Source organism: Monodon monoceros, unplaced genomic scaffold (genome assembly GCF_005190385.1).
Source record: "Monodon monoceros isolate NGI ecotype Baffin Bay Population unplaced genomic scaffold, NGI_Narwhal_1 Super_Scaffold_18, whole genome shotgun sequence".
NCBI lineage: Eukaryota > Metazoa > Chordata > Mammalia > Artiodactyla > Monodontidae > Monodon > Monodon monoceros.
In genome coordinates this window covers 90,184,955-90,257,043 of record NW_021703774.1, presented here as the reverse complement: position 1 = coordinate 90,257,043, position 72,089 = coordinate 90,184,955, and the positions used below count along the sequence as shown (strand labels likewise).

Below are 72,089 nucleotides of genomic sequence, written 5' to 3'. Positions count from 1 at the left end.
GAAGATTGGCCCCAGAATGATGGCCATATAAATACTTATTTTTTACAATGTAAATCAAATATCACTTAATAATACCATATAAGTTAAAAAGCTGTCTTACAGAGGAGTCATTAACTATTCCTGGGAATATCAAAGTAAGCTTCATCAGACGCTTTTTCAACTGCATCTGAAAGGAAGAAAAGTTACCAGATATTCAGGGGTGATGGAAGGGAACCATAGAAAGTTAAATAAAGTGCATGAAAGTCATGGAGGAATAAAATTCCTTGTAAAATATGAATAAATTTTAGTTTTGCAGTGGATAGGTGTTAGGGACTTCATGTTTGTGTTCCACCCCACCAAAAATTCAAATGTTGATACCCCAACTCCCAATGGAATGGTATTAGTCTATGGGGCCTTTGAGAAGTAAATACGTTAAGCTGAAGTCATGAGAGTGAAGCCCCCCTGATGGGATTAATGTCCTTGTAAGAAGGGAAAGAGACTGAGATTTTCTTTACTCTACACCATGTGAGGATGCAAGAAGAAGGTGGCCATCTGTGAACGTGGAAGGGGGTTCTCACCAGACATTGGATCTTCTGATATTTTGGTCTTGGGTTTCCCAGACTCCAGAAATGTGAGAAATAAATATTTAATTATAAGCCATCCAGTCTATGGTATTCTTGTTATAGCAGCTTGAACTGAATAAGAAAATAGGACACAGAATATATTCATAAAGTAGGACACAGAGTCTATTCATAAAGTGGGTGAATATGGACCCACTTTGGGTCCTAGAAAGGACCAAAGGAGAGCATTAGGATTCATAGAGTGCTCTTGGTACCCCCTCCAAAAAGCTAGTACTACCTCATTTTTCATCATCTTAATAAATGGTATCACCAAATACCTATTTCTTTAATATTTCTCTTTCCCTCATTCTTCAGCTTGAATCTATGTATAAACCTATTGCCTTTCTACCTCTGAGATGTATTCTGTCAGTGCAGCACTCCAAGCCACTTACTACTTTCCTAGACCACTGAAAAAGCCTAACTGATCTCCTTGCCTCCACTGTTGTCTTCCTGTAATCCAGTTTCTTCACAGAAGAGGAAGAATGATTTTTTTTAAGTAAATCAGAATCTCTTAGCTACCCTTCTTTGAGCCCCAATGGCTTTCTCTTTCATTATGTTCCAAAGGGTGCTACATGATCTGGCCTACCTCTCTGACCTAATCTCGTTTCACTCTCCCCTTGATCACACATTATTTAGATGCACTGCCTTTATTTTATTTTAGTGTCACTGAGTATTCTAAGCTTTTTTCTACCTGGGCTTTTACTATTGCACTTTCTTCTATCTAGGTTGCTCTATCTTCTATCTTCAAATAACGGGCTCCTTCTAATCCTTCAAATTCTACCTAAAAATCACTTTCTCCGGGATACCTTCCCTGACTATTCAAGCTAAAATACCCTGATGGTGAAGTCATTTTCTATTTTATTACACTGTTATTTCATACTAGTTCTTACTGCCATCTTAAATTGTTTTATTATTATCATTATTTACTCATGTATTTTCTTTCCTTTCCATTAAAATGTAAGCTGCTCGAGAACAAAATCTTGTCTGTCTTGTTCATCATTGTATCCTGAATATCATCCTTGTGCTTTAGCAAAAGGCAGACACTCAGTTAATGCTTGTTGAGTGAATGGATCTTTTTCCCCACATGTACTATATTCTCTCTAGTAGGATTTCATGTATTAAGAAGGAAAATGGATGTGAATGTATTAATCTAGTGTTTTATCAGGTATAAGAGATATTTGGTTATAAGAGATAAGAGGGGAAAAAAAGCCACACTCTATTGCTATAGCCAATGAATTAAGCAAAGGATTTGATAGAGGGGGCAGGGGGAAAGGTCTGTTTCCTCAATTCTTGATCGTTCATCTTCCAAATAGTTTCTTAAATCTTAATGTAGAAACTTCAGTAACTAAAAATATTGGTTGTGATACCAGAACTGAATTGAATATTCTGTTTCTTTTTGAAATTGAAACATTGCAGATGTTTGCAGTAGGTAGTTAAGGCAATATTTTGACTGTGAATTCAGTTGGCTCTAATTATTATTTTCCTTCTATTAGTGTAGGACTTTAGAAATAAGATCTAACCCTGTTAAATAATAATTGCTTGCAGACTTTTTATATGTATATATATAGATGTGTGTATATATATATATAAAATGCAAGATGTTTAAAAAGGTTAATATTCCCTCAATAAGGAAAACATTGTTATAACATGTCATTTAGATCAGCTCTAATAAGTAACCAACTTGAAAAACTCAGAAAGGCATAAAAAAACATGTATACTTAAATAATTATAATATCATTACAATCAACATTTTTTTATGTTTTAGAAGATTCTCATTAACCTTTTTGTCGAAGGCATTTCTAAGAACTCAGAAAAGCATGTTGAAAAACATGTTTGTTTCCATTAACACCATTTGCCCAGCTATGCATCTCTAATATATGTCTGTATTTCTTACATATGGTGTTTCTAACAATTAGTTAGGGGTAGCTGATTTAATGATTATTCCCATACAAAGTCATAACACTTGGGTGCTTTTTACATTATAAAGGCCCTTTTATGTTTAATAAGTTAAAAACTAAAAGACACAAATTATGCAGTCTATAATAATTAATTATCTGGAGCTCACAGGAATCTTCTCCTACATTCTCTATATTCTTTTTTTCATTCTCTTTCCAATGGCTTTCACATGATGATGTTGTATGTCTTTGGTTTCCTCTCTTAACCCCTAATACAAATGGATGTTTATGTAGGGCTCTCATGACACCATTTACTCCGAGTTTTCTTCCTGATCCTCTAGCTATTCTCCTTCACCTTGACTGTAAATGTGGAATTTATTAACGCTTTCATCTAGGTCTTCTTATAAATTTCAGTTGTTTTATTTTAATGATTGAATAAGAAAATAGAATCCATAACTTGGAAGCTCTCTCTTCTTTTCACCCACAAATCTATCTATAATTGCCCCGTCATTTTCTTCTATCCTCCTGTTATGATGAACAAAGTGCACTTCATTTTACCAAAGTCCATTCCCTCCATTTTTACCTTTGTGAGGACTTTATTTCTTAAATTATCCTTTCTCTTCAGATTTAACAGCCTTTCTTTTTCTGACAGATTAGTCCCCTCAGATTACATATATCACATTAGAATCTTTCAACTAAAATATCCGTGACCCTCAGTTTTTCCCTACTTAGTCAAACTGCTGAGTTTTCATCACATAGTCTCAACATCCTCAACACTAGTCATTTTTCCTCTCCTTACTGTTCAGTTTCCATCATCACTTTATTTAATCTGTTCTTGTCAACATAAAATATTTGTTACTCATACAATGTACCTTTTTTATCCTCATCTTGCTGTACTTCACAATAGGATTCAATATGGAAAGACACTCTCACCTCCTCTCTTCCTTTGGCCTCTGTGATTGTACTCTCTCCTTGTTTTCCTTCTCTCTCACTCATTGCTCTTTTTCAGATTTTTTTTATTGTCTTTGACCTAAGAACTCATTTGGATCTAATTCTCTTTCTTTTCAATCCTCTCTTTAAAGTGTTTGCCATCATTTCCACGGATTTAAAACACATACTTTGGCATGGAGGCCTGCATCTTGAAAGCAGATCTTATCTTGGACTTCAGCCTCACATTTACAAGAGATGCTTCACATCTCTACTTCACTGTTTCACAGACATCTCCTACTTAACATATCCAAACTGTGACCTTCAATTTGTTTCTTCAAGAAGCCTTTTGGTATTCCCCACTACTCTGTTTCACCACTTACTAAGATACCTGAGGTATTTCCTTGATTTTTTTCCCCCTTCTCTTAACAACTTGTCCTACTTCTTCATATAAACCTTAGCATGATCTATGAATTTTTATCTTCAAACTATCTCTTAATTCCTTGCACTTTTTTTCTTGTATCCTCTTCCACCTCTTCATCCAGGTCATCATTATGTCTTGCCTGTGTTCCAAAACAACTTTTCTCCTGTTTGTACTGTTTTACTTCCTCAATTGATTTTACTACAAACCACAAAATAATATTCATAGTATTTAAGTCAAATTACAAACTCACATGCCTTACACTATTACATTTTTATTGCATTTAGACTAAAATCTCAACTCCTCATGATAACCTACAATACTACACATTATCTGGCATGAACCTAGCCCTCGAACCTCAGCTTTGCTCTTTCCCTTAGCAATCCCATACCCTCAGTCATGATGGCCTTTCTTCATTTACTTGAATGGGCCATGTTATTTTTCACCTTGGAGATTTTTGGGGATGTTTACCCCCACTTATTTTGGAATGCTCCTAACCCAGGTTTTAGTATGGCTGGCTCCTGTTCTTTATAAGTGGTCCCATAACTCAGTGACTGGCATCACCAGTCATTCAGTTCTGCAAGCAAGAAATCTGCTCTCATCGTTGAAACCCTCTTCTCATATGTCACTCAGACCATCATGCATTCAGCATCACGTTCCTAATTTCCCTTCTAAATATTTCTCGACTGAGTTCTTTTCTCTCTCCACTGCCACTATCTAGCCATGCTTTTGTTAAATGACTAAAATCTCTTATTTTACCAACATTATTACGAAGAAAACACCACAGACTCACAATTTAAAACCAGACTTTATTGTTTGTAACAAATGCATTGCAGGATGGATGCAGGGAGTCCAAACACAAGCCACGGCCTGGGAACACCTCACAGCAGTTTTGTAACACATCAGAATTACATGCTTTCTTTTAGGTAAGATTGTACACAGAGAACCCTTTTAAGAATTTCCTGGTTGTTAGCAGGGGAGTAGGGTAACCGTGATAATCAGGTATGTACATCCGGGAAGGGAAGATGAACATTATGGACTTAAGGCTGCAAACTTCAAAAAGGATATTTGAAAGGGATTCTATGATGGGATAGCAGTATTTGTACAGGGAGCATATGTGTATAGAGGTTAAAGAGCTTGTCCAGGAGAATAGAACATCAAGGACATCTATTGAAATTGTTACTATTAGCATATCAAACTGATAGAACTTCACGTTCTGTTGACTATGGAGGGGCTCGCTTCAGCATCAGCATCTACCTTAGCCCTTCCTCTAATCATTCCATTGTCTACTGTGCATCCAGAATGGTCTTCTCAAATCAGAAAACCACCACCAGCACCACCACCTTTCCCAAACCCTGTCAATGGATTACCACTTACCTTAGAATAAAAGGCCAAAATTCTTAGCAGGGCTATTAGAGTTTTCTGCATCTGAAGCCTCATCTCCCAAACTCTCCTCTTCAACTTTTTTTTTTTTTTTTTCCTATAGCCATACTAATCTTTTAGTTACTCAGATTCACTGAGCTCCTTTTATCTCCTCAAGTTCAACTCTGGGAAATTCTGCCTCTTCTTCTTGGAAGGATCTTTTCTCACCTCTTTCCCTAATTAACTGCTATTCATCATTCAATTCTTAGTTCAAAGGCCACTCCTATAAAGTCATTTATCCAGGATTAGGTCAAATTCCCCTACTATTGTCATGACTTTCTGTACTTTCCTTCTTACCACTCACCATAAATCTATAGGACAGTGTCTATTTTGGTCTTTATTGAATCCTCAGTCGCAGGACAGGGTCTGGCAGATATTATTTAAGAACTCAGTAATTATTTGTAAGATAAAGTGACATAATGAAAGAGAAGAAGAAAAGAAAAATGTCAGTTTTTGAGAAGTAGAAACTTAGTAAATATTAGGCCTTGGAATAGAGTTATTCCCCTCATTCTCAGTCTAATTCTTCCCACATTTCACCAGTTCCTGATTACCTTGATTTCTCAGGTCATAAATGTCCTGGGATCTCAATAGAAGCAGAAGAAGTATAGATATACCTCAGAGATATCGTAGGTTCAGTTCCAGATCACCATAATAATGTGAGTATCTTAATAAAGCCATTCACAGAATTTTTTTGGCTTCACCAGTGCATGTGAAAGTTATATTTATAGTGTAATCTGTTAAGTGTACAATAGCATTATATCTTTCAAAATGTACGTGCCTGTTTGAAAAAATACTTTATTGCTAAAAGAGGCTCTCATCTGAGGCTTTAGTGAGGCATAATAGTTTTACAGTAATAGCATCTAATATCACTGATCGCAGATCACTGTAATAAATATAATCATAATGAGAAAGTTTGAAATATTGCGAGAATTGCCAAATGTATGACAAAGTAACAAAGTGAGCAGACGCTGTTGGAAAATGATGGCTTTAAACTTCCTTTGTACATGGTTGCCACAGACCTTCAATTTGTAAAAAGTGCAATATCTGCAAAGCACAACAAAACAAGGAACGAGATATGTCTGTATTTGAAAAAAATTCAACATTCTTCTGTCAACAAATGAAGTATAGAAGGAATGTACCTGAACATAATAAAAGTCGTACAGGACAAGCCCATGGACAACATCATACTGAAAGGTGAAAAGCTGAAAATTTTTCCTTTAATATCAGGAACCTCACCTCTCCTCATTTCTATTCAAAATAGTATGGGAACTTCTAGCCAGAACAATTGGGCAAGACAAAGACATAAAAGACATACAAATGAGAAAGGAAGAATAAACTTGTCTCTGTTTGCAGATGACATGATTTTATATATGGAAACTCTTGAAGGTTCCAGCAAAAATCTGTTAGAATTAGTCAAAAAATTCAGTAAATTTACAGAGGACAAGATCAATGTGAAAAAATCAATACAATAACAACAAGCTATCAGAGAATGTAAGAAAGCAATCCCATTTACAACCGCACCAAAAATAATAAAATATTTAGGAATAATTTAACCAAGGGAGTGAAAGATCTGTATGCTGAAAACTGTAAGACATTGAGGAAAGAAATTGAAGAAGACATAAACCAGTGGAAAGATGTCCTATGTTCTTGGATTGGAAGAATTAATATTGTTAAAATGTCCATACCACCCAAAGTGATCTATTATCAACAGTGCAATCCCTGTCAATATTCCAATAGCATTTTTCACAGAAATAAAATTCAATCTTAAAATTCCCATATGGAATCACCGAAGACCTTGAATATCCAAAGTCATCTTGAGAACGACAAAGAAAGCTGGAGGCATCACACTTCCTTATTTCAAACTAAATTTCAAAACTACAATAATCAAAATAGTATGGTATTGGCCCAAAACTAGGCAACAGAGCCCAGAAATAAACCCTCACATATGTGGTCAAAAGATGTTTGACAGGGGTGCCAATACCCATCAATGGGGAAAAGATAGACTCTTCAATAAATGGTGTTGGAAAATCTGGATATCCACATTCAAAATAATGAAACTGGTCACCTGTCTTACATCACTGAAACAATTTTATTTGAAATGAAAGATTAAATGTAGAACCTGACAGCATAAAACTAGAAGAGAACCGGAAAATGCTTCAGGATATTGGTCTCAGCAGTGATTTCATGTATATGACACCAAAAATCGCAGACAAAAGAACCCCCAAAATAAACAAGGAGAACAAGATCAAACTAAAGAGTGTCTGCATAGCAAAGAAAACAGTCAGTAAAATAAACAAGGCAATCTATGGAATGGGAGAAAATATTTGCACACGGTGTATCTGTTAAGGAGTTAATATTCAAAATAGATAAGGAACTCTTACCACTCAGTAGCAAAAAACCCAAATAACCCAATTTTAAAATAGGCAAAGGACTGAGTGGACATTTTTCAAAGAAGACATACAACTGGCCAGAGGTACATGAAAAGGTGCTCAACATCACTCATCATCAGGGAACTAGCAAATCAAAACCACAAAATATCACCTCACACGTGTTAGGATGTCTATTATCAAAAAGACAAGAGATAACAAGTGTTGGCAAAGATGTGGAAAAAGGTAACCCAGGTATACTGTTGGTAGAAATGTAAATTGATACAACTATTATGGAAAACAGTATGAAGTTCCTCAAAAAATTAAACGTAGTACTACCATATGACCAAGCAATCCCACTCCTGCATATAGATTCGAAAGAAATGAAATCAATATCTCGAACTGATATATGTACCCTCATGTTCAGTGCAGTATTACTCACAATAACCAAAACATGGAGACAACCTAAATGTCTATCAGCAGTGAATGGATAAAGATAATGTTATTTGTCAACTTGAAGGGCATTGTGCTGAGTGAAATAAGCCAGGCAGAGAAAGACAAATCTTGTATTACTTATGTATGGTGCGTTAAAAAAATTAGAATTGAACTTATAGAAAGAGAGTAGAAATGGTAGCTGTCAGGGCCTGGGGGCGGGGGGGGGGGCGCGGCAAATGGAGAGATATAGTCCACAGGGTACAAACCTTCAGTTATAAGGTGAATGAGGATCTACTGTACAGTGAGGTCACTATAGTAGATAATATGGGATTGTACACTTGAAATTCGTTTAGAATAGATTTTAATAGTGCTTACCAAAAATTTTTTTTAAAAAAGGGAGTTAACTATGTGAGGTGATGGATGTGTGAATTAAATTGCTCTTGGCAATTACTTCATAGTGCTAATGTTATATCTAATCATCACATTGTACATTTTAAATATATAAAGTTTTATTTGTCAATTATTCTTCAATAAAGCTAGAAAAAAATCATGGGGAAGTCAAGTACCTTGAGAAAACCCCATCACGTTTCTAGGATTTTCAAACCATAAGAGCTGTCAACTCTTTGGTACGTTATACCCTTATTATGTCAACCAAGTACTCCTAAACAGGCAAAATGATGCCACATGGTCTGGGTATAATATATTTGAAATCTGTTTTTTCTTTGTTCACAGTATTTTCTAATCCTTTTCTCATGTGTAATAACTTGTTAACAGTTTCTTCCTTTAGATGTTTCATTTTATCTACAGAAGTAATTCTGCCTATGAATACTGAGTTATTTCTCTTCTCATGGAAGGGAAAGTAACTATTTGTGTTGAAGAATTATTATTTGTGATTAGACTTCCATCTGTAACTCAAAACTGAGCCAACAAACACCATCATAGAGTATGACGGATAACAGAATGATTGGAACATTAGCTCATGCCTTTGCAGAGTAATCTCAATATTATGATGATCAGGATCATGTTTTATTATCATTCAGCTTCCAAATAGAGTGCCTCTAGATGCTGAACCAATATGTGATATAAGCTTCCAAAAAGACACTTATGTTCAATAAACCAAATCTCTAAAGAGATTACTTTCTGTGGTATGTAGAGATAAGTCAGATGGTTTTTGCAAAGGATAGAAAAGTCTTCACGTATTTAAACCAAAGTTTTTAGAACATTTGCATTTTGTTCTTATGGCTGTATCAAAGCAGTTTCCTTCCTTCCAATATGAAAGTGTGAAAAATATGAAAAAATTTCAGGGTCTTTATTCAGGTCTAGTTCAATTGACTTAATTTTTCTTCTCTTTTGTTTCCCACTGCAAGCCTCTTAAAAAAAATAATAAGTCTAGAGATAAAGGAAAAAACATCTAGATCCCTCAGATGTAGCTTAGAATTTGTTGCAGAAAATTATAAAGTTTTAGAAGAAATCATTCAAGGGCTCCAATAAAAACAATACTTCAAAAAAAAAAAAAAAAACCAGAATGGAAAGTGATAGATTAAAAGACCTTTAAAGGTCTTTCACAAGAAATTGAACAGATCAGATGGGCAGATGTGCAGTCTGTTTTCTCTTTTTGTCCTGGAACATAGACTCTGGGGGAAAAAAAGTGTGGGTAAGAGCCACTCACATAATTTGTTTTTAGGTAGAAATGGGTGTCTTGAAAGGGTTTAGGTACAAAGAGCACGATTTACACTAGAATAAAAGGTAAAATATGTATTATTTCCCTATAATAGCAAATCTGCAAAATACAACTGATACTTTGGGATACTTTTCAAGGTCTTATTTGTTATAAAATGATTATATGTGCATCAATTCAATGAATGGACATTTTGGAAACACTTCTTTGAAGCTCAGTTTCCTCACCTGTAAAATGAAAGGAATATCTATTGTTTTAGTCTGATGTATCAAATGAGAAATTGTATATAATATACTAATCATTTCTGCCTAAACACATATTTCTTCATGTCCTCAATAAAGATGTGTTTCTTATTCTTTTTTTTAAACTTTATTTTTTATTAAATTTATTTTTAAATTTAGTTATTTATGGCTGTGTTGGGTCTTCGTTTCTGTGCGAGGGCTTTCTCTAGTTGTGGCAAGCGGGGGCCCCTCTTCATCGTGGTGCGCGGGCCTCTCACTATCGCTGCCTCTCTTGTTCTCTGCGGAGCACAGGCTCCAGACGCGCAGGCTCAGTAATTGTGGCTCACGGGCTCAGTTGCTCTGCGGCATGTGGGATCTTCCCAGACCAGGGCTCGAACCTGTGTCCCCTGCATTGGCAGGCAGATTCTCAACTACTGCACCACCAGGGAAGCCCTGTTTCTTATTCTTAGTGCTGAGGTCTGTCAGCCTAATACTCTCCTAAAATCTAACTCAAGGAAGAAAGAAAATCACAGAACATTGGAACTGGAGCAGAAAGTAACATTCAACTCTAACTTGAACTCTTGCCAGGGTCAGTCTGTGTGTGCTTACCTGTAAAAGTCAGTTGACAGAAAACCTCTCTGTCTTGAGTTTAGTACTTCTAATTCAGTTCTAGGTCATAGGATCTGTAAGAATGCCTCTATCAGAAATGTCAGCTTAGCTTTGTATATTATCTTCCATGTGCTCTAGGGCCGCAAGTAAAGATTAAGTAAATTCTGTAGCTTACAATGAAAGCACATATCAATCAATCCAACATACGTTTATTAAGTGCATAGGACTCTTTTAGGTACTTTGAAACAGGTAACCCATGTTTAAGTAGGAGTCTAGTTGTGAGAGCAAAAGAAAACTATGTGATACATTAATAAAAATAGAGGAAAATATTGGAACAGTGTGCATAATGAAGTATGGGAGGAGGAAAATGATGCCTGAGAAAGCTTTGTGGAAAAGGAAGGGCTTGATATATAGATGAGGATTTGTAAGGAGGAGAAAAGAGGGAGGAGTATTCCAAGAAGAAAGGAAGTGACAGAGGCACAGAGGAATGAAAGAGACTGTGTGGTGGTACTAAATAGATTAGTTGATTAGTGAGGCTGGAGAGGGAGATTTATGGGATACGAGGGGAAAATAGGTTGGATAGGTAGAAAGAGACTAATATCAGAAAAACACATTTCCTGTCAAGGCTTTCCTAATAGATTTGGTAGATCAATACCAGCAATGGCATTTCTGACTATGTAGAAGATTACTTTCTATGCAAGACCTTTAAATGTTTCCGTGGGGAAATTCTAGGAACTATCATTCCTTAAACTGATAGTAATACAGAGTTAGTTTATTAAGTTTTAGGTTACATTAATTTTGTGGTCTGCTTCACTCCTCCTACTAGCCCCAAGCTGTGTAGTTTAAATGAAACTGAATTCAACACTTGTAGTCCACTTGCACATAGGTCTGCCAATCTTTGAATCCTTTCAGATTTGTGTAAACCTACATCTGTCAATCCTCACTCCAGGCTACTATTGTCATGTGTTGAAATCACTGATTTTGAATGACAACCTACTTCCTGCTTACTATTTTTATATCACTGAGGATGGAAATAACAGAACTATCCCTTGATTTAACTGTCAGTCCAGTGACACCTCAAGCATACTATAACATTTTACAAAGCCCCTCAATCTGCCAGAAATGGATGGTTTTAGTAATATTGCTGGCTTTGTAGAAGATGAAAGTTTAGCTACGAAATGTTTTCCTGTACCAAAATGAGTATTAATACATTAAAAAAAATTAGAATAGAGACTTACATCCAGCAAAACCCTCCTCCAATGAGAATAAACTTAAATTTTTTTTCATTTGAGAAGGAAAGGCATTATTTGGTATAAGGATTTTCTGCTTTATAGTTTAATGATACCAAATTAAAGAAGAAATTGGTATCTATTTTTTGTTGTAAAAAAAAAACAACAAAGGGAAGAAAAATAAAAAGGACTAATATCTACACAGAAATTTTTCTGAGTAAAAGAAAATATTTTGTGTAAATACAGTTTCATGTTATAGAGGTTTAATTTTAGAGGTACTATATGGAAACATTTTCAGTGTGCAGGCTTAGAGGTGTCGCTACATAAGAGTTCATCTTCCCAGATCCTGGGGTGAAACTTACTGAAAAAGCAAACAAAAATGTAAGGAAGACACAAATCAAAACGGTTACCTTTATTTAAAAGCTAATAATGTAAGAGACTAGTTTTTATCAGCAGACGAGCGTCATTCTTAATAGTGAACCTAAGAATTAGATCAACGTTTACACTCAAGAGCCTGAACTGGAGCAGGGCTCCCCTGGACGGGGCAGAGCCTCTCTAGAAGAAAAAAGCAGAATACCTTTATCAACCGACAAGAGAAAGAGAAGGAGCCGGGCTACATGTGTGCAATATTTCCTTCCAAACTCATCAAAAAGACTTTACCCACTTCCTCTAGCGAGTGAAGTGGCAGAGAGACGCCAGAGTGTTCGGTACATGTAGCTATTCCTCAAAATAGAAAAAGAAGATGAATAGAGAAAAATAATCTCCTTCATACGTTTTGGTGTTTTGAAAGTACAATAAGTGTGTTGTGTTAAAGTCAATAGTTTTAAAGAAGGAAAAATAATATGAAAAAATAACCTCAATTATAGTTTCTTTCTATATCTTTTCACTGTTCCTTGCTAGTGACTCAGTAATAAATATTCAGAGCTCTCTCTAACAGTTCATTTGCTCTGGAATTCCTATCCATGCCCCATGATTGTCTTTGATTTTTCTCTCCCTTTTGGAGCCTTCCTACCCTTATGCAACATTTGGTCATGGAAAACTCACAAGAATAGCATCCCACAATTTTACAATTTTACTCTCACAAGTTCTTCCATTAAAACTTTTTTTTTGGGGGGGGGGGCTTTCTTGGTGGCGCAGTGGTTGAGAGTCCACCTGCCGAGGCAGGGGACACGGGTTCGTGCCCTGGTCCAGGAAGATCCCACATGCCGCGGAGCAGCTAGGCTCGTGAACCATGGCCGCTGAGCCTGCGCGTCCGGAGCCTGTGCTCTGCAACAGGAGAGACCACAACAGTGAAAGGCCCGCGTACTGCAAATAAATAAATAAACTTTTTTTTCTTTTTGTTAACTCATCTCAACTAGTAACATGTTTGTCTCTCGAAGGACATACTAACTTCATTACAGTAAACGTGAAAGAGGGTTTACTGGGGAATGTTACAAACACAACACATAAAATGCTTCACAGTTTCATTAATCCACAAAGAGTGATGCTTTGGCTGGCACATCTGGACTGGGTGACCACAGAAAGTGCTCAGCAGACAGAGACCCCCACTTCCCCAATGCAATATAAATATGGGAGGGAGCAGCCAATAAGTGGCTTTGTTAGAAAATATGGCTTCTGAGTCCAGCCTCTGGTATTCCCTGTTCTTCCATTGAGCTCACTCAGACCTGTGGAGTCAACCTTCTTAGTAAGCTATCAAAAGAAAAGAGGAAATGAGTCCTCAAAGAAAATAAAATTTATCCCTTCTTACTGCCTCAAAATCTTAGTAGGTGTTAATGGCTTAATATATTGATAGTTTATATTAACTGAATTAAATTTTAATGATTATTTTTAAAAATCTCCTGGAGATAATGTCTTAACTCAGAGGTGTGACTGCAGTGGTAGGAATATCTAACAGGGAGGATATGTAGGTAGACTCTGAGCAGTCTTCCAACTGCCAAATGTCAGTCACTGACTACCACGTCACTTCCCACTAGAGGGTAAAGAATGCTCCGAGTGTCAGAATCTGCCATAATCTACTTACACGTCAGCTGAAAAGCTGCGTGGAAGTATGTTTGTTTTCTATTTAGCAGTAACATACATATTCCACAGATGTACTCATGAGTGCAAATGAGAGAATGTTTCATTTTCTCTCTCAAGGGTACACTTAACAAGGAGCTAAGATCTTTTCAATTGGCGACGTTTAACATGGGACATATTCTGGTAAAGGCATGGCTAAAGGAGTGATAAGAAGAACACTTACTTTTTATAATGTGATTATTGAGGTTGTGGAGGAAAGGGATATTTCCTCTATGATGCATCATTTAGCATAATTATTGATTATTTTTTAGCTATTTATATGTGGATGTCATTTGGGTATACAGAAACAAATTACTTTTAGGAGTAAGGAGAAAATTTGTAATTTTCTAGGTAGGATGACTGTGTAGTCACATAGGTTACAAATGTGTTTTTTAACTTATCAGGACAATCCCCTCCCCCTGCCCCTTTTAAAATCAAAACCTCCTGTGGAAAATCAATGTATAAAACTCTAATAACGAGGCTCCTCTCTTTGGAATTGTGGTGGGATATTTGGGAGCTGGATTGCCCGCCCTCACCTCCTCCCTCCTTGTCCAGGAACACTTGAAAGCATCTATAGGGGCATGATATGTTGCTTTTAAACTTAAGTACAGGAAGAAATTTTGTAAATGCTATATTTTTGATTTTTAAATTCAATACCTTCTGTGGAAAATGTTTTTGAGACCTTTAAAAGTTACAGTGTTCGAAAGAATATTATGAAATAACCTGTAATATGTCAAAATGTTCTTACTATTTTTAACAGCAGCATTTTTATACAATATATTATGTTGAAAACAAGTGGAATGTAACTCACAGGGAGTGTGAAAAGCTGAATAGTTTTTAGCTGCAATAATGCTACATAATCAAGAAACTCAAAATCTTGGGAGCTTAAAACAACAAATGCTGAATTTTCCTGCTCCGAGGTCTGCAGGTTGTTTGAGACAGCTCAGCTTCATGATGTCGTTTACCTGGGCTTGACTTCAGGCTGTGAGTTAAAGTCATGTCTGATCCATTTTCTTCAGTCAGTGGCCGCTCAAGGTATGTTCTTTTCATGATGCAAACAGAAATACAGGGACCAAGTCTTGTCATGAAAGAACATTTAAAGCCTTTGCCTCAGTGTGAAAGTATTCCATTGATTAAAGCAAGACACATGGACAAGCCTAAGAGCTCTATTAGTGGCTTTGAGTAAGAAGTAATGCCATTTGAGTAAGCAGATATACTCTGTATACTTTAATAGGAAGAATTGCAAAGCCATATGGCAAAAGACATGCACGTATATTTCTTTAGCATTGACAAACTACAGAATTTGGAAGAATAATCCAGACCAAAATTATCAAAGGCAAGTACAGACAAAAACCAAACTCAACATTTATCACGGACACTTCAAGACAAATAGGGTATACTAAATCCACAATGTACTTATTAGACAACATACTTACAAGTACATGCACACTTTCCACTACCATAATTCTAAGATTATGTAGTTTCCTTTTATAGTTAATTATTATAGTTAGCAATAACTTTTAGTGATAATTCCTTCCAGGGTATTATCCACATGAGCCAGAAGATTCGAACATGTGCATGTGATGAGTATTTATTGTTCATCCCTGTCAAGCATCCCCTCCTCCTTTAGTGGTAACAGTACATAAGTTTCCTGGTAAGAAACCACACAGAGACCATGTTTCACCCATTCTGTTAAGGCACAGTTAGCCTTATTTCTCACCTGCAGGGGTAGGCATGTGATCTATGCTGGAACAATCAGGACATTCCATTCCCTTGTTGCATTGTTTGGTTCAGGGGTGGGTTTATATGCCGAGCCAGACCAATTAAGAGTCAGTCTTGAGTCTTTGGCTTACATTGTTGGGAAAGAGGTGCTTACTTTTTTCTCTGAGTTTGCCACTCTGCTGGGAAGTAAGCTTGACACTGCGTTTGACCAGTTTTGCCACTGTGTGGGAAAATCCTGCCTGAGAATGAAGCCAAGACACTGGAAAGCAGAGCCAAGAGATGGAGACAGAAAATGTCTTGAGGTTTCCTTGAGCTTTTAATTCCAGTCCGAAGCCATCTGTATCCCTTAACTTCCCAGTGACAAAGCTAACAAATTGTTCTTGATTGTTTTTGCCACTTGAAATCCAAAGCATTCATACTAAAACCTATGCTTCTTTTTGCTCTGTGGTCTCTCTCCAAAATTTTCTTTTTCTGGACTCACTTGTCATATCACTTTGCTAGCACACACATGACCCCTCATTTCAAGGGTCATGTATTCCATGTCATCTTAATGTTTCACTATATCCTGGACTCACACTTAATTCATTTGTTATTTCTCCTGAAAGTGCAGATTTGCTAAATAAAAGGGGTTCTTTAGCCAATAACTTTGTTTCCTCAGTTAGGTTTCATATCAACTCTCTGGTCTCAGTGAAGATGTGTCTGAAGATTCACGTTTCATTGTATGTCTCAAACTCTGACTCCACTCATTTCCTGTGGCACTGACAGCTTGCCCTCAAAGTCTTCCAGATTCTCTATCTGGAAGATGTGATGCCATATCTCAGACGTGATTGTATTCTCCTGAACCGTGTGGCACCAGCCATCTTCCTCCTTTATATTGTGGATTCCTTGATGCCTGCTAAGCTACCATGTGAAACTGTCTTTTGACTAATATAGACCACCAGCCCCTTCCCTGCTGATGCAATTTCTCCTTGTGCAGAGACCATGCTGTTGAGGCCACACTTCCACGCCAAAGCCACTATTAGAGCTCTTTAGTGCCAAAGTTTTTTTCTGTTTGGGAAGAATCTCTTTCCTGCAACACTATGTTGCATAAATCTCAGATCAGTGTTGCCTTTTAATTCAAATGTATCACAAAGAATTTCAGTATATATGCATTTGTTCCTTCTCCAGACTTTAGCAATCAGTCTGTGGGAATTTGACCACAATCCATTTGAGAGACAGAGGCATTAGAGGACTCAGACTCCTCCCTCCTTTCCCTTAACCGTTTGATCAGGTTTTGCCTTTATTTCTTTATGAGTTCTTTCTTCAAGGTTTCCTGATTTCTTGGGAAAGAGAGAGGTCTTGTCTCTCTCAGTCCTTTTTTATTGGTTGAATTGTATCATTATTACAGCTTCTGATCATGTTGAGAATCCCTCCACTAAACATTTCTGACTGGATACACTGCGCTCATGGATTTTTATGGACATTAAATTTACAGTCTGAATTCTACGATACCACTCCATTATCTCCTCTTATCCTTAGAAAAACAACAAACAAATATATCACTGTAAATTAAGATCACAGAACCTCAACACTTAAATAGAATGGAGCATACCCTGTAGCCAGGCAGGAAAGCAGAAACACTTTAGAATTCTCAATGGTTCCATCATTCACTGTTAGAAATTAGAGCGCTGTTAGAATTATTTCAATCATCGGATGTATTCTTTGTTTCCTTTTTTGATTATCTGGAATTATCACTCTGGACTCACTTTGGCACCTAACCCTGCTGCAAACCTCCTGCCCAACCTACCTATAAATCATTCTACTGAGAATAGACTTGTTGCTTCGCTTAGTTAACCTAATGTATTTACAAGATTAGCAATACAACTTAAATGCATCAGTGCTTATATTTTGAAATATGCCTTATCTCAGTACTGTGATCATTAGCACTTAAGACCTTACCATATCATATCTGAACTCAAAGTCTTTCACAGTGACACTGCTTTTGATGGTAAAACCCACAGTTTCCAAAACATCCAGGACATCAGGAAAGATGTTCTGGTACAACACCGTCACCTAGGGGTTTGCTCAGATGTTCTGTGGTGCAGTGGTGGACTGAATTAGTCTAAAGATCTTATGTCTGGTCAGATTTGGGTCCTGTGATTATGTCCTAATGGAAGAGAAGACACAGAATTACCTTCTCTAAACTTAATGTCTTGATGTAGCTAATATTCTATGGTTGTACGTTTTATTAATATCTATCCACCTCAGAATAAAATGTCATACTGAAATTTCTTTTTTTATTTTTTCATTTTTAAATTTTATTTATTTGTTTGTTTACTTATTTATTTATTCATTTTTGGCTGCATTGAGTCTTCGTTGCTGCACCTGGGCTTTCTCTAGTTACGGCGAACGGGAGCTACTCTTTATTTATTTATCTATCTATTTATTTATTTATTTATTCATGTTTGGCTGCATTGAGTCTGTTGCTGTGCGTGAGCTTTCTCTAGTTGTTGCGAGCAGGGGCTACTCTTCCTTGATGTGCATGGGCTTCTCATTGCACTGGCTTCTCTGCTTGCAGAGCACGGGGTCTAGGCGCACGGGCTTCAGCAGTTGTGGCACGTGGACTCAGTAGTTGTAGCTCACGGGCTGTAGAGCACAGGCTCAGTAGTTGTGGCTCATGGGCTTAGTTGCTCCATGGCATGTGGGATCTTCCCAGACCAGGGCTCGAACCCGTGTCCTCTGCATTGGCAGGCAGATTCTTAACCACTGTGCCAGCAAGGAAGTCCTCATATTGAAATTTCTTAAGGGAGAAACTTAAATAACTAAAAACTTTGGTTGGGACTGAAACCAGAACTGAATTGAATATTCCGTTTCTGTTTGAAATCGAAACATTACAAATGCTTGCACTAGATAGTTAAGACAATATTTTGACTGTGAAATCAGTTGGCTCTAATTGTTATTTTCCTTCTATTAGTGAAGGACTTAAAAAAAAGATCTAATCCTAGTTAAATAACACATGATTACAGACTTTGTAGATATATATAATGCCAGATGTTTAAAAAGGTTAATATTCCCTCAATAAGGAAAACATTGTTATAAAATGTCACTTAGGTAGTATTGCTGGGAGATTTTATGGCTGTTCTTCACCTGTTTAACATTTTTACTGATAGTTCTTTTCAGATTACAAATAAACAGTTTGTGCTCTAAGTATGTATTCATGTTAACATTTACTTTGTAAAATATGCTTCTTACAGGAATACAGTTTTACTTTACTCTCCCTTTTATCACACACTGTTTAGCTGTGCTGACTGTGTGTGTGTGTGTGTGTGTGTGAGAGAGAGAGAGAGAGAGAGAGAGAGAGAGAGAGACTTGAGTATTCTAAGCTTTTTCCTACCTTGGGCTTTTACTATTGCACTTTGTTCTGTCTAGATTTCTCTTCCTCTGATCTTCAAATAACTAGCTCCTTCTACACCTCCAAATTCTAGTTGAAAATCACTTTCTTGAAGATACCTTCCCAGATTATTCAGTCTAAAATACCCTGATGGTGAAGTCATTTTCTATTTCATTACACTGTTATTTCATATTAGTTCTTATTGCCATCTTATTATTATTATTAACTCATGTATTTTCTGTTTTTCCACTAGAATGTAAGCTGCTCAAGAATAAAATCTTGTCCATCTTCTACATCATTGTATCCTGAGTATCACCCATGTGCTTAGCAAAAAGCAGGCACTCAGTTAATGCTTGTTGAATGAATGGACTTCTTCCCGCCTGTACTATATTCTCTATATTAATGTACAGGATTTCGTGTACATTAAGAAGGAAAGTGGATGCAAATTTATTAATGTAGTGTTTGATCAGGTAGAAGAGATATTTGGTTATAAGAAATAAGAGAGAGAGAGAGAAAAAAAAGCCACACTGGACTGCTACAGCCAATACATTAAGCACAGGATTTGATGGAGGGGGAGGGGGGAGGGGAAAGGTCTGTTGCCTCAATGCATGGGCATCCATCTTCCAAATAGTTTCTTAAATCTTAATCCAGAAATTGAAATAACTACAAATTTTCTTTGAAGGTGAAACCAGAACTGAATTGAATATTCTGTTTATTTTTGAAATTGAAACATTACAAATGTTTGCAATAGATAGTTCAGGCAAAATTTTCACTGTGAATTCAGTTGGCCCTAATTGTTAATCTCCTTCGTTTAGTGAAGGACTTCAGAAATATGATCGAATCCTAGTTAAATAATACATGATTACGGACGTTTTATATACATATAGATATATAGGAGCTTCCGGGAAGATATATAGGAGTAAGACGCGGAGATCACCTTCCTCCCCACAGATACACCAGAAATACATCTAAACGTGGAACAACTCCTACAGAACACCTACTGAACGCTAGCAGAAGACCTCAGACCTCCCAAAAGGCAAGAAACCCCCCACGTACCTGGGTAGGGCAAAAGAAAAAAGAATAAACAGAGACAAAAGGATAGGGACGGGACCTGCACCAGGGGGAGGGAGCTGTGAAGGAGGAAAGGTTTCCACACACTAGGAAGCCCCTTCGCGGGCGGAGACTGCGGCTGGCGGAGGGGGAAAGCTTCGGAGCCGCGGAAGAAAGCGCAGCAACAGGGGTGCGGAGGGCAAAGTGGGGAGATTCCTGCACAGAGGATCAGGGCCGACCGCCACTCAGCAGCCCGAGAGGCTTGTCTGCTCACCCGCCGGGGCGGGCGGGGCTGGGAGCTGAGGCTCGGGCTTCGTTCGGAGCGCAGGGAGAGGACTGGTGTTGGCGGCGTGAACACAGCCTGCAGGGGGTTAGTGGGCCACGGCTGGCCGGGAGGGAGTCCGGATAAAAGTCTGGACCTGCCGAAGAGGCAAGAGACTTCTTCCCTCTTTGTTTCCTGGTGAGCGAGGAGAGGGGATTAAGAGCGCTGCTTAAAGGAGCTCCAGAGACGGGCGCGAGCCGCGGCTAAAAGCGCGGACCCCAGAGACGAGCATGAGACGCTAAGGCTGCTGCTGCCGCCACCAAGAAGCCTGTGTGCGAGCACAGGTCACTATCCACACACCCCTTCCGGGGAGCCTGTGCAGCCCGCCACTGCCAGGGTCCCGGGATCCAGGGACAACTCCCCCGGGAGAACACAAGGCGCGCTTCAGGCTGGTGCAACGTCACGCCGGCCTCTGCCGCCGCAGGCTCGCCCCGCACTCCGTGCCCCTCCCTCCCCCCGGCCTGAGTGAGCCAGAGCCCCCGAATCAGCGGCTCCTTTAACCCTATCCTGTCTGAGCGAAGAACAGACGCCCTCCGGCGACCTACACGCAGAGGCGGGGCCAAATCCAAAGCTGAGCCCCTGGGAGCTGTGAGAACGAAGAAGGGAAAGGGAAATCTCTCCCAGCAGCCTCAGAAGAGCGGATTAAAGCTCCACTATCAACTTGATGTACGCTGCATCTGTGGAATACATGAATAGACACCGAGTCATCCCAAATTGAGGAGGTGGAACTTGAGAGCAAGATTTATGATTTTTTTCCCCTTTTCCTCTTTTTGTGAGTGTGTATGTGTATGCTTCTGTGTGAGATTTTGTCTGTATAGCTTTGCTTCCACCATTTGTCCTAGGGTTCTATCCGTCCTTTTTTTTCTCTCTTAATTATTTTTTATTTTAATAACTTTATTATATTTTATCTTACTTTATTTTATTTTACTTTATCTTCTTTCTTTCATTTTTTCCTTACTTCCCTCCTTCCTTCCTTCCTCCCTCCCTCCTTTCTTTCTTTTCTTTCTTTCTTTCTTTCTTTCTTTCTTTCTTTCTTTCTTTCTTTCTTTCTTTCTTTCTTTCTACTAATTCTTTCTTTCTACTTTTTCTCCCTTTTATTCTGAGCCGTGTGGATGAAAGGCTCTTGGTGCTGCAGCCAGGAGTCAGTGTTATGCCTCTGAGGTGGGAGAGCCAACTTCAGGACACTGGTCCACAAGAGACCTCCCAGCTCCACATAATATCAAAAGGTGAAAATCTCCCAGAGATCTCCATCTCAACACCAGCACCCAGCTTCACTCAACGACCAGCAAGCTACAGTGCTGGACATCCTATGCCAAACAACTAGCAAGACAGGAACACAACCCCACCCATTAGCAGAGAGGCTGCCTAAAATCATAATAAGTCCAAAGACACCCCAAAACACACCAACAGACGTGGACCTGTTGACAAGATCCAGCCTCATCCACCAGAACACAGGCACTAGTCCCCTCCCCCAGGAAGCCTACACAACCCACTGAACCAACCTTAGCCACTGGGGACAGACACCAAAAACAACGGGAACTACGAACGTGCAGCCTGCAAAAAGGAGACCCCAAACACAGTAAGATAAGCAAAATGAGAAGTCAGAAAAACACACAGCAGATGAAGGGGCAAGATAAAAACCCACCAGACCTAACAAATGAAGAGAAAATAGGCAGTCTACCTGAAAAAGAATTCAGAATAATGATAGTAAAGATGATCCAAAATCTTGGAAATAGAATAGAGAAAATGCAAGAAACATTTAACAAGGACCTAGAAGAACTAAAGATGAAACAACGATGAACAACACAATAAATGAGATATATAAAATGCCAGATGTTTAAAAATGGTTAATATTCCCTCAAAAAGGAAAACATTGTTCTAAAAGGTCATTTAGGTGTTATTCCTGGGAGATTTTATGGCTGTTCTTCACCTGTTTAACATTATTATCGATAGTTCTTTTCAGATTATGAATAAATGGTTTGTGCTCTGTTTATTCATGTTAACATTTACATTGTAAAATATGCTTCTTACAGGAATATAAATAGTTGCTGGAAAGAACGCTGACAGCTTGAAAGCAAAATGAACCTCTTTCTATTGCTTTCAGCCATTGGATTCTGCTGGGCTCAGTATGTCCCAAATACCGAATCTGGACGGACATCTATTGTCCATCTGTTTGAGTGGCGCTGGGTTGATATTGCTCTTGAATGTGAGCGATACTTAGCTCCCAAAGGATTTGGAGGGGTTCAGGTGGGTATTGTTCACAGTATAAATTGCAGACTTCACTGTGCTTAGAGTAAATGGTATTATGCTCTGTGTCTGTGAAGCTGGGACAACATTTTACTTCACAAATAAGTACTCTAAGTAAAACAGTTTTCTGAGGAAGAAAAAAATGTGAAATTGTTGGCAACTTCATGTTTTATTTCTAATACAATATTTTTTTCAGCAGGACATTTCCAATGTGAAGTTAATATTTTCTAATGGTTGTTAAAGAATGTGGCTGCAAATACAAAGATTCATAAACAATTTTAGACTCTTGAGTCGTTTCTAGAACATTCAGTGATACAAAGTAAGCTGTAATTTGATACTTACTACTGTTGTTTTATTTGTAGGTTTCCCCACCCAATGAAAATGCGGTAATTAATAATCCTTCAAGACCTTGGTGGGAAAGGTACCAACCAGTTAGCTACAAGTTATGTACAAGATCAGGAAATGAGAATGAATTCAAAGACATGGTGACTAGATGTAACAACGTTGGTGTAAGTGAATTAAAGTTCCCTTTAAAAGTATTATATAGAAAAAGGATTTCTCTCTCGCCTCCTGTTCCTTTCAAGCAGAACGATTTTCATATATTTTAAAATTTTACTTCATGCTTTAGCCATAAATTAAAATGTAATTGTTGCCTTATGTTCAGCTTTTGTAAATATTTATTTATGCACTAAAGAAGATGTAAGAAAAAGTTTAAGGCCACGAACTTACTCATACAGCAAAATATCACCTTTTAACCCTCCTGGCTGCATATGTTTCTGAGGAACACTTTTCCAGTTAGGAATCGGAAATTCCAGGTACAGTATTGGCTGTTACTTTTATGTGACTTGTGTCTCCACCCGTAAGTCCCGGGTCTTTCTTCCCATAGGTTCTTTGATGGTAAATAATTATTTTCTCTTTGATGAGGAGCATAACAAGAGACAATACTTACTGATCCTAAATAGATAGTAGAGACTGGCTTTTTATTTCTTAGGATGACCCATGGAAATTACAAAAACCAATAATTTCTCCTGCCTCATCTGATTCTTTTCTCCTGCCCCTCCCCATCAAAAAAAAAGGGTCTTTGCATTTTTTCACAGTTATGGTAGTTTTGGGTTCTCTTAATTTGTCATATATGTAAATATTCGACCAAGTGGCTAGAATGCATGTAGGGCTTTAGTTCCCAATTATTTCCTTTCACATTTGACTGTTGCTCTTCTAGGAAGGTAAGTTATAAAATAACAAAGAAATATTTTGGAGTGTTATTAATGTGCTGTAAACTCAAATTAATACCATTATAAATTTCTACCTCTCTCTAAGTCTCATTGAAGTAGAAATTTGGCCTTTCAGGTCCGTATTTATGTGGATGCTATAATTAATCATATGTGTGGAAATGGTGTGGCTGCAGGAACGAGCAGTACTTGTGGGAGTTACTTCAACCCTGGAACTGAGGATTTTCCAGCAGTCCCGTACTCTGGTTGGGATTTTAATGATGGTAAATGTAAAACTAGAAGTGGAGAAATTGAGACCTATAATGATGCTTCTCAGGTAATTAGCAAAAAGAGCTGTCTATGTCTTTTATTATCCACATGTAGCTTATTTATCTCATTTTAAATATTAGTTGAAATTCCTTAGAACAGGTTCTAAGCCTGACTGTTCAAACAAAGAATCTCAAATCGATATTTAAAACATTTTTCCCAATTAAATTTTTCACAATGAAAAAGCTCATCCACTATATTTCCTACATCCTCCATTTTTATACTAGAAAATGTTTCAAAGGTATGTCCATACTAGAATGTCAGTATCCCCAGAGACCAATGCAAAGAAGGCACTATAGAAATATCCATTAATGAATAAATGAATGAATAATCAAATGGATTCTCAGGCAAAGGTGATGCTTTATGTACCAATCACAACATTTTTTTGCCTCAATAGGTCCGAGATTGTCGTCTGGTTGGTCTTCTTGATCTTGCACTAGAGAAAGATTATGTGCGCTCCACAATTGCTGAATATCTGAACCGTCTCATTGACATTGGTGTAGCAGGGTTCAGAATTGATGCCGCTAAGCACATGTGGCCTGGAGACATGAAGGCAATTTTGGATAAACTGCATAATCTAAACACAAGATGGTTCCCTGCAGGAAGTAAACCTTTCATTTACCAGGAGGTACGTCAATACATATATGTGCAGATAAAACAAAGATTCATCAGAAAATAAATGGCAGATTTCATTAAAAGTGCAATTTCTGTAGGTTAGTGGCTGACTCATGTATACGGAGGAATGTTCCTTAAACTCCTTTGATTCAGAGACAGCACGTCTGACTTTATCACAGGAGCTTTTTTTTTTTCCACAGGAGCTTTTTTATGCAAGTGCCAAGAATTTTTTAGGCTGCCAAAAGTCTCTGTGTCATGTATAATCTCCCCAGAGACCATTATAGAACACAGATAAGAATATAGTTGCTGTCTTGAGCCAGGCTATGTGACTTAAATTCTTGGCTGTAGTGCTGTTAGCTGTGTCTGTTTAGGCAAATTGATTAACCTCTCTGAGCAACAATTTTTTCAAAGTTTATCGAAAGGAATAATGATAATGGTTATGTCTTTGTTTTCTTTGGAGAACTAAAGAGGTAATATTTAGCAAGCACTTAGAAATATTGCCAGCTGGATATTAAGTGCTCTATAAGTGTGAGCTATTCTTATCATTTATGTGCAAGAGTAAATTAGGTCAGCATTCTCACAGGACAACAGGTTATTTTGTCATGTTACTTTTAATATTGTAGCATAGATTTTAACAAAGGAAAATAAGAATCTTAACATAAGCAAAAAGATTTGGGTCATTTCACAAAACATAAATAGCATAAAGTTATTTTCTATATAATAGTAACTCGTTAGTTAAAATTCTTTTCAACTCTTATTTAAAATGATATTTTCTTCTTGATTTCTACTAGGTAATTGATCTGGGTGGTGAGCCAATTAAAAGCAGTGAGTACTTTGGAAATGGCCGTGTGACAGAATTTAAATATGGTGCAAAACTAGGCACAGTTCTGCGCAAGTGGAATGGAGAGAAGATGTCTTACTTAAGGTAAGTGAAATACAATTGATCCTTCGAAGTATTTCACAGACTTATTTGTGATATTACCCAACATGAATTTTCCTCTTTAAGCCTTTTTATTTAGACAACATCCAAGGATTCATTTACTAATAGCAAGTGTCAGAGTTCCCCAAACGCCAATTGATCATCATTATTTAGAACGTCAATCATAAGGAAGTAATTTTAGAGATCCAAAACATCACATAGAGATTTTAATCCTGGTATTATACGTCTCTATTAGATTTGACTAATGTTTGCACATAATTTGTGCAGGCCAGGTTATTGTTAAAATGATTCTGTACTTTATGAAGTCCCTACAATGTGGTCGTCCTGTAGAATTATTAATCAATTAATTAATTTCAAATATTAAAATATTTATATTATAACAATATAATATCGAAGCCTTATTTAAAAACAGTTTGCCATTGTGTATAAAATGATAAGAATGTTGAACCTTCTACAGTCCATCTAAATTATAATTTAGTGAAACTTCTAAAATAACTTTTATAACAAAAATCTTATAACTGTAACATGAATGTAAGTCAAGTAATTCCTACATATATACATGCATGAAATGAATTTGTAGATAATATATCTATATAGTTTCTATTTTGAAAGCCCTACAGAATACTCATTTAATTAGAGAGAGAATTTCATTAGAGGGTGCTATTCTGAACGAAATACACATGTAGGTAACTCTAAAGCTATTGTAAAAGAATACATATAGGTGCTTTTAAGATTTTTTTTTTTCTTTTTAAATAGGAACTGGGGAGAAGGCTGGGGTTTCATGCCTTCTGACAGAGCACTTGTCTTTGTTGATAACCATGACAATCAGCGAGGGCATGGAGCTGGGGGAGCATCTATTCTTACATTCTGGGACCCTAGGTAAGAAACAAAGTTCCCCATTTTTTTTGTTGTTGTTGTTTTGTTTTTGTGGTACGCGGGCCCTCACTGTTGTGGCTTCTCCCGTTGCGGAGCACAGGCTCCGGACGCGCAGGCTCAGCGGACATGGCTCACGGGCCCAGCCGCTCCGCGGCATGTGGGATCTTCCCGGACCGGGGCACGAACCCGTGTCCCCTGCATCGGCAGGCGGACTCTCAACCACTGCGCCACCAGGGAAGCCCAAGTTCCCTATTTTTAAACCTACATTTTAATGATATTAAAAAAAATATTTTCTTCTATAATATTATAGACTGTACAAAATGGGAGTTGGATTTATGCTCGCTCATCCCTACGGATTTACACGAGTAATGTCAAGCTACCGTTGGCCAAGACATTTTGAAAACGGAAAAGTAAGTTTTGGTATTTTCCAAAATGTCTTTTCCTCAAGAAAAAGAGGTTAATTTTGTTTTAATTTCACATGATGCTATTACATTCGGTATTTTTTGTATCAAATATTTATTAAGTGTAGACCTGATGCAGGACTCTTTTAACAATTCAGTGAATATTAAAAAAAATAATGATCTCTATAGACAAAGAGTATGTAAGCTATTTCAAAATATGACAAAGGTAGCCCCTCACCAAAGAAAACAAAACACACTTAAAAATAGGATACAGGGCTTCCCTGGTGGCGCAGTGGTTGAGAGTCCGCCTGCCGATGTAGGGGACACGGGTTCGTGCCCCGGTCCGGGAGGATCCCACATGCCGCGGAGCGGCTGGGCCCGTGAGCCATGTCCGCTGAGCCTGCGCGTCCGGGGCCTGTGCTCCGCAACGGGAGAGGCCACAGCAGTGAGAGGCCCGCATACCAAAAAAAAAAAAAAAAAAAAAAAGGATACAGTGAGTAAAATATGTACTTCTCATAAGTACCTGCTTCATAGAGTTGATATGATTACAAATTAACACTTCAAAAAAATTAAAACAGTACATGCACTACAGTACGAGCAATATAAATATTTGTTAAATACTTTTAAAAGAAGTTTTTTTGGAAAGCAAAGAGATGATCCAATTAGACCTAGGTTCAATAGGGAAAGTATGGTATAACAGGAAGGAAAGTATATGTGTTAAAGAAGAGATATTTGCTGACTCTGCTGGGAATGTTAAAAGTGAAAAATATTTGGGTGGTATGGTAAAGACAATAATCTGAGTAATAATTTTAAAAAGACTGAGAAATAAGATTATTAAAGAATATATTTAGAAAGTTAGTGGACAGTTTTCAAACTGAAGATTTCAAATGCAGCATCATATAGCAACTTCATACCTGAAGTAGAAAATTATCTTCGCTGCAAACCAGATAGATATTTATCTAGTTTCTAGTAGATTATTTTCAAATTGAGAAGTCCACTACTTTGTACAGCAACTCATTCTATTGTTAGATAGCCTTAATATTTAGAAGATGTCCCTTTATATTGAGTCAATTTCTTGTAATTCCCACTAACTGGTCTTATTTCTGATGGCTGGAGTCATGGCGTATGTCCATTTCCCCTTTTCCCATAACATTTCCAAGACTTCTCCAGGACTTGTGCATGCTAACAACTCTTAGTTTTGTCCACTATTCATCATGCAACAGGATTTAAGACAGACCTTGATAAACTTCCTAGACATAATCTGTTTTTTCCTATGATTATCTTTGAAAGTACCAATTAGAAACCACAATATTAAAAATTTGGTCAATTTATTAAGGGATATTGTGATGCTTTGATTAGTACATTTATTTAACAAAGAAGAATGAAAGAAACTAATATTTATTTATCAATTATCATGTGGAAAGCATTTTTACATATCTCATTTAATTTTTATAGCCACTAAGTAATATCTTCACTTTACTGAAGAGGAAAATCAGGCACCGAAGTTTTGTATATTAACTAAGTTTTTTGTAGCTAGTACTATTAGAGCCTATCTTTTACTCCTGCTGTTTCTGACACTAAAGGCCTTGCCATTTTAGTGACATTGCACTACCTAGAGTGATATTAAGAAGTCATTGCAATTCCTTGCAAAGAAAATGAGAGGGTAAAAGAATCATAGCCTTGTTTGAAATATGGCACTAGAGAATGGGAAGTTAGGGGGAAGATAAATTCAGTAAAAATACGGGACAATTTGGATTCTCAATGAAGACACTACAGAGACACATAAGGGACAGATTGGATTTGGTGGACTGAATAAGGACACATGTAATGTTAATAATGTGAGCTTTTAAAATGTATTAATATTTTTTTGTTAATTGAGGATGTTAATAATTGGATTGGGCCACCAAATAATAATGGAGTCATTAAAGAAGTTACTATTAATCCAGATACTACTTGTGGCAATGACTGGGTCTGTGAACATCGATGGCGTCAAATAAGGTAGGAATACTTATTTAGAGATCTCCTCTAATAATAGTTTCTTAACATTTTGTTTTAAACTGTTGGCATATTCATCAGCATTTCCTATGCTATTTTGTGTTTAGGAACATGGTTGTGTTCCGCAATGTAGTTGATGGCCAACCTTTTACAAACTGGTGGGATAATGGTAGCAACCAAGTAGCTTTTGGAAGAGGAAACAGAGGATTCATTGTCTTTAACAATGATGACTGGTAAGTAGACATCAATTAGAAATAATATTTTGTACCAACATGTTCTTGGTTTATTCTTTTCCTGTTCATTTACTTCTTTCATATCTGAAATATCCTTTAGTCAGCAGATTAAGAAAACTTAGTGATCAGCAGAAAAATGATGATGACTCTTATTATTTTGATCTCCTCTCTTTATAAGGGCTTTCTCTTCTAAGTAGAGTTATTTTTTGTACACTTGTGCATATCATGGGAAGATATGCACATATATATGCTAACATATACATCTCACATAAAATTCACATAATATAAAGGTTGTGAAATCCCTAGAAGACTGTCTTCTAGGACTTTTAAAATAAATAATGAAAAAATACTGCCTCAGGATGGAAATATCTTTTTTTCTGTCTTTTTTTTTCACCTACCCTGATATCTAGTTCTTTGGTCTTCTTTTTTCACTGTCCTGTCTTTCTGTGGCAAATAATACTTTTTAAAGCATACATATATATATATATATATATATATATATATGTATGAAGAATATATATGTTATGGTCATTGATTGATGTCAGGAGATTTTTTAGTTTTAGTTCTGAAACATCTCATTACTGGCTTTTCATTTGTGACACTTATATTCTCTGTCTCAAGTATACTGATTCCCTCACACAGAGAACTATAGCTGAGAAGACCTCTTTGCAAGCAGTTGAAATGCCTTTGTCCAAGGCTAACTTCCACTCATGCTTAGTTCACTCTAGCCCAAATTATATTTTACTGACAAAAAATAAATCAAGTGTATCTCTTTCTTCCCCAAGACTCCATTGCCAGTCCTTTAATTTCTGTCTTTTGTAGATGGGAGAATCAAAATAAATTTATGGGATAGCTTTGTATTTTAAAACCATATACTTCTTCATAGAAATGCGAGATTATTTTTATCTCCAGCCCAAATTTATTTGACCTTCTTGAAAAAAAAGAGGTTTTTGAAGAAATAATCATATTTAAATTCTTGACAGTAATCAGTATTTTCTTAAGTTCAGATGAAGACAAATTTAAAATGGGTGTGTTTACCACAGGAATCAATTTTCTCTAAGGGTGCCAATTCAACCAAATCTTCACTGATACTCTTCAACCTTATTATTATTTTTTTAATAATATTTACTCTTGACTAGGTTACGCCTAAGTCTTCTCTTGTATATGAATATTGTTGGCCCTAAGAAAACTACTCACAGCCACTGGAGAGGCCTTTGTATTTGGATTTTATTTTCATTGAGACCTTGACTGCTTAGAGTTCTACAGCACAAAGTTAAACTCTTTGTTTTAGAGATAGTCTGTATTCTTGCTTTTAATTGTGGTGAAATCTTAAATTTTATTTTACAGGGCATTATCTTCAACTTTGCAAACTGGTCTTCCTGCTGGTACATATTGTGATGTCGTTTCTGGAGATAAAATTGGTAACAATTGTACAGGAATTAAAATCTATGTTTCCGGCGATGGCAATGCTAACTTTTCTATTAGTAATTCTGCTGAAGATCCATTTATTGCGATTCATGCTGAATCTAAATTATAAAGTTTGAATTGAATATATACACACAGAGAAATAAAAGGTGTTTCTGTTCTTATATATATGTAATCTATAACTTCTCATAATTCATTAATTTTTGGTTAAAGCTCTTATAAGTAATAAACTTGAAAAACTCAGAAAGGCATAAAAAAACACATATACTTAACTAATAATAATATCATTACAATCAACATTTTGTTGTGTTTTAGAAGATTTTCATTAACCTTTTTGTCAAAGGCATTTCTAAGAACTCAGAAAAGCATATTGAAAAACATGTTTGTTGCCATTAACACCACTTGTCCGGCTGTGTATCTCTAATATATGTCTGTATTTCTTACATAGGGTGTTTCTAACAGTTAGGGGTATCTGATTTAATGATGATTCCTATACAAAGTCATAACACTTGGGTGCTTTTCACAATATAAAGGCCCTTTCATGTTTAATAAGTTAAAATCTAAAAGAAACAAATTATGCAGTCTATAATAATTAATTATCTGGAGCTCACAGGAATCTTCTCCTACATTCTCTATATTCTTTTTTTCATTCTCTTTCCAATGGCTTTCACATGATGATGTTGTATGGCTTTGGTTTCCTCTCTTAACCAAATTGATTCTGAGAGGGAGGAAAACTAAGTCAGGAAGGTTGTTTTGGTACAACACTGTCTCTGAGAGGCTTGCTCTATGCTCTGCCATGTAGTACTGGACTGAATGAGTCTAAAGATCTTATACCTGGTCAGATTTGGGTCTTGTTCTTATGTCCTAATAGAACAGAAGCTACAGTATTACCCTGTCTATATTTAGTGTCTTGATTTAGCTGATATTCTATGGTTGTACATATCATTATCTATTAACTTCAGAATAAAATGTCATACTGAAATTGAAGAGGGATGTTGGGACTTGGCTAAAGAAGATTCTTTGGTGCAGTTACAATGAGATATAAAATGAAACCTCTGTTTCCTAGTGGTAGATTTTGTAAGAATTGGGTGTTACTTTAGGAATTCTACCCAGTTCTATCTTAGGAATTTTTATTCTATCAATGTCAATACTCTCTGTAATTTAATTTGACTGAGACATATCTTTTTTTAAAAACATCTTTATTGGAGTATAATTGCCCCACAATGTTCTTCCAGTCTCCACTGAACAACAAAGTGAATCAGCCACATGTATACATATATCCCCATATCCCCTCCCTCTTGTGTCTCCCTCCCAACCTCCCTATCCCACCCCTCTAGGTGGTCACAAAGCACTGAGCTGATCTCCCTGTGCTATGCAGCTGCTTCCTACTAGTTATCTGTTTTACATTTGGTAGTGTATATATGTCAATGCTACTCTCTCACTTCGTCCCAGTTTACCCTTCCTCCTTCCCGTGTCCTCAAGTCCATTCTCTACATCTGCATCTTTATTCCTGTCCTGCCCCTAGGTTCTTCAGAACCTTTTTTTTTTTAGATTCCATGTATATGTGTTAGCATATGGTATTTGTTTTTCTCTTTCTGACTTACTTCACTCTATATGACAGACTCTAGGTCCATCCACCTCACTACAAATAGTTCAGTTTCATTTCTTTTTATGACTGAGTAATATTCCATTGTATATATGTGCCACATCTTTATCCATTCATCTGTCGATGGACATTTAGGTTGCTTCCTTCTCCTGGCTATTGTAAATAGTGCTTCAGTGAACATTGTGGTACATGTCTCTTTTTGAATTATGGTTTTCTTAGGGTATATGCCCAGTAGTGGGATTGCTGGCTCATATGTTATTTCGAATTTTAGTATTTTAAGGAGCCTCCCTACTGTTCGTCATAGTGGCTGTATCAATTTACATTCCCACCCACAGTGCAAGAGGGTTCCCTTTTCTCCACACCCTCTCTAGCATTTATTGTTTGTAGATTTTTTGATGAGACATATATCTTTTTTTTTTGACAAGTGTTATTTTGCTGAAGATTTGCTATTCCCCATCCAGTAGAGAATATTTTGTGCTCTTTTAACTCATTGAAAAGAATCTTTAGAGACGTTAGAAATAAATGAGATGGTGCTTATGAAAAAAGTGCCAACATTTTTATTGACATACATTAATTAATTGGAAAAGTGGCAATAAAAGAATATTGTTTAAATATTTTCATCACATTATTGATAGAAGTAAAGGGCACACCCACTTGAAAACTAACTATTATGAGCAAGATAAAATGCTAAAGTAGGAGAGATAAAAAGATAAGGTGTGGCCTTTACTCTTTTAATCTATCATTTAGTGGAAACTGGTCAATAATTCCCTATACTGTCAGAGAATTTTGCATCTGATTCTCTTATTAATTCAAAATATAAAAGGCTAATCCAAAATATAGAAAAAAGAAGCACCATAGAGTATAATTTCAATGTATTCTTTAAATTAATTAAATTCTTTATTGCTGCAGATAAAATTTGACACTCTAGATACTGATTTAAAGTAGTTGAAAGTGAGTCTAAATTTTAGTTCTGTTTTTCCTTTATTTACTCTTATATTCACCACTATAAATTATATACTTTCAGAATCCAAAAGCAATTATCACAAAATTTAACCATTTGCTTTTCAAAAACTTTTTGTGTATTTTCAAAGTTTATATAGGATCCTCGTTAATTCTAGAATTTATAAAACTGATTCTTTCACAAAAAATCAAGCACATGAGTTTGAAGTAAATCTTGTTTTAGGAAACTTCTTCAAATCACAGACATTTTAGTTATAGCAGAAGAAGATCTTTAAAAAAAGTTTCATTTTCTTATGTTTGAAGATTACAGAGCAAAGTTATCTCCATTCCAGCCTCCTCCTTAATGAAAAGAGAAAATAACAAGAACAAAAACTATAGGGAATAATCCCCTTCATCTCTAATAAAACGGTGAGATTGTCAGCCCAAATAATAAACAATAAGGACCAGCATGAAAATTCAACAGAGTGGAATTTGGACTCTTCTAGAGAGGAAATAATACCAACAGACTTTGAGCATGGCCAAACCTCTTAGAAATACAGAGATCTCTGACCTTAAAGATCTAATCAAAGACTTGTTTATTTGAACAGTGAGCTACTAGGATGTGGTGAGCCTTGGAACTATACACAAACTCTAAAAGTCACAATGAAAACCAATACTTTCTGGAAGAAGTTAGTAAGAGTTGCAAGTATTAGCAAGGAACATATTTGATGATCAGCTTGATAGTTGTACAGAATCCTTTTGGGAGTGTAAGAAAGTAACTAAAGCAGTTAACCTGCAATCTATTCACTCTGTTTACCATCAGATGCCCTGAGAGAAAGAATAGAAGGTAGGTGACCTGGTCTAATCTCCTTGTCAGCTGGACTTCTGGGAAAAGGGACTACTGATATTTGCTGGGGGAAGAAACTTTATCTCTGAAATGCCCTTTATAGAGTGTTCCTGGCTCAGGTTTACCTATAATAAATATAACCTAGAATCTATGCGGTATGGTGTATATCTTGTAAGTTATACAATTCTCTGAGACATAATTGGAAATGTTTTATACCTTAACTGCTCTTGTTTTCTGAGGTAACCCCATTAACCTTATTTAGAAACCTGATCTATTGTTCTGAGCCAGATACTAATGACCAATGCAGGAAAATGGGACCTGAGGAGCTGCTGTTGATGTCTCAGGCCTTTCTCTGTTTTGTCTGAACATCTTGATTGACTATATCCTTGAAATTATTATAAAAGTTTGATGCTGTAATAGGATCTCTGATTCACTTTTTTCTGATTTGATAATCCAATTCTACGTGTTAGCTTGGGAGAATAAAATACACTCTCTAATACCATAAAGGAAATCTATAACATAATAAGTTTCATAAGGAGCCATATAGATTTTCTGCTCATTCTGAAAAGATGTTGAGAAGCAGACAGAGGTACTACAAAGAAAATAAATGATCTTAGAGCAGATGGATTGATGAAAACATGTTCTGAGACAATATACACAAAATGAAGCTGTCCCAATTCACACAGCCACCAAACCCCAGCATAGACATACAAAGCTTTTGTTGGATTAAGAGACTTATTAATAATAAAATGATTAATAATCAAGAAGGAAACTATATATGGCCCATGCTAAGTAATTGTAAAAGAAGAAAATGAAGATAAATAAAAAACAGCAGTACAAAATCAATGGCATTCTTGAAAACCAAACATAACTAGAAAAAGTAATTTAAAAAACATAATTTACAACAACAGCAAAACTATAAGGTACCTAAGAATAAACCTAACAAAGGTGGAAATTGATACTATAAAAATTCTAGAATGTTATAGGACACATAAAAAAGAATGGAAATAGATTTATACACATGAATTGGATTCCTGAAAATAAAATGTGCTAACTGCAATAAATATTCAATAGAAAAGTTGAAATGTAAAATTGAGGAAACCTTCCAGAAAATAGAGGAAAATGGCAAGAGACAAAAAATAAAATGGAATAGGTTAAAAAATTAGAGGATTATTCCCGGAATTTAAACATCAAATTATAAAGATTTTTTGAAGAGACTACATGGAAAACAGGAAAGAGGCAATTATGAGCTCAAGGATATGAGTATACAGATTAAAATTGGAAATGTTAAAAGCAATGCATATTGTAATATTTCAGAAAATCAAAGGGGAAAAAGTGATGCTAAAAACTTCCAGAGAAAGAGAATGACTAGTTTACATATGGTGTATCAAAATTAGATTAGCACCAGAGTGCCAGTACAAGAGAGTCAATAGAGTGTAGATTCAGATTTTGACTGTAAAATTTATTTGCTAAGTAACCTGAGACGAGCTTTTCAATTTCTTTCGACCTCAATTTCCTCAACTATCATTATGGATAATATTACTTTTTCATAACTTTGTTATGAGGAATAAATAGGCTAATATAGAACATGGTATATAGGAATTCCTAAATTAATGTTAGCTACTTTAGAAAACTTACTAACAGTAACCCTGAAAGCGTGAGCACAGTAGAACAATTCTTTAAAATCCTGAGGAAAATGATTTCCAACTTAGAATTTTGTAGCCAGCCATACCATCAGCCATGATTTGTGGGGGAGAATAGATACTTATCACATGCAAAAACCTAAAAACGTCTAACTCCCATATACCTTTTTTCACAGAAAGGAGGAATTAAACCCAGAAAGAGGAAATTAAGATTTCTGAAATAGAATCCTATACAGAAGAGAGGCTAAGGGAATTCTCAATATAATAACAAAAAAAGTCCCAGGAGATTAGGGCTCCAGCATGCTATGGATAAACCAGTAAATATGAGGTTAGTTCATTGGTGGAATTTGTGAGAAAGGTCTTTTTAGAAAAATAAAATAAAATAAAGTTGAAGGGTTTGACCTTGTGAATCATTTTATTGAAAAGCATTTTAGAGAGTTGTTGGAAGTTTGGGAAGACATAAGTAGATATTTGAAGAATGCCAAGCAAATAAAAATAAATAAATAACTTTTAGAAAAGTAAAAACTCTTGTCTAAGAAAGGAAATAAAATGTCATAATGCTTGGCTCAGAATGAAAAATGCTTACATAGACATAATATTAACAACAGTAAATTTGGATTTAATTAATAAAACCATATGGGGAAGATGGGAAACAGAAAATGTGCATATATGAGGGATGCATTATAGTACTAAATTATAATCTTATAAATTTGGAAATCAAGGCATAATATCTATAACATAGAGAGGGAGAGAGACAGAGAGACAGACTTTCATAATAGATATCTCCTAGAAAAAATAAAAGAAACTTTACTTTTTATTTCACATTCACTTCTAAATATCAATGGTCACTCAAATGCCAAAGCCAGTGCTAGTTTCAAACTTTTAGAGTCACTAACTACTGAAACCATTTGGAATCCACACTCTTTTGTAATAATAATTTTTAAAAAGAAACAAAATTCTAAATTTTCTATAAATGAAAGAAATTCTAAAAAAGTTCTGAGTTTTGAATTAGGATATTTCAATGTTTTTCTTTTTAAAGATATAAATACAAGTTTTTCCTGAATTTTTTTTTTCCTATTTCTTATTTCTGAAGCCACAAGCATAAACTAATTTGCCTGATCCATCTCAGGTTAAAACCTAGGCAGTCCTGATGTAGTCTCCCCACAGTGTTAAACAGACTTTGGAAAATCCTGGGGAATCTGTGTCCCACTTCACTTTGGAAATATGGGAACACACATATTGTACAGCTTGACCAACATGGCAGGCAGAGTTGGATAATGAGTGTTACAGAATCTGCACTATGAAGAAATAGGCACTCCTAGAGAAGGGTAGACTTGAAGATGGGCTTAATCTTTGGCAATGACCTGTGTCCAGGCTATGTTTGACTCTAATCTCTCCCAACCTCCAGTGATGATTGACATATACACAGGAGGATAAAGGTTCAGGGCAGGAAAATGCAAGTAAGGCCAGTCCCCTTTCTTGCCACTTAAGAGGAAGGAGCAGCATTCTTTGAAAGAATTCTGGAGATGACAAGCAAGAACATGAGTAGTGGCTTACCACAGAGTTAGAGGCACTGAGGATGAGTATATAGTGGGTCACCCAGGGATAGAGGTGAAACAACTCTTCTTTTTCCATACATACCATCAAGTGGTGACATTAATGTTTCAAGGTATGTTAGAATTATCCTTATAAGGATTTTGAATTCTCCCTTTCTCTCACATGTCTCAGATAATACCTTACATCATCTTGTCCTTGAAATAGAAGTAGGTGCACAGGCCAATATGGATTCTCTTGTATAGGTCTAGACCATTCCCAAAACCAAGGATTTCTCTGAAATCTCCTAGTTTAGGTACAAATTAAAGTATGTCCAAGAAGGTGTCTGTTGCTCTTGATCTTCTGTCTTCCACCAAATTAGATTGAAGTCATATTAGATTTTGGAACAGGTTTATATCATTTAGTTCATCCTTGTTAGATTATTAAAGTCAAATCTGGATTTTAATACATGTTTTAAACTTTAAAAATGGCAGGTTTAGTTTGAGAAGAAAAAAGATTTTTGTTGGGAGTATTGTATATTCATAGAGTTAAATCATCTCTGTTATACGAATGCTTTACATGCTGCTAAGTCAGGTATGTCCCTACTCTTATGCAATCAAGTCCATCATTACATGTAACCTAGAAAAAATGCTGACATGTTTCCAATTAGGGTGAGCCTTCCTATCAAAAGCCTTCCTATCCTTTTTGATATCCTTCCTAAGCCTTCCAAAAGGCTTTTGATAGCCTTCTTATCAAAATCCTGTCCTAGATTTTGTTGCTTAAAGTTGAATACTGTATGAGTATGAACCATTATGTTACGGACAGTCAAAAAAGCTAAGAAAATACGTTCAATATAATTGGGAAAGTGAGTCCATTTACAGGTCAGGCAAAGCTGCATTCTCATTATTCCAGAGATTTTGGAGGAAAAAATTTAAATGAGGAACTGGCAAGGATTCCAAGGGGGAAAATATCTCAAACAGCTTAGAAAAATATTTTCAAAATTTATTATTGCATTAATAGTATTTTATCTATTTTAATAAATATGTAATTTGAGAAAAGCTAATAAAATGTTAGGAGGAAAAATCTTCATAATTATTCAAATACTTATTTACATCTAAGCATATATTAAACCGTTAGCACCAAACGTGCTGTCTGACATAAAATAGGCTTTAAATGAATTAACTGATGAGTGAGTAATTGAAAAAATATAGTTCTTCATTAGATATTAGCATGCAACCTCTGAAAAATAATCTACATACATATAGATATAGATAGTAAAATAATATTGATAATTGTGAATAAAGAATCAATTTTCACATCTGTAAAAATGTGGGTGTTAGTGTGAGATAGATTTGGGTATGAATTCAATTCCTACTACTTTATTGTGTGTCTGTGGGCAATTTACTTTCCACATGCACCTTCATGTTCCTAGCTAATAATTGTAAATAACAGCTAACTCATAGAGAAGTTACAGAAACAGCATAATATATAGGGCATAGTGCCTGCCACAATGAATGTGCAACAAGTTTTACTTATTATCCCAATAAAACCTTATATTGACTACAAAAAAAATAAATAAATAAGGCATTTGTATAAATTGAGTAGATACAAGTCAATTTCATTTAATTATTTCAATTCTCTCTACTTAAACATCTCTAATTTTTAAATTTTATAAAATTAAATTTGCCTATAATCTGAGTTAAAATTGTAAATAAATAAAAATTGACTTCGCAGCAGTAATTAATTTAGTAATTGTATTACTACATGATATTTTGAACTATATGGGGTATTTGAAAGAGCAATAAATTGTAAGAATATGTAATTGCTTTTCTAATGTAAAGTCACAAAGAATATCTGGTCCAGGAGTGGTTACTATCAATTTCAATATTCAAAGGAAAATAAAAATTTAAAATCTTCTCGTTAAGTAATTTGAACGTTTCACATTTGATTAAATGAGAAAATTCTTTCAATAGGTTACCTATATAATGATTGCATTTATTTGGAATATCAGTGCAGTGTGGAGTGATAAGAAGGACACTGGAATGAGAATTCAGAGGCTCTAAGCTGCAGTATGGCTCTGATACTAAGTAGCAGTGTGATCTTGGGAAAGACATTTTCCTCTACATGTCTCAGGATACTGAAAAAGATGATATTTAATGTACTTGAACAGGCCTGCCTTCCATAGAGCCACTTTACAGCTAAGAAATAAATTCCCAAATCATAGAAGTTGAGTAATAAGACAGTTATTAGAAGGTGAAAATATATTATTTTAGTATCTGGCATCTGAATTATCTCATAGCTAAAATCTTCCTCTTTAAGAAGATATCTTGAAAAACCACTGACAGAGTGAGATTCTGAGACAAGACCCCAAGAGTGTAAATGTGGTTTTCTAGGTCTGTACTAGAAAGAAGGAGATTTTTTTTTTTCTAGGAAAGGACATAAAATTAGGAACTGATGAGGGAAAAGAGTTAGAGAAGCCAGTAAAATATTGTGAGATGACCATGGGGACATAAACTCATTCCCTCCCTACCATCCATCAACAGAAATCTTGACGGCTTTGGGTTTCCAAAGTAAGTGGGGATGGGAATATTATCAAGTCTTTCTAGCTCTCAAGGGGCAGGCAATCCCTAGATGACATCTGGCCCATATTTTGAGGGCCTATACAGGTTCATGTGAACTAAGGCTTTGGACCCCACTGCACCTTGAATGAAATCACCACTCTCAAACTGAGTCAGCAGTAACAAAGTGTTGGGTACATGGAACAGAGTAGAATTGTGTTGGTCCTTAAACAATGGAATAATTACCACAATTAAGTTAATTAACATATCTGTCACCTAATATAGTTAACTATTTTCTTTTGTGAGTGTGGTAAAATGATTAAGACTTACTCTCTTAAGAAAAAAAAAAGACTCTCAGCAAATTTCAAGTATATAGTACAGTATTATTAACTATAGACACTATGCAATACATTACAGCCCTAGAATTTATTCATCTTATAACTGAAAGTGTTATACCTTCTCGTTTCCCCCAGCACCCCCAGCCCCTGACAACCATCATTCTACTATCTGTTTCTACGAGCTCCATTTTTTTTTTAAGATTCCACATATAAGTGGGATCATACAGTTTTGTCTCTGTTTGTATGGCTTATTTCAATTAGTATAATGTCCTCCAGTTTCATTCATGTCATCACAGATGGCAGTATTTCTTTTTTTAATGGCTGAATAGTATTTCATTATATATAGATATACCATGTTTTCTTTATCCATTCTCCCACTGAGGAACACTTAGGTTATTTCTATACCTTGGCTATAGTAAGTAATGCAGCAATGAACATAAGAGTGCAGGTATCAGTTCAAGATACTGACTCTCTTTCTTTCAGGTATATACATAGAAGGATTGCTGGATCATACGGTAGTTCTATTTTTAATTTTTGAGGAACTATTGTTTTCCATAATGGCTGTACCAATTTACATTCTTAACAGCAGTGTACAGGGTTCCCTTTTCTCCACATCGTTGTGAATATTTGTTATCTCTTGTCTTTTTGATAGTAGACACTCTAACTGGTGTTAAGTGATATCTCATTATGGTTTTGATTTGCATTTTTCTAATGACGTGTGGTGTTGAGCACCTTCTCATGTATCTATGGATTGTTTGTATGTCTTTTTGAAAAAATGTCTATTCCGGTCCTTTGCCCATTTTTAAATTGTGATATATGTATATATATATATATATATATATATGACTTGTAAGTGTTGTTTATATATTTTTGGATATTAAACCCTTACCAGATACATAGTTTGCAAATATTTTCTCCCATTCTGTAGGTTGTCTTTTCTTTCTTTTTTTTTAATGTTTCCTTTGTTATGCAGAAGGCTTTTAGCTCGATACAGTCCCACTTGTTTACTTTTGCTTTTTTTAGCTTGTACTTTTGGTGTCGTGTCCATGAAATCATTGACAAGACCAGTGTCATGAAACTTTTTCCCTGTTTTCTTCTAGGAGTTTTATGGTTTTGAGTTCTACGTTTAAATCTTTAATTTATTTTGAATTAATTTTTGTGAGTGCTGTAAGGCAGGGGTCCAGTTTCATTCTTTTGCATGTGGACATCCAATTTTCCTACCATCATTTCTTGAAAGGACTATGCCTTTCCCATTGCGTGTTCTTGGTGTCCTTCTCAAAGATCATTTGACCATATATGTGTGGGTTTATTTCTGGGTTTTCTATTCAGTTGCATTGGTCTATGTGCCTTTTTTTATGCCAGTACCATACTGTTTTAGTTACCATAACTTTGTAATGTAGTTTGAAATCAAGAAATGTGGTGCCTCCATCTTTGTTCTCTTTTCTCAAGATTGGTTTGACTATTTGGTGTGTTTGTGGTTCCATACCATAACACTGGGTCAAAGAAGAAATCAAAAGAGTTATCAAAAATAACTTGAGGGGGATTCCCTGGTGGCACAGTGGTTAAAAATCCACCTGCCAATGTAGGGGACATGGGGTTTGATCCCTGTTCCGGGGAGATCACACATGCCACAGAACAACTAAGCCTGTGTGCCACAACTACTGAGCTCACTCTCTGGAGCCCACAAGCCACAACTGCTGAGCCAGCATGCCACAACTACTGAAGCCTGTGAGCCTAGATCCCATGATCCACAACAAGAGAAACCACTGCAATGAGAAGCCTGTGCACTGTAACGAAGAATGGCGCCTGCTCGCCACAGCTAGAGAAAGCCCGCATGCAGCAACCAAGACCCAATGCAGCCAAAGATAAAAAAATTTAAAAAATAAATAAATAAATAAATACATAAATAACTTGAAACAAACACAAATGGAGTGTTATCAGAAGCATGGTGGGGAGAAAAGCTACCTTTTTCTCTCCTCTTCAATCTACAACCAATAAAATGCCCACAACTCAACAAAGGTACCTCCACCCAAGACAAAAGGATGTAGGAGGATTCTACACATCTGTACATTTAAAGGTGAGTGGACTGGAACACATAGAAGAGGCAGAACTAAAGGAACAGAGGAGTTGGTACCTGCCATCCCAGCCCTCTGACCATGGTAGCTGAGCCCACAGCTTCAGAAACCTTAGCAACAGCAGGAGAAATGGTGCACAGGACTCCAGCCTCCAGACAACTCCAGTGCCTGTGGCCACAGGTAATTGGGCAGGCATGGCAGTGGGGCCTGAAACCCCATTCCTCCAGCTGTTGAGGGGCCCACAAATTCTACACCTCCACACCCCCCCACTGGCTGTGGCAGAGGCCAGAAACCTTACAACACTGGACACAGTAGAGGTGCCTGTGTGACCCTGGTTTCCCCCCACAACTCTCACCCTCCCACCCCAGGGCAGAGCCTGTGTCTCAAGGGATTAGGGACAGGAGGAAGGAGCCCACCATCCCAGTGACGACAGGGGCTCTGGCGGAAGCAAGGCTGCAAGGAGCTCGGGGTCACTAGAAGCAACAAGGAAGGCACAGAGCCATACCTCTTACACAGAAGATGGAGGCTGAAAAGTGCGAACTTTCAAATATTTGTAACCAGAGGCAGCTCACTGTAGAGAAACAAAAAACTTGTGTCACAGCGCCACCTATTGGAAAATAAAAGAAAGGACTCTAATTTCTAACGTCATTTAACTTTAAATGCATCGAAAGAGGAGCAATTTGCCAAGTAAAATGAACAGTCACAAAATGAAAATGAAAGTTCTTCAGAAATCAGACCTAAACTCATGGAATATTGCTGTCTAACTGATAGAGAATTCAAAATAACTGTCATGAAGAAACTCAACAAGGTACAAGAAAACTCAGAAAGGCAGTTTAATGAGCTCAGGACTAAAATTAATGGACACGAGGAATATTTTACCAAATAGATTGAAGTTCTAAAAAGGAACGAAACATAAATTCTGGAGCTGAATAACTCAATAAATGGGGTGAATAATTCATTAGAAAGCATTGAAATTAAAGCAGACCATATGGAAAGAGAGAATTAGTGAGCTCAAAGATAGAAGCCTAGAAGAGAGGAAAGAGAAACAGATATGAAAAATTCAACAAGAGCTATTCAACCCTTTTACGAAGGACAACATTAGGAAAATGGTTATCTCAGAAGGATAAGAAGGGAGAAAGGAAGCAGGGAGATAATTTAAAGAAATAATAGCTGAGAACTTCCCAGACTTTGGGAAGGACCTGGATATACAAGCCCATAAATCTAAGAGAACACCTAATTATTTTAATGTAAAAAAACCTTCTCCAAGACTCATAATATTAAATTGTCAAAAGTCAATGACAAAGAAAGAATTTTAAAGGCAGCCAGGGAAAAGGATTGTAACCTACAGAGGAGACTCCATTAGGCTATCATCAGATTTCTCAACAGAAACCCTACAGGCCAGGAGGGAATGCAATGGCATTCTCAAAATACTGAAAGATAATAACTGTCACCTAAGAATATTCTATCCAATAAACATCATTCAGATATGAAGGAGGAATAAAAGACTTTCCCAAACAAATAAAAGCTGAGGGAGTTCATCAATACTAGATCTGCCTTATGAAAGATATTGAAAGGAGTTGTTCTTCCAGAAACAAAATGGTAAAAATACACAAAACTTTGAGCAAGGTGATAAATAGAACTAGAAAATTACAACTCTTTATCTGATTAGGTTTTTAAATACTTTATTATAGCATAAAGGTTAAAGGGAGGAAAAAGGAAAGCAAAAAAAAAATAACTACAGCTGTCTCAGCAAACTCACAACATAAAAAAAGGATAATTTGAAACAGAAACGTAAAAGGCGAATAGGAAAAGGATGGAATTCATATATATAAATGAAGATAAAATGCTATCAGCAGAAAAGGGACTATTTTATCTATGAGACATTTAACACAAAAATCAGAATAACCACAAAACAAACATATAGCAGAGACACAAAGCATAAAAAAGAGGAAACGGATAAAAATATCATAGAAAATCACCAAGCCAAAATGGCAGACAGAAACACAAGGAAAAAGAAATGATAATGATCTAGAGCAACCAGAAGACAAAAGATAAAATGGCAGTATTAAGTCCTCACCCATCAATAATCACCTTAAATGTAAATGGACTGAATTTGCCAATCAAAGGCACAGAGAGTCTGGATGGATTAAAAACAAGACCCAACTATGTGCTGCCTCCGGGAGACTCAGCTCAGCTCTAAGGACAAACATAGGCTAAAAGTGAAATGATGGAAGACAGTGTTCCAAACAAATAGCAGCCAAAAGAAAGCTAGTGTAGCTATGCTCATATCAGACAAAATATACCTAAAGTCAAAAAAAAGGTAATAAGAGACAATATACAAAAATAAAGAGGATGATTCATCCAAGAAGTACATACAGTAATTAATATATGCACCTAAAACAAGAGCACAAAAATATATAAAACAATTATTAACAGACCTAAAGGTAGAAATTGACAGCAACACACTAATAGTAGAGGACTTTAACACCCTACTTACATCAATGGACAGATCATCCAGACAGAACACAAAAAGGAAACAGCCTTAAATGAAACATTAGACTAGATGGGTTTGATAGATTTGTACAGAACATTCCATCCAAATGCAGCAGACTACACGTTCTTCCGGAGTGCATATGGAACTTTCTCAATGATAGACCATATGTTGGTACAAAACAAGTCTCAATAAATTTAAGAAAATTGAAATCATATCAAACATTATTTCTGATAAAAATGGAATGAAGCTAGAGCTCAACTATAGGAAGAAGACTGGAAAAGTCATAAATACATAGATACTGAACAACATGATACTGTACAAGTATTGGGTCAACAAAGAAATCAAAGGAGAAATCAAAAATTACCTGAAGATAAATTAAAATGAAAATAAGACATATCAAAATCAATGGAATACAGAAAAAGCGGTACTAAGAGGGAAGTTTAATAGCAATACAGACCTCCCTCAAGAAATGAAAAAAAATCTCAAACAATCTAAACTTACTGCTAAAGGAACTAGAAAAAGGAGAACAAATGAAGCTCAAATTTAGTAGAAGGAAGGAAATAATAAAGATCAGAGCAGAAATAAATGAAATGGAGACTAAAAAAACAATAGAAGAGATCAAATAATCTAAGAGCTGGTTCTTTGAAAAGATAAATCAACAAACTGTTAGCTAGACTCACTAAGAGAAAAAGAGAGAAGCCTCTGATAAATAAAATCAGAAACAAAAGAGGAGAAATAACAATGGATACCATAGAAATACAAAGAACTGTAAGAGAATGTTTTGAACAACTGTACACCAACAATTTGGACAACCTAGAAGAAATGGACATATTCTCAGAACCATACAACCTTCCAAGACTGAGTTGTGAAGAAATCGAGGATCTGAATAGACCAACCACTAGTTCAGAGATTCAAACAGTAATCAAAATCTCCCATAAAACAAAAGTCTGGGGCCAGATGACTTCAGAAGGGAATTCTACCAAACACTCAAAGAAGATCTAATACCTATTCTTCTCAAACTATTGAAAAAAATTAAAGAGAAGGGAACACTTCCTAACTCATTTTACAAGGCCAATATCACCCTGATACCAAAACCAGGCAAAGACATCACACAAAAAAAGAAAGTTACAGGGCAATATCTCTGATGAAAATGGATGCAAAACTCCTCAACAAAATATTGGCAAACCAAATTCAACAATACATTAAAAGGATCATACACCATGGTCAAATGGGTTTAATTCCAGGGATACAAGTATGGTTTAACATTCATAAATCAATCAGTGAGATACACCACATTAACAAAATGAAGGATAAAAATAGTATGATCTTCTTAATAGATGCAGAAAAAGCATTTGACAAGATTCAACGCCCATTTATTATAAAAATGATAATGTGGGTATAGAAGGGATGTACTTCAAAATAACAAAGCTCATATGTGAGAAACCCACAGCCAACATCATAGTCAATGGTGAAAGGTGGAAAGCTATCCCTCTAAGATCAGAAACAAGATAGGGATGCCCACTCTCATCACTCTTATTCAACATAGTTTTGGAAATCCTAGTGAGAGCAATTTGGCAAGAAAAAGAAATAGAAGACACCCAAATTGAAAAGAAAGAAGTAAAACTGTCACAATTTGCAGATGAAATTATTTAATATATAGAAAACCCTAAAGACTCTACCAAAAAACTAAATGAATACAGTACAGTAACAGGATATAAAATCAATATACAAAATCTGTTGCATTTATTTATAATAACAGTGAGACATCAGAAAGAGAAATTTAGAAACAATACCATTTACAATCACAACAAAAATACCTAGGAATCAATTTAACCAAGGAGGTGAAAGACTTATAGACTGAAAACTATAGACATTGTTGAAAGAAATGGAAAAAGACACAAATACATGGAAAGATATTCTGTGCTCATGAATGGAAAGAATTAACATTGTCAAAATATCCATATTACCCAAAGCAATCTACAGATTTAATGCAGTTCCTATAAAAATCCCAAGGACATTTTCCCCAGAAATAGGAAAAAGTGAAATATTACTATTTGCAACAGTATGGATGGACCTTGAAGGCATTATGCTAAGTAAAATAAGTCAGACAGAGAAAGAAAAATACTGTATGACTTCACTCATATATGGAATATAAAAAAAACTAATAAACAAACAAATACACAAAAACAAAATATATGAACAAACCAAACCAAACAACAACAAACAAATAGATGCAGAGAGTCAGGGTGGAGGGTGAAATGGGTAAGTGGGATCAACTGTATGGTGATGAATGGAAAATAAATTTTTGGTGGTGAGCATATTGTAGGGTATACAGAAATAGAAATGTAATGTTATACATATGAAACATAATGTTATAAATCAATGTTACTTCAATAAAAATTTTTTTAAATGACAGTGGATACACAGCATATGAAATCTTACAGGGTGCAGCAAAAGCAATTCTCAGGGAGAAGTATAGTAATAATTTCCTATATTAAGAAAAATTAAGAAAAAAAAGGATCTCAAATAAAAAATTTAACTTCACACCTCAAGGAACTGGAAAAGAAGGAACAAGCTAAACTCAAGGTAAGAAGTAGGAATAAAATAATAAAGATTAGAACAAAAATAAATGATATAGAGACTAGAAAAACAACAGAAAAATTAATGAAACTAAGCTGGTTTTTTGAAAAGATAAACAAAATTGACAAACTTTTAGCTAGAACAACTAGGAAATAAAGAGAGAAGACTCAAACAAATAAAAGCAGAAATGAAAGGGACGTTACAACTGATAACACAAAATATAAAGGATCGTAAGAGACTACTATGAACAATTATATGCCAAGAAATTAGATAACCTAGAAGAAAGTAATACATTTGCAGAACATACAACCTATCAAGACTGGGTAAAAAGTAAAAAGAAAATCTGAAATAAATAGAAAATCTAAGCTCAGGGCCAGATGACTTTACTGTTGAATTCTACTAAACACTAAAAGAAGAATTAATGCGAGTCCTTCTCAAACTCTTCCAAAAACAAAAACAAACAAAAAAAAAATCAAAGAGGAAGGAACACTTCTGAGCTCATTTTATGAGGCCAGAATTATTCTGATTCCAAAATCAGATGATGACATTACAAGAAAGTAAAATTACAGAATAATATCCCTGATGAACATAGATGCAAAAATCTTCAACAAAATACTATCAAACTGAATTTAACACACATTAAAAAAGATCATACACCATGGTCAAGTGGGATTTATACTTGGGATGCAACAATGGTTCAATATACCAAATTAATAAATGTGACACACCACATTAACAGAATGAAGGATAAAAAAAATATTAATATATAAGTAGATGTAGAAAAACATTTGAAAAACTTCAATATACTTTTATGGTAAAAAATCTTAACAAATTAGATATATAAAGTATGTACCTCAACATCATAAAAGCCATATATAATAAGCAGACAAGTAACATACTCAGTGGTGAAAAACTGAGAGCTTTCCCTCTAAGACTAGAAATGAGATAAGGATGCCTGCTTTTGCCACTTTTATTTAACACAATACTGAAAGTACTAGCTAGAACAGTTAGGCAAAACAAAGAAATACAAGGCATCCAAATCAGAAAAGAAAAAGTAAAATTGTCTCTTTATAGATAACATGATTTTATATATAAAAATTCCTGGAGACTCTACCAATAAAACTTTCAGAACTCAAAAACTATTTCAGTAAAGCTGTAGGATACAAAATCAGTTTACAAAAATCAGTTGCATTTTTATACACAGTAAACTTTCTAAAAGATAAATTAAGAAAGCAATCCCACTTACAACAGCATGAAAAACAATAAAATACTTAGGAATACATTTAACCAAGTAGGTGAAAGACCTGTACACTGAAAACCATAAGACACTGATGAAAGAAATGAAGACACAGGTAAATGAAAAGATACCCCATGTACATGGATTAGAAGAATTAATTTTGTTAAAAATGTCCATAATACTTAAGGATCTACAGGTTCAACATGATCCCTATCAAAATTTCAATGACATTTTCACAGAAAGAGAAAAACAATCCTAATATTTATACATAACACATGGTTTATTAACAGGTTGGATATTTGCTCAAAGGTGATCCATAACAGATTTATTTGATGGGTTAAAGTCACTAATATGCTCCATCTATATTATGTTGTATAATATAGTTGAGCATTGAAATCCCAGGAGAGACTACATTCAGCTAGTAATCAGGGAATGTTTGTAAAAGTGCCACCAAAATGGTGAAGGAGTGGAATGCTTAGGAGTATGAAAAGTGAAGGATAAATATAGAAGATTTATAGGCCCCACCATTAGAAATCAGACATGCTCCCAGAGAAACTAGTGTTGGTGTTTTTGTCCTCAATTGCATGATATCTGACTAGGTAATATAAAGACTCACTATTAAATGTTTGGCAATATATGAGCAGAAAGAAGAGAAGACCACTATATTTGTGTTAGTTCTGGAGAGACTACTTGTTTTCTATATATTTACTCTATCTATAACTAGGTACTATTGTGAAAAAAGAAAAGAGAAAGAAAGCATTGTATTTTTAGTGAGGAAGATGATTTTGATGAGGTTGGGAAACTAGTCAGGATGTTGCTAGTGAAAAATGGGGAGAAACTGAATATAGGCAGTGTTGTAAAGATAGAAATTAAGGAAATAATCCTTACAGTATTCAGGAAGTAGAATTAAGAATGTTTCCTGATTAATGTAATATAGATGGTGAAGAATGATTTAAGAATAACCTCTAAAATTTGTGATTTAGTATAGAAGATAGATGGTGCCATCACTAAAAAGGAGAACATGGTGAATATGAGTGGAGAAGAATTAGAGAAGAGTTGATAAAGAATTGAAAAGGAATAAAGAATTGGAGGTGAATGAAATGGAATAAAGATGATAATTCAGGTTTGAACACATGAGTTTCTAGGTAGTGATGTTCAGTGGGCAGCTGAACATATAGATTCAGCCTTTATAAGGAAAACCTTTGTTGCATATACGTATTTTGGAGTCTTCAATATACAAGGTAGTTGAGGCCTTATGTGGAGTTTTACTTATGTTTATAGAGTGAAAAGAAAGGAAAGGAATGGAAGGAAGGGAAGAAAAAGGAATGGAAAAGATGGGAATGGAAACAGTGAAGGTTTGGAAAAAGGAGTTTTAAAGAGGATAAGAAATAGCTATGGAGCTCAGAACTAGGACTTACTGTAACAAAAACAAAAGAACTAAAATAAGGAAAAGAGTCATAGGAAACATATGGGGCAGAAGTGCTGGATAGACAACTGGTTACCTTGCCATTGGTGACCTTGGTAGTATCAGTAGAGTGGTGCAACTGGAAACCTCCTCTGTGAGAATCATATGGGGGAGGATTAACAATTTCAAATAACCCTGTTTAGAAATCTAAAGCTTAAATAGAATCAGAACATAAAAGTAATTTGAAGACAATATACACGATATGGGCATTATAGAGTGTACATGATTTTGTAAAAGAAATGTATGTGTACAAGGAGATTAGTAAATGTTTGAAAACGAAGTAGCTTTATAGATTTTAATTTAATTGTATAAATTTTTGATAGTTTGTGTTTTCACAGTACTGTGGCATTTAAATTTTTTAGCTTCGCAGAATTGCTGACTGAATTGAAATAGATAGCTTAGGTTCTCTGATTTCCATTTAAATGCTCAACAAACTGTCACAAGGAAGTAGTTTTGCACGATTTATAACAACTTTAAAACATTTGCTGCTGTGCTATGACTACATCCAGTTATACGAAATATGGCTTTCAAAATTACTTTTTTCCATTACCTGGACAAGTTAGGGTTAGTATAGGAGGAAGTGGCTGCCTAGATGTAGGAGGCTAATACAGTTTTGAACATTTGATATACTCACATAAATCCTCTGCACACACACAAAAAGGAAAAGTTGCAGCAACTGTTTCTTACAGATAGAACTTAATTAAAAAGAATTGAGTTTTCAGGGTTGCATTTTCTATTTCCGAACCAGATATTTTTATTAAGTGGCAGTTAGAGTTCTCAATATTAGCTATTGAATTTCAGATGATTTCAATGCAATGAAAACTATGGCTAGTTCTTATCTTCCTCACCCCAGTCAACAGTATTGTAATTTAATCTTTTCCTACAATATCTAATTCGGTAACCAAAAAAAGCAATCAGTATGAGTAAAATGATAGGAAAATCAGTTAAAAAACTGTTTTTCTTTAAATTTTAAGCTCCTTGAAAACTGAGCATCTTTTTCTCTATGATCCCATGAAGGCTGAACAATAATAAATATCCACTGAATTAAATTTTTTAATTCTTTCATCAATGCTCTTAATCTTAATATATTTCAAAATTCTTGGAGTCCTTTTATTGCACTGACAATACGAAATTTAGCATTAACCTGAAAGATAACTGGGTCTTATCCTCTAAATAATTCTTTTATAGCAAATAGATGTTTTTCAGACATTAAGTTGTTTTCTAATTCATAATTGTAATTTTAAAATAATCTGAGGATATTTCCCCCCTAAAGACTGCTAAATATAACCTTTTCTCTAAATCCACTAATACTTTAACACAGAAAATTAAAGAGAAGTGTGTTTTTTTCCCCTAAGCTAGATTTAGTGGAAATGGGAGAGATTAAAGAAGAAATTCCTCATTACATAAGTTGTGAGAAAATAGAAAAATTTTCCCCTGGAAATCTGTATGTGGATGAACCACGTTCCCTTTTTACAATAAAAGACAATTATGATCCAGAAGCAGAAAACATATATTTACAAACTGGGAAGACAGTAAGAATGAATATGAAGGGTGAAGAATTAGGGCTGTTCATAATCATTTCAATTTGGATTTCCACATAATTTATGTGTCTGTTTTTTAAAATTGGTTTTCATTTATACCAGAAAATATATTTATTTACTATCTAGATCTATTTCTGTCAATATAAAAATTCAAATGTGAAAGGACAATGAATAAAATTTTAAAAATTAAGGCTAAAGTAAAACTACACCTTATTTTTAATGTGTTTTAAGGAAGGAATTGGAGAAATATTTACTTAGCAGTTTAAAATTAACAAAGATTTTAGATTTTTATTTCAAAATTTAGCAATGAGCAATCAGATGTGTCACATGTAATCCTCATATATTTTTTGAGGGTGAAAATCATACTGAATGTAGCAACAGAAAGTAGGATAAAAAATTGGACAAAAACAATACAACGGGGCTTCCCTGGTGGCGCAGTGGTTGAGAGTCCGCCTGCCGATGCAGGGGACATGGGTTCATGCCCCCGTCTGGGAAAATCCCACATGCCGTGGAGCGGCTGAGCCCGTGAGCCATGGCCGCTGAGCCTGCGCGTCCGGAGCCTGTGCTCCGCAACGGGAGAGGCCACAGCAGTGAGAGGCCCACGTACCGCAAAAACAAACAAACAAACAAAAAACAAAACAATACAACGGTGTTCTTTAATCTTGAATTATTTTTTTGCATGACTACTTACTAACATAAAAGAATATGGTGTCATATATATTACCTATGATTGAGTTATATAAATATATACAATGTAGGATTAAAGTGAATGAAATTAAAATTCATAATTCTGGGCATATTTATAATGCTAAATAACAGTATATAAAACAGTATGTAGTAATGAGTATAGCATAAATAAGCATTTAATTATTACTTATTTTTCTATGAATAATGTTATTATGAAACAAGGAATGGGATGAAGTGAAATTTGCAGAGTAAATGATGAAACTGAGTCTGATATACATCCATTATACCTATGCTGGAATTTATCTGGTTAAATCAGTGCTCTGTTTACACATTGCTGACCATCTGTTCTGTCACCTAAAGTGATTCCGTTATGAAACAGAATCCAAAGATATCTCATCTTCTGTTCCTTGTTATTTCTGCATGTCAACATAACTTCAACCAGCTAAAAAAAGTAAATATTCACTACCAGCTTAACCTCTAGGATATGTTAATGAAATTATATTTTAGATTCATGGCAGCATATTAAAACCTTTTATAATTAAAAGTAGTCATTTATAAACTTGCTACATCTTCTGTCAGAAAATGAAAGCCACTTTCTAAGTAACAGTAAATATGTTGTTAAATAATGACTAGTAAGTAAACTTTAAAAGTAAGAATTTGGTAGCAAAGCATGTGAATATATTTATATTTATATAAATATATATATTTTAATATATATACAAATTACAGGAAGAGATAGTGAAGGTAAATTATTCAAAGAAAATGTAACAGGGAAAAGCCAAATCTGACTGCATGTTGGATCCGTTTCTTTTACTTTAACCTTTGCTTCCCGTTGCTTTTGTTCACTAAAAGGATGCTGTCTGTACATAATGGCCTGCCTCGGGGAACCCTCCCCCTCTGCCTGAATGTTAAACCAAAGTGCCTTTGTTCAGGGAAATATCTGCACCCTCTCCTCCTGTGGATGGCTGAAAGAAAGATGAAATGAACACATCCCCTCCCTGAGGCTGGCCATCCCAGGGGATATTTGCAAAACTATGGCCATTTTACTTTACTTCCTCATCCCTTCCCTCTCTCTGTGTTATAAAAGAAACTGGTATCCTGACCCCCATAAGATGTTTTTTCGGAGACACTAGTCTGCCATCCTCTTCGTCTGCCGGCTTTCTGAATAAAGTCGTATTCCTTGCCTCAACACCTCATCTCCGATTCATTGGCCCGTCGTGTGGCAAGCAGAGCGAGCTTGGGCTCGGTAACACAAATACTTTTCTTGTAAAGTAGTAACGACGTGTGGAGGAAGGCCTGACAAACCAAAGGAAGAGAATAAATTGACCTTCTATGCAAGAATCTAATGGACAAAAAGTCTGCACATTTTCAATATGGACAAAAAGTCTGCACATTTCGCTAGATTAGCCTAGGGGAAAAGCACACTTTAATTTTCTGTGTTAAAATACCAGTGGATTTAAAGAAGTGGTTATATTTAGCCATCTTTAGGGGGGAAATATCCTCTTAGATTATAACTAGACATGAATTATGAAACAGCTGAATGTCTGAAAAATATCTATTTGCTATAAAAGAATTATTTAGAGGATAAAACCCAGTTATCTTTCAGGTTAATGATAAATTGCTTATTGTCAGTGTAATAAAAGGACTCCAAGAATCTTGAAATATATTAGGATTAAGAGCATTGATGAAAGAATTAAAAAATTTAATTCAATGGATACTTGTTATTGTTAAGCCTTCATGGGATCACAGAGAACAAGAAGATGCTCAGTTTTCAAGGAGCTTTAAACTTAAAGAGGAAAAGTTTTATGACCAATTCTCCTATCCTTTTACTCTTACTGATTGCTTTTTTGGTTACTTGTTATTCCTTTTATGGTCTAGTAAGAATTGTGAGAGAATAGAAATTTTCTCTTTTCCAGAATACCTTCCTGGTTTGAAGTACTCTGAAAAGTGCCATTCTCTGCTATTTAATTTATTTGCCAAATGTTTGTTTCTTGAGCCTGGTTTTGTCAGTCTTTCTATCTGATTATGTGTTTCTCAAGAGCAGCAGTCAGAACCAATGGCTATTTCTTTTACGAATTTTTATAAAGCCTAGGAAAATGTTTTAATATAGTGACTGCTTAAAACTGTTGATCATTGTTAGTCTGATGATTAATAAATAAAGGAAAATTGACTTTTTTCTCTTTAATAAGTGATTTTATAAAGTGCCCTGAAAAACTTGAAGTGCATTATTTTCCTCATCATATCATTATATGGTGTAAGTAAACAGAGTCGGTTAAAAATAAAGAAATAAGGAGCAGAATTATGTTGAAATAGCTTGTCACAAGGTGGCACTGCTGTTTCAAATATGAGGCTATACCTACCCTTTCTCTTCTTCGGGGTGATCTTTTAAAATATTTTAAATGCTTTGAAAATACTTCGTATTACCTTAAGGAGTTTAGATCTCAGATAAACTTTTAGAGTAGCATCCACAATTAGTGTTGCCTATTGGCTATAATTTTCGCAGGTTTTTTTTTTTTTTCATCAAGATGTGTAAAATTCCCAGTCTCAAACATCCAACTTTGATTGAATTTAGACATACTAATCTAAGGGAAAAAAATAAGCAGACAGACATATTTCAGTCCATAATACTTCTATTTTTGACTTTCATCTCTTCTTTGTTGACTTCTTAAGAAAATAATCAATTTCATAAAATGTCATTGTTAGGGTGTGACAATCAACTTTTGTCCATTAAATTAGTAATTACTATTATTTCTAGGAAAGAGAAAAGATTTAAGATTCTGAATTGGTATTTTGAAAAGAAGGCAGTGTCATAGAACTTACTACCAAAGCACATCTCATACGCACAAAGTTGAAATCAGAACTGAGTAAAATACCATCACACGCTCTTACATTCTCTGTGAGAAATATTCATTGAGGCTTATTTTCACTGTACATATGATTTCTATAGCTATAGTTACAAATACAGAGTATCACTTTTTTACATGAATGCAGTACTTTCAGAATAAAATATCTAAGCTATAGAAGCCAAAAGGTGAGAGGTGATGCTCATTAAGCAGGCTGGAAAGACTAATAAGAATAAACGTTAGCTAAAGGCAAACAGTCACATTCACAAGTTTAAAGAGAAAAGAATAATGCTAAAAACAACCTTCCTGCCTGAAGTTACCAAGAGAGATAGAAATAGTTTAAAAGTACATTTTTAGAGAGAATAGCATAACAGCTTTTAAGCTCAACAAATTGTATGTTCTTAAGGAATAATTCAAGTTACAGCTCAAACCTTGAATGAACCTGCTTGCCATAGGTAGATAATTTGTGTTTGTCTCTGGATTTAATACATGGTTTGGTCATGCTAGCATGCATGGAAGGTATACTTTCTGCAGTTAGTCTGGAATAAGCCAGTCCTCTGAATATTCTTTTTTTTTTTTTTTACGGTACACGGGCCTCTCACTGTTGTGGCCTCTCCCGTTGTGGAGCACAGGCTCCGGACGCGCAGGCTCAGCGGCCATGGCTCATGGGCCCAGCCACTCCGTGGCATGTGGGATCTTCCCGGACCGGGGCATGAACCCGTGTCCCCTGCATCGGCAGGCAGACTCTCAACCACTGTGCCACCAGGGAAGCCCCTGAATATTCTTATTATTAGTTACTTGGAAGTAAGAAGAAGAAAGAGGAAAAAGAGAAGAAAATAAGACTAAACAAAAACACAAATCCCTCCAGTTAGAGATTCCTACATTAATGTCACTTTATCAGAGAGCCCCTTCCTTGACTACTCCTCCCTCTTTACCCTCAGTACGCAGACATGGCAGATACAGACTTACATGTTATGTCTCCCTCACTAGACTATAAACTCCATGAGAGCAGGATTACTGTTTTGTTCACTACTGCATCTTCAGTGTTTCAGACACTTAACACATAATAGGTCTCTAAATAAATATTTGTTCAATAAATGAATGAATTTTCATACATCATGAATATATAGATATAGTTGCTTTATTTCATAATAGTAAGCAACCTGTAATAGATATTTATTAAACATGAATTTTGGGTGCTCTTACTAGACAATGCCTGAAATCTGGCTTTACCTAACTGACTAAAACTTTTGGATGTCCTGTATCATTTTTCTCTAATCAACATGTAACACAGAACATACAAGAAATATGTCGAAGTTTGAGGAATCAGAATATTTGGGCTGTGGCCACAAAGGGGACTTGCCAAGTGGCATTTACTTGGTAAATTCATCATATATTAGTTCTGACTTCAGTATTAGACAGACAAACATTCAATCTTCTTATACAGTCTTCTTACTGGAGATAATAATATTTCCTGAATGATAATTTAGTCAACCAGAACTGCTCAAATTGGGGCATGCTTGCCTCCTGGGAATAGCTGGCTGAATGCCATAGCCACTCCCATGGAGGTGAGAGCAGAAAGGTACAGATAAAGTGAGGCAGAGAGCTTTGGTCTAGGCCTAAGCTTAAGCAGGGCTTCCAAACATTTTTCTCTACATGCTTCTATGGACAGAGATTGGGGATATAGCTTGAAAAAACTAACTTTGAATTCTAAGAATATAACTTAAATATCTTTACATATTTTATAGTTTACTTCATAATATATCCATGTTTCTTTTTAAATAAAAATAATATTCTGACCCTTTTAATATCAAAAGATGATGCTCTGGGTTGCTGTTCTCTCCCAGCAAGGGTGTGTGAAGCCATTTGTGTGTGGACTCAGATACCACTGACACAGAGTGAAATAGAGTACTCAGCTTGGTAAGTGTGATTTAAGCCAACATTCATCCATTTATATATTTCAGCCACCTATTATGTGCCAAATACTGTGCCATGTGCTTTGTAAACAAAGATAGGCAAGACAAGTTTGAGTAACAAGCTAATAAACAAATAAGTACAATGTGGTAATTTCAGTGATAGAGGTGGGCATAGGTTGCTGTGGGAATTGAGGGGGTGGTAAGTAGTTGAGCCTGAGTTAAGGGAAATTTTATTAGGACAAGCTTCCTAGATGAGTAGGATTCAACAAGCAGAAGAGACAGAGTAGAATAGAAGAGGCATGAAGAGAAAAATTAAGTGTATTTGCAAAATCCATCTTTACATAGAGGTATGCCTATTACCATGATGGCTATATCAAGAATTTGAACCAGAGTATTCCTAGAAAACATTTAAATGAACATTGCTGAAGTCTACTTCCTCCATTTTTTTCCATTTCAATTAAAAATCTGACCTTGTTAAATGGCACTTTTTTCTTTAGTTATTTAATACTTCAGTCTTGCTGACTACGAGTTATTTAGTATTTTCTCTATTTATTCTAAGACTTTCTATCAATATATTAACTGTTCTTTTTTTTCTGAAAGACAGAACTCACTTTAAATGTATCCATCAGTTGTAAGGTTATCCAGATTTGAGATGTTAAACTGTTTAAAAAGTATCAAATAATGAAGGAAAAAGTGATGTTCCTGTCTTACTTTATTTTACCAGAGTGTATCACTACTCTGATTATACAGTATTTAAATTTCAGAGAGTAAAATTATTTTACGTTCAAGCCCTGAGTAGCACTTTACTATCACTTTTGTATACTAGGCTTATATTTGTCATTATTAATATTAATAAATGTTTCGCTTTCAAAACTTTCCCCTCTACCTCTGCATCTTTCTTTATGGAGGAAGTGAGGAAGAGAAGGAAGAACATAACAGGAGTAAAATTATGTTGAAATATGGAAAATTGCTGTTTCTTGAGATTATTGTTGGTACTTTGGGTACCATATTATGTAGTCTTAAATGATGAAGATAATGTAACCCAACATATAAGCATAAAATTAAGCTTAGATAGAAGTAAACACCTTTTCTCCCACCCACCTCTCCTAGTACACTGATGTAGTCAGTGTGATCAAGTGTACTCTCAAGAGACTACGATTAGCTTAATAAAACCCCAACCAAATGCTACTAAATGGTATAGATCCCACCAAAAGAATTACTGGAATAGAAAATCTGAATGTCTGACCCTCAAATAAATAAAAGAGTCTAAGATAATGAAACATCATTGTGTTAGGTCAAATTCTAACATGGTCTTCCAAGATTCTTTCACACGGGGGCTTCTGGATATGATGGAGTAGTTACTCTCATGATTAGGTTATCTTACATGAGACAATTGACTTAAAGAAAGCAAAGTTATCTGAGATAGACCTGATCTATCAGGTGAGTTCTTGAAAGCGACTGAGTTTTTGAAGAAAGATTTTGATGTGAGGGAGGTTCTCAGGCTTTGCTGGCTTTTAAGATGGAGGGGACCATGTGCAAACAATGTGGGAAGCCTCTGAAGTGTAGCGGGGTCATTTGTTGATCCAGCAAGGAAACAGGGACTTTAGTGCTCTTGCTGCAAAAGACTGCATCCTGCCACAGCCACACAAGCTTGGAAGAGAACTCTAAGCTCTAGGTGAGCACGAAGCTTGGCTAAAACCTTGATTGTGGCTTTGACTTGAGATGCTGAGCAGAGAGCCCAACCTCACTCTTTTGGACTTCTCACCTACCTAACTGTACGGTAATAAATGGGTATTGTGTTAAGCCACTCTTTGTGGTAATTTATTATGCAGCAACAGAAAACTAATACAATCATGAAGACCAGTCTGAATAACTAACCAACCTCTACCTTCTGCCTGGCACATACCAGCATCTCCCCACATGCAGTCACTTCTATCGGGCTTTTCTCACTTAACTAAAATTCTTTTCCATCTTAAAATAATAATAATAGTTAATATTTATTGATTACTTTCAACATGCAGTACTGAGATATATGTGAATTATATCCTTCAGTTGTCTCACTGACCCCACATAGATGATACTATTTACTATTTCCATTTACTGAAGAGGAAACTGGAAGAATTAGATTCAGTACTCATCCTGATATGGCAATTTGTTTAATACACACAGTGAGTTGGGATAAGAATCCAGATATTCTGATTTCAGACTCCATGTGCTTTGTTTTTAGAAAATGAAAATAATGTAAAATTTTTAAAAAAATAGTGAAATTCCATCAGCAAACAACCACCACTGTTAATGATTTAGTGATCATTCTTTAGCAAGATTCCCTCAACAAATACACAAATGTATAAATTTGTATAAGTGAAGTCAAATATAAATGTCCTTTTATAAAAAAAATGGTTATTTTCTTATTTCTTCTTTTCTCTATTTCCTCCCTTTCTTTTTCAATCAACTCTTTACTTATTTACCTTCTCAACTTGTCCCCACCCTAAGTAATAAATAGCTTTGCACCTCTTTCTATATGCTTGTGTTATATAGATATATAAAACATAATTTCCTCATTTTATGTGTATGTGTATATATATATATATATATATATATATATATATATACTTATACATGTGTGTCTGTATATTTGTGTAATTTTTAGAGAGTTTTGTAAAGATGAGGTTATTTTATATAAAGTTATTTGTTTCTCTTCTTTATCACTTCAATATATGGCCACACAGAGCCTTGTGGAATATATTAAGGACTTTATATTATGAGAACAATGAAGAGTATTAAGCTGAGAAGGTGACAAGATTGGATTTGTTTTGAAAAATTATCTTGGTTGCAGAATAGAGGAAGGCTGGAGTTGATGCAGGAAGACCAGTTAGTCATCTATTTTGGTGGTCCAAGCAAGGAATGATAGCGGTTTAGATTAGAATAGCAGTAGATGGTGTTAGTGAGAGGTCAATGGATTCAAATAGATATGTAAGAAATAAAATCTATAGGCTTCGGTGGAGGATTTGATAAGGAAAAGAGAGTTGTCAATGATGTTTGTCAACGATTGTTTCCTAAGATGTCAAAGATGTTTCCTAAGTTTCTAGAAAGATGGATGTTGGTTCCAATTTACTGAGCTGGTGCCATTTTCTTCCTGTTTTCCCCCTACTTGAGAAAGGCCAAGTTTGATCATAAGTTCAGTATGATTTTTAGGCTACAGAAATAGTAGCACATGATAGGAAATGGGTAAACTCACAGGTGGCATGGCTAGGCCCTTTATCTGCTCTCACTCATGGGCATTTGAGGAATTCTTCAGCTGCCCTTAAGTGCTCATTCTTATGGATTTCCATTGAATTTTACCTTCTCTCTCCTTAAAGAAAGGAATGGATTTCTGTCCTCTCTGTAATGGTTTCCTCTCATCTCAGCTCTGTTTAGATGATTTTTTATTCCAACCAAAATAATCTTGCTACCCAGACTGGAATACACTGCAGAAATCTTCACTTAAAATTTTATACATTTTTTTTCTAATTACAAAAGAAATGCCTATTTGCTTAACATGTATACAGAATAATAAAGAATATAGAAATAAGTAGAAATCTATATAGTCTACTATTCAGTCACACTACCTGAATAGTGCCTCCTAAATTGTATAATTTGGTATCCTATATTGATACCTACTGTTAGCATTCGTGCTTTTACTTCCATTTTTTAAAAAGCAAAACAAATCACTGAGGAACAAAGAAAATATACTGTATATTCATTTATACATATTTTCCCCCAATGAATACAGTATGAGACTTTTCCTAGTTTCATTTAAATTTAGCTACAACAAAGAATCTGAGACAAAAAACCCATAAACTTAAAAGGTACCAAAGTACAAGTGATGATCCCATTTTTACAAATAAACTGTTTTCATTTCCTATACCTACAAAAGTGAGTCAAAAAGTGAAATTGCAATAAAATGCAATAAAAATGTATCATAGAAATTGTCAAATGATGAAATGATCAAATGGTGAAAGACACGGGAAGAGTGGATAGAATTTGTAACTAGCTATTAAGAGATCTGAAGTTTAAAATTCCTTCTATCACTCATAATTCAGAAAGCAGATATACCCAGGGTTAGAAAGTATAGTCCCTACCTTTCTTGGTTACTCTCATTTCTTCCTATTTCTCCTCCAAATTGGAGCATGGGGGATAGAGATAGCCAGTATTTAGTGAGAACCTGTAATTTCCAAGGTATTATAATATATTCTCTTATAATTTTGTACAATGAAAATTTTATAACATGCACAAAAAAGAGCAAATAATATAATGAATTCCATTTGTTCATAGCTTTAGCAATCATCGTTATTTTCCTAATCTTGTTTTGTACATTGCTGCCCTCCCCATTTTTTGTGCTACACTATTTTTTTTTTTAACATCTTTATTGGGGTATAATTGCTTTACAATGATGTGTTAGTTTCTGCTTTATAACAAAGTGAATCAGTTATACATATACATATGTTCCCATATCTCTTCCCTCTTGCATCTCCCTCCCTCCTACCCTCCCTATCCCACCCCTCCAGGCGGTCACAAAGCACCGAGCTGATATCCCTGTGCTATGTGGCTGCTTCCCACTAGCTATCTACCTTACGTTTGGTAGTGTATATCTGTCCATGCCTCTCTCTCGCTTTGTCACAGCTTACCCTTCCCCATATCCTCAAGTCCGTTCTTCAGTAAGTCTGTGTCTTTATTCCTGTCTTACCCCTAGGTTCTTCATGACATTTTTTTCCTTAAATTCCATATATATGTGTTGGCATACGGTATTTGTCTTTCTCTTTCTGACTTACTTCACTCTGTATGACAGACTCTAGGTCTATCCACCTCATTACAAATAGCTCAATTTCATTTCTTTTTATGGCTGAGTAATATTCCATTGTATATATGTGCCACATCTTCTTTATCCATTCATCTGATGATGGGCACTTAGGTTGTTTCCATCTCCGGGCTATTGTAAATAGAGCTGCAATGAACATTTTGGTATGTGACTCTTTTTGAATTATGGTTTTCTCAGGGTATATGCCCAGTAGTGGGACAGTATTTGATTGCAAATCCCAGACACGTTATTTCCACTGTAAGAACTGTCCAACTGTGTTAGAAGTTACAAATGAAGCATGTTTTTTCATTACTTGAGACAAAGTTCTACTAAAGACAGTGCAACATAATAGTCATATATAAAATGTACCACAAATTTCTAGAAAACATGATATATTGCAGTCTATTTGATTTCATCAAGTGCCTATAATTGCCTATTAGTGCCTATTATTAGTGCCTATTACTGGGTTGGGAGAATATCTGGATTCCAAAGCAACTTTTGAACTGGTTTTGAAGCCTTGGATAAATTGCTTAACCTTCATAACACTGTTAATTAGGGTTCTTTCTATTGCAATGACATTTACTAAAATTAGCCAAAGCAAAAGAAGAAATTTATTTGGAGGATGTTGGGGTATTTAATGGAATAAACAAGCATTGGGCAGAGGCTCAGGGATGCAGGGGTCAGAGACTTGAGTCCTGATGGGGCTCTCATATCTGTTTCTCTTTACCAGTTTTAGCCTTCTATCTTGTTGCCAAGAAGATTATTTTCCTAAAGGATAGAAAGCACAGCTGCTAACAATTTTATAACTTAGAGCTTATCAAAATCTAACAACCTTTGTAAAGATACCAACTTCTGGAACAATCAACTGTGGCCAGGGTTAAAATGAAATAAACTAACATGAAAAGTAGAAATCATGTGGATGGAATGGGTGAAATACAGTTACCAGGAAATCTGGGGCAGAGGATGTTGTGCAAACAATCACATACACATCCTCTAGGAGGACTAAATGATTTTATCTGTAAAATTAGATCTTTGAATTGCATGATTGCTTAGGTACCTTCTAATTTCTAATATATAACTCTTTTAAAGTCCCTAAATATACCTGTAGGAAGTTTGTTGCTTTGGAAGAGCAATAGAAACTATAAATTAATAATAAAATGTCCCATAATGTGAGTTTAACCAAAGTTCAAGACTAGTGTGTCCTTTTTAAGTGTGTATCTTAAGGTGACAGGTCATTAATATGAAACTTTAATAAGAGAAGAAACCAAAAGCAGACAATTTCATTTTGTATTAAATATATCTTAATTGTATTGTCATACTGACATGCCCCACCCATAAAACTTATGGTGGAGTACATTAAAGAATAAGAAACTTTTTATGTAAAAACAAAGAATTTGTTTCTCATTACTGATATTTCATATTTTGAAGTCCCAGGTTTATCATATAGGCTTAATGCTCTCAACATAGCCTAAAAATTTATGAAGTTTCACCTTAAAAGCCCAGTTTAAATATTTTTTTGGTACAGATATTTTATTTTATGTTATTTTATTTACTTATTATTCATTGAGTGTCTAGTGAATATGTTAGGCTCTGATAAAAAAATGTATCTTCAATGTAGATATTATTAGATATTATTTATTTATTTAATTTTAGTATAAAAATCTCCAAGCATATACAAAAATAGAGAAAATAATGTAATAAACCCTTATATATTTTCACCCAGCTTCAACCCAAACACTTTCTGTCTGCCAGTAACAATGCAGAACTCCCAGCTCTCCTGGCAAAGTGTTGTCAGGGTAAACCAGTTTCACCAGAATGTTTAAATAAAATCCAGAATCTCATAACATAATACAAAAATGTCCATGTTTCAATAGAAAATCAGTTATACTGCAAATGAGAAAGATTTAAACAATTAAGAATGGGATATCAATAGATGACAACAATGAGATGATAGAGATGTTAGAATTATTTGACAACATTTTAAAGCAGCCATGATAAAAATGCTTAAGCAAGCAACTAAAACACACTTAAGTGAAAATAGAGAAGGCTAAACTATATGAGGCAAAAACTGATAGAACTCCAAGGAGAAATATATGAATTCCACTATCATAGTCAGAATCTTTACTTCCCCTATATTAGAGGTGGACAGATCCACTGTCCAAGCACAAAATCATTTCATAGTTGATCTCAACAACACCAGCGACCAACTAGATATGATTGGCATCTATAGATTACTTCATCCAACAGCAGCAGAATACACACTTTTCTCAAGCTCACGTGGAACATTCACTGAGATAGGCCACATTCCAGATTATAAGATACACCTGAAAAATTTAAAGAATATAAAACTACAGACCAATCTCTCTCACAAACTTAGATGCAAAAGTCCTAAACAAAATATTAGCAAATTAAATCCAACAATGTATAAAAATAATCATATGCCATGACCAAATGGGATTTATCCCTGGCATGCAAGGCTCTTTCAGCCATCACAAATTAATTAATGTAATTCAGCACATCAACAGGCTAAAAATGAAAAAGTATCATATCAAAAAATGCAGAAAAATATTTGGCAATATCGGACACCCATTCATGATAAAAACTCAGAGTATATTAGGAATAAAGGAGAACTTCCTCAACTTGATAAAGAACATCTAGAAAAAATCCTACAGCTAATATCATATTTAATTATGAGAAACTAAAAGCTTTCCCACAAAGATCAGAAACAAGGCAGAGATGTCTCCTGTCCTCATTCCTTTTTGACATTGTTCTGAAAATCCTACCTAATACAATAAGACAAGAAAAGGAAATAAAAAGTATGCAGATTGAGGGCTTCCCTGGTGGCGCAGTGGTTGAGAATCCACCTGCTAATGCAGGGGACATGGGTTCGAGCCCTGGTCTGGGAGGATCCCACATGCTGCGGAGCAACTAGGCCCGTGAGCCACAACTACTGAGCCTGCGCGTCTGGAGCCTGTGCTCCACAACAAGAGAGGCCGCGATAGTGAGAGGCCCGCGCATCGCGATGAAGAGTGGCCCCGGCTTGCGACAACTAGAGAAAGCCCTAGCACAGAAACAAAGACCTAACACAGCAAAAATAAATAAATAAATTTTAAAAGTGTGTATTATTTAAAAAAAAAGTATGCAGATTGGAAAGGAAGAAATAAAACAATTTTGTTCACAGATGACATAACAGTCCATGTAGAAAATCCAATAGAATTTTTAAAAAACCTCCTGGAACTAATAAGCAGTTATAGAAAGGTTGCAGTTTATAAGCTTAATATACAAAAATCAGTCACTTTCCTATATACCAACAATGAACAAATGGAATCTGAAATTAAAAACACAATATAATTTACATTAGCACGCCCCCAAAATGCAATACTTAGGTATAAATCCTACAATATATGTACAAGATCTATAAGAAGAAAATTATAAAACTGATGAGTGAAACAAAAGAACTAAATAAATAAACTAAATTTATCATGGATATCATGGATAAGAAGAAGTAATATTGCCAAGTTGTCAGTTCTTCCCAACTTGATCAATAGATTCAATACAATCTTACACAGAACCCCAGAAAATTATTTTGTGGATGTTGACAAAGTGATTATAAAGTTTATGGGGAGGAAAAAGACCCAGAATCACCAATACAGTATTGAAGGAGAACAGTTGGACCACTGACACTACCTGAGTTCAAGATTTACTATAAAGCTACAGTATTCAGGAGAGTGACATTGGGGAAAGAATAGACAAGTAGATCAATGGAACAGAATGGAGAGCCCAGAAATAGACCCCTGTAAACATGCTCAAATGAACTTGACAAAAGAGCAAGGGTAATTATAATGGTACAAAGTATCTTCAGCAAATGGTGCTGGAACAACTGGACTTCATTAAAATTAACTGATAACCTGAACTTCATTAAAATTAAAAGCTTCTGCTCTGCCTAAGACTATGTAAAGAGGAGGAGAAGCTAAGCCACAGATTGGGAGAAAATATTTCCAAAATACACATCTGATAAACAACTGTTATTTGAAATATATAAGAACTCTTAAAATGCAACAATAAGAAAATGAAAGCTCAAATGACCTCGGGCATGGCAATGCCTTTTTAGATACCACACAAAAGGAGCAATCCATGAGAGAAATAAACCCAAATAAAAAATTAGCCAAAGACCTTGACAGATACCTCACCAAAGAGGATATAAAGATAGCAAATAAATATATGAAAAGATGCTAAGTAATCAGGGAAATGGAAATTAAAACAGCAATGAGGGCTTCCCTGGTGGTGCAGTGGTTAAGAGTCCACCTCCCAGTACAGGAGACATGGCTTCGAGCCCTGGTCCAGGAAGATCCCACATGCCACAGAGCAACTAAGCCCACGCACCACAGTTACTGAGCCTGCGCTCTAGAGCCCATGAGCCAGAACTACTGAGCCTACCTGCCACACTACTGAAGCCTATGCTCCTAGAGCCCGTGCTCTGCAACAAGACACTCCACCACAATGAGAAGTCCGTGCACTGCAATGAGGAGTGGCCCCTCCTTGCCATGGCTGGAGAGAGCCCATGCACAGCAACAAAGACCTCATGCAGCCCAAAATAAATAAATTAAATTAATTAATTAAAAAAAATAGTGTATATGTGTCAATTGCAATCTCCCTAAAAAAAAAAAAAAAAAAAAAGACAATAAAAAGAGCAATGAGATACCACTACTCATCAAAATGGCTGATATCCAGAACACATGACACCAAATGCTAGTGATGATGTGCAGAAACAGGAACTCTCACTCATTATTGGTAAGAATGCAAAATGGTACAGATAGTTCGGAAGACAATTTGGCAGTTTCTTACAACACTAAACACATTCTTACCACATGATCTAGCAATCACACTCCTTTGTATTTATCCAAAGGAGTTGAAAACTTATGTTCACACAAAAAACCTGTACATGCATGTTTATAGCAGCTTTATTCATAATTGCCAAAGCTTGGAAGCAACTAAGGTGCCCTCAGTAGGTGAATGGATAAATAAGCTGTGTTATATCCAGACAATGGAATATTATGCAGCATTAAAAAGAAATGAGCTATCAAGCTGGGAAAAGACACAGAGGAAACTTAAATGCATATTACTAAGTGAAAGAAGCCTACACTATATGATTCCAACTATATGACATTCTGAAAATGGTAAAACTATGGAGACAATCAAAAGATCAGAGGTTGCTGGGGGTTGGGGTGGTGAGAAGACTAGGCAGAGCATAGATGGACAGAATTGATTTAAAAACATGACCCAACTCTGTTTTGTCTATAAGAAACTCATTTCAAATACAAATTTACAGGGTGTTTTAAAGTAAAAAAAAAAAAAAGGGATAAAGGTAGCATGCAAACCTTAATTAAATGAAAGCAGGAGTGGCTATATTTATATCAAATAAAGTAAAAATCAGAGCAAAGAAAGTTACTAGAGACAGAGAGGAACTTTATATAATAAGAATGTCAATCAACCAAGACGACATGTAATTATAAATGTGTATTCATCAAACAACTGATCTGCATAATATGTGAAGCAAAAATTAATATAACTGAAGGAGAAATAGACATATGTGTGATTATAGTTGTAGACTGTACTTCCTCCCTCAACATTTGATAGAATAAAAAGAATATCAGAAATTATATAGAAAAAAAATCAACACCACCATCACATAACATTCTAATCAACATTTGTAGAGCACCCAACCAACAACAAACTATACATTCTTTGTAAGTGTCCATGGAAGGTTGATCATATCATATCCTCATCCACAAAGTAAACCTCAACAAATTTAAACTATAGAAATTATAGAGTGTATTGTCTGAACTCAATGGAGTCAAATTAGAAGTGAATAGCAGAAAGATAACAGGAAAATCTACAACCATTTGGAAACAAGTCACATTTAATAATCCATGGGTTGAAATGAAAGTCTCAAGGAAAAAAAATACATTAAATTCAATGTATTAAAAAATACATTGAACTGAATGAAAATAAAAATACAATACATCAAAATTCATGGGACAAAACTAAGTCAGTGCTGAGATAAAATATTGTCAATTCAATAATCTAAGTGTCCACCTCAAGAACCTAGAAAAAAGAGCTAAATAAACTGAAAACCTGCAAAAAGAAGGAAATAATAAATATAAAAGCAGAAATCAATATCATTAGAGAAAATAAAGAGCTAGTTCTGTAAAAGATAAAACTGAAAAATTATAGCAATGGTGACAATGAAAACAAAAGACACAAATTACTAATATCAGGAATGACATAGAGAATGAAACAGACCCTGCAGGCATCCAAAGGATAGGGGAATACTATAAACAACTCTGTACATATACGTTGGACAACTTAGGTAACATAGACTTGTTTTTGAAAAACACCATTTACAACTCACCAAATACGAAACAGATAATTCGAGTAGCATGATAACTACTAAAGAAATTGAATTTATATTTATAAAACTCCCAAAAAAGAAGTCTCCAGGGCCAGATGATTTCACTGGAAAATTCTAACAAATATTTAAAAGAGAACTAACATTGATTCTACACAATCTCTTCCAAAAAGTAGAAGAGGAGAGAATACTTCCCAATTCACTTTTGAAGGACGCATTACCCTGATACTGAAATCAAACATAAAGAGTTCAAAAAAAGAAAAAAAAGAAGAGAGAGAGAGAACTACAAACCTATATTTCTCACAAATATATACGCAAAAATCCTTAATAGTGTATTAGCAAATGGAATTTAGCAATACATAAAAATCATTATGTATAATAACCAAGTGGGATTTATTTCAAGGTTAAAAGGCTGGTTTAATATTTAAAAATCAAGCACTGTAATACAACATATTAAACAGGTTAAAAAAGAAAACTCACATAGACATATAAATCAATGCAGAAAAGGCATCTCACAAAATTCAGCACCCATTCATGATAAAAAAAATCTTAGAAAATATGAAGAAAGAGGAAGATCTTCAACTTGATAAAATCATCAACAAAAGTTTACAGCTAACATACTTAATGGTGAAAGATGGAATACTTTCCCCTTGAAATCAGAAACAAGGCTAGGATGCCCACTCTCACTATTCTTATCCAACATGGTACTAAAAGTTCTAGCCATTTCTGTAAGGCAAGAGAAGAAAAGGCATATAGACCATAAAGGAAGAAATAAAATTGTCCTTATTTGCAGATAACCATGATTGTCTACCTAGGAAATTCTAAGGAATCTACCAAAAATATTCTAGAAATATTGAGTTCAGCAAAGCCACAGAAATCAAGATAAACATACAAAAATCAGTTGTATTTCTATATACTAACATTGAACAAGTGGGCAACAAAATTAAGAATACAATATCATTTACAATTTTTTTTTAAACTTGTGTAAATCTGACAAAACATGTTCTGGACATGTATGGTGAAAAAAACACAACGTTAATAAAATAAATAGAAAAAATATCTAAATAAATGGGTGGTCAAACTGTATTCAAATGTTGCAAGATTCAAAATAGTAAACATATCAATCTCTTCAAATTGATAAACAGATTTAATTCAATTCCTATTAAAATTCCAGCAATACATTTTGTAGTTATAGATGATATCATTAAAAAATTTATATAAAAAGGTAAAGGAACTGGAATTGCTGAAAACTATCTTGATAAAGAATAAAGTGGGACAAATCATCTTTCTGACTTCAAGACTTTTTATGTAGCACATTAATCAAGACTCTGTGGTATTGGTGGAAGTATAGACACATTTAATGTCTATTCAGTGCAACAAAATAAGAGTATTCAGAAATATACCATGCAAATAGGCCCAACAGATTTTTAAAAAATTTTTATTGGAGTATAGTTGCTTTATAATATTGTGTTAGTTTATACTGTACAGCAAAGTGAATCAGCTATACATATACATATATCCCCTCTTTTTTGGATTTCCTTCTTATTTAGGTCACCACAGAGCATTGAGTAAAGTTCCCTGTGCTATACAGTGGGTTCTCATTAGTTATCTACTTTATACAAAGTATCAATAGTGTATATATGTCAATCCCAATCTCCTAATTCATCCCACCCCCCTTTCCCCCTTGATATCCATACATTTGTTCTCTATGTCTGTCTCTATTTCTGCTTTGTAAATAAGATTGTCTATACCAATTTTTTCAGATTCCACATATATGGGCTAATATACGATATTTGTTTTTCTCCTTCTCACTTATTTCACTCTTTATGACAATCTCTAGGTCCATCCATGTCTCTACAAATGACCCAATTTCATTCCTTTTTATGGCTGAGTAATATTCCATTGTATATATGTATCACATCTTCTTTATCCATTCCTCTGTTAATGGACATTTAGGTTACTTCCATGTCCTGGTTATTGTAAATTGTGCTGCAGTGAATATTGGGGTGCATGACTCTTTTTGAATTATGGTTTTCTCTGGGTATAGGCCCAGTAGTGGGATTGCTGCATCATATGGTAGTTCTATTTTTAGGTTTTTAAGGAATCTTCATACTGTTCTCCATAGTGGTTCTATCAATTTACATCCCCACCAATAATGCATGAGGGTTCCCTTTTCTTCACACCCTCTCCAACAATTATTGTTTGTAGAGTTTGCACAACAAAGGAAACCATAAACAAGATGAAAAGACAACCCTCAGAATGGGAGAAAATATTTGCAAATGAAGCAATGGACAAAGGATTAATCTCCAAAATATACAAACAGCACATGCAGCTCAATATCAAAAAAACAAACAACCCAATCAAAAAATGCGGGGAAGACCTAAATAGACATTTCTTCAAAGAAGACATACTGATGGCTAACAAGCACAAGAAAAGATGCTCAACATCACTAATTATTAGAGAAATGAAAATCAAAACTACAATGAGGTATCACCTCACACTGGTCAGAATGGCCATCACCAACTGATTTCTCACAAGTGTGCAATTGAACGGAGGAAAGAGAACCTTTTCTACAAGTGGTGCTGAAGCAATTAAACATCGACAGGTGAAAGAAAGAAAGAAAGAAAGAAAAAGAAAAAGAAAGAGGGAGGGAAGAAGGAAGCAAGGAAAGAAGGAAAGAAGGAAAGGAGGAAGGAAGGTAAGAAGGAAGGAAGACAGAAAGGGAAAGGAAAGGAAAGGAAAAAAGAGAAAATTGTCTAAGATGGATCCAGGACCTAAATGTAAAATTTAAAACTATAAAACTTAAAGAAAAGCATTAGAAGCAAATCTTCAGGCTCTAGCATTAGGCATAGAGACTTTAGACATAACATCAAAAACACAATACCTGAAAACAAAATATGATAAATTGGGCTTTATTTTAATCAAAAAGTTTTGGTCTGGAAAGTCCCTGTTAAGAGAATGAAAAGATGAGCTACAGAGAGAAAATATTTACAAACCGCATATCCAAGAAAGGATTATTATGTAGAATACATCAACGTGTAAAACTCGAGTACAGAAAAAAGGAAAAAGTTCAAATTAGAAAATAGGCAAAGACATGTAGAGAAATTTCACCAAAGAGGATACACAGAGGGCAAATAAGCACAGGAAAAGAGTTTAACATCATTATCCATTAGGGAAATGCATATTAAAACCACAATTAGATATCACTAAATGTCTACAAAAATGTCAGAAACAAAAAAATAGTGACAACACCAAATGCTGGTGATGATGCAGAAAAACTGGATCAGTCATATATTGCAGATGAGAATGTAAATTAGTACAACCATTCTTGAGAATAGTTTATTAGTTTATTATAAAATGAAATATGCAACTACCATTTGATCCAGCAATTTCACTCCTAGGCATTATCCCAGAGAAATGAAGAGTTATGTTTACACAGAAACTGTACACAAATATTTATATCAGTTTTATTCCTAATGGACAAAAACTAGAAACAACCCAGAGTGTCTTTCAACTGGTGATTAGTTAAATGAATTGTGATACATGTATCACAATAAACTATTGATACAGTCACCAACCTGGATAAACCTCCACAGAATTATGCCAAGTGACAAAAGCTCTTTATGAGACATTCTTGAAATGACAATATGATAGAATGAAGAACAGATTAATGGTTGCCAAAGATTAAGGCATGAGGGAATTTAATGTGGCTATAAAAGGGCAATATGAGAGATCACGGTGGTGACAGAAATGTGCTGTATCTGGACTATATTAATACTAATATTCTGCTTGTGATATTGTATTATAATTTTGCAAGATGTTACATTTGAGAAAAATTGGATAAAGAGTATACAGATCTCTGTATTATTTCTACAACTACATATGAATCTATAATTATCTTAGAATAAAAAGTTTAATAATAAAAAAAACCCTGACAGTAAGAAATCTCTCCC

The 72,089-nt window shown here is 35.2% G+C and overlaps 1 protein-coding gene across 1 annotated transcript; it reads left to right on the top strand.

Moving 5' to 3' along the window:
• Positions 1 to 22,180: 22,180 nt before the first annotated feature.
• LOC114899714 (pancreatic alpha-amylase) lies at positions 22,181 to 30,757 on the top strand. Its single transcript, XM_029230719.1, has 10 exons — positions 22,181 to 22,568; positions 22,931 to 23,077; positions 23,916 to 24,113; positions 24,501 to 24,731; positions 25,510 to 25,643; positions 26,415 to 26,537; positions 26,845 to 26,944; positions 28,815 to 28,933; positions 29,038 to 29,163; positions 30,511 to 30,757. The coding sequence occupies exons 1-10, from the start codon at positions 22,401 to 22,403 to the stop codon at positions 30,698 to 30,700; spliced, it is 1,536 nt and encodes a 511-aa protein (XP_029086552.1). The 5' UTR covers positions 22,181 to 22,400; the 3' UTR covers positions 30,701 to 30,757.
• The last annotated feature ends 41,332 nt before the right edge of the window (positions 30,758 to 72,089 follow it).

Bases quoted from the DNA above. Each gene is read 5' to 3' on its own strand.
- LOC114899714 (XM_029230719.1), top strand. From the start codon at position 22,401: ATGAACCTCTTTCTATTGCTTTCAGCCATTGGATTCTGCTGGGCTCAG. The intron at 26,538-26,844 runs GTAAGAAACAAA...ATAATATTATAG, and splicing joins CTTACATTCTGGGACCCTAG to ACTGTACAAAATGGGAGTTG. The intron at 29,164-30,510 runs GTAAGTAGACAT...TTTATTTTACAG, and splicing joins GTCTTTAACAATGATGACTG to GGCATTATCTTCAACTTTGC.